Source organism: Coregonus clupeaformis, chromosome 7 (genome assembly GCF_020615455.1).
Source record: "Coregonus clupeaformis isolate EN_2021a chromosome 7, ASM2061545v1, whole genome shotgun sequence".
In the NCBI taxonomy this organism is placed as follows: domain Eukaryota; kingdom Metazoa; phylum Chordata; class Actinopteri; order Salmoniformes; family Salmonidae; genus Coregonus; species Coregonus clupeaformis.
The window spans coordinates 53,375,933-53,447,828 of record NC_059198.1 but is presented as its reverse complement, the minus strand read 5'-3'; the positions used below and the strand labels follow the sequence as shown (position 1 = coordinate 53,447,828).

The 71,896-nt window shown below is 45.5% G+C and overlaps 3 protein-coding genes and 1 long non-coding RNA gene across 5 annotated transcripts in view; all 4 read left to right on the top strand.

The window, feature by feature from the left end:
* Positions 1–8,189, top strand: part of cpb1 (carboxypeptidase B1 (tissue)) — a 17,389-nt gene extending 9,200 nt beyond the window's left edge. Inside the window, exons 7-11 of the mRNA XM_041870238.2 lie at positions 52–162; positions 458–548; positions 1,086–1,288; positions 6,655–6,739; positions 7,888–8,189. Coding sequence (XP_041726172.1) covers positions 52–162; positions 458–548; positions 1,086–1,288; positions 6,655–6,739; positions 7,888–8,075 — 678 coding nt within the window. The 3' untranslated portion in view covers positions 8,076–8,189. The remainder of the gene's footprint in view (positions 1–51; positions 163–457; positions 549–1,085; positions 1,289–6,654; positions 6,740–7,887) is intronic.
* Positions 8,190–26,516: 18,327 nt separating this feature from the next.
* LOC121556332 (glycogenin-1-like) lies at positions 26,517–50,036 on the top strand. 2 transcript variants are annotated; one of them, XM_041870240.2, is made up of 7 exons: positions 26,517–26,676; positions 30,285–30,420; positions 31,889–32,063; positions 32,285–32,447; positions 46,815–46,941; positions 48,658–48,874; positions 49,523–50,036. In XM_041870240.2, exons 1-7 carry the CDS (start codon positions 26,667–26,669, stop codon positions 49,679–49,681), a joined length of 987 nt encoding a protein of 328 aa, XP_041726174.2. In that variant the 5' UTR covers positions 26,517–26,666; the 3' UTR covers positions 49,682–50,036. The 2 variants fall into 2 exon arrangements, with proteins under 2 accessions (XP_041726174.2, XP_045077367.1); XM_045221432.1 differs by having other exon boundaries at positions 48,658–48,886.
* Positions 50,037–51,197: 1,161 nt separating this feature from the next.
* Positions 51,198–52,616, top strand: LOC121556333. The gene is made up of 2 exons (XR_006661186.1): positions 51,198–51,753; positions 52,006–52,616. It is a non-coding gene; the product is annotated as an uncharacterized LOC121556333 (long non-coding RNA).
* Positions 52,617–60,494: 7,878 nt separating this feature from the next.
* LOC123491276 (early nodulin-75-like) lies at positions 60,495–61,418 on the top strand. Its single transcript, XM_045221554.1, has one exon. The coding sequence runs from the start codon at positions 60,495–60,497 to the stop codon at positions 61,416–61,418; it is 924 nt and encodes a 307-aa protein (XP_045077489.1).
* Positions 61,419–71,896: the final 10,478 nt, after the last annotated feature.

The following is a 71,896-nucleotide window of genomic DNA, read 5'->3' as shown; positions in this document are numbered from 1 at the left end:
TTTTCCTCCTCCTCTCTCTTTCTCTTTCTCCTCTCTCTTTCTCCTTCCCAGGCTCTGTCCACCTACGGTAGTGACTCTGAGATGACCGGCCTGCTAGACCAGATGGATGTCTATGTTCTGCCCGTCTTCAACATCGACGGATACGACTTCACCCACAAGAGCGTAAGTTTGCCTTTAACCGTTAGCCGTTAGCCAATTAGCCGTTAGCCAATTAGCTGTTAGCCAGTTAGCCATTAGCTGTTAGCCAAAAGTAGCCTAATTGCTGTGATACTGCATTACCTGATTTCTGATGGCAACGATTTGGTTTTTAGCTACTCATTATACAGTATGTGATGATCACTATACAGGGAGACCTGTAGGCCTAGCTTAGGCTACATGTTTCAAAGCTACAAGAGGGACACAGATAGATAGATTGATGTGTGTGTGTGTTGTGGCTCTGTGTGTTGCGGACCTGCAGAACAGGATGTGGAGGAAGACTCGCTCCAGGAAGTCCGGTTCCAGCTGCATCGGTGCTGATCCCAACAGGAACTGGAATGCTGGATGGTGCAGTGAGTAGAGTACAGTCGTCCTTACGCCACAGTCAGTGGTTCAGACAACATGGCTGGTGCAGTGAGTAGAGTACAGTCGTCCTTACGCCACAGTCAGTGGTTCAGACAACATGGATGGTGCAGTGAGTAGAGTACAGTCGTCCTTACGCCACAGTCAGTGGTTCAGACAACATGGATGGTGCAGTGAGTAGAGTACAGTCGTCCTTACACCACAGTCAGTGGTTCAGACAATATGGATGGTGCAGTGAGTAGAGTACAGTCGTCCTTACACCAGTCAGTGGTTTAGACAATATGGATGGTGCAGTGAGTGGAGTCACACATACTGTAACATGGAGGTGTATTTCTATGGAGATACAGTATAGATTCCCGAAGCCCTAATATACGTTATATTAGTGTTGTATTTAATTCTATGTTCAACTATGTAGGAGAGAGATGCATCTGTAGAGGTATACCATATCATCCAATATGACCTTTCACCCTAGCCCTAACCTCTCTCCTTTCACCCTAACCCCTGTCCTCTCTCCTCTCTTCTCTCAGCCGCTGGTGCCTCCTCTAACCCTTGCAGTGACACATTCTGCGGCTACTCGCCCGAATCTGAGGTGGAGGTGAAGAACGTTGCTGACTTCATCCGTAGGAACAAGTCCTCCATCAAGGCCTACCTCACCATCCACTCCTACTCTCAGCTGCTGCTCTTCCCCTACTCCTACACCTTCGATCTGGCCGAGCACCACAGCGAACTGGTCAGTACCTAACCTGACCCCTAACCCTGACCCAAACCCCTAACCCTGACCCTAACCCTGACCCAAACCCCTAACCCTGACCCTAACCCTGACCCAAACCCCTAACCCTGACCCTAACCCCTAACCCTGACCCCTAACCCTGACCCAAACCCCTAACCTGACCCCTAACCCTGACCCAAACCCCTAACCCTTACACCTTACGATCTGGCCGAGCACCACAGAGAGCTGGTCAGTACCTACCCTGACCCCTAACCCTGACCCTAACCCCTAACCCTGACCCCTGACCCAAACCCCTAACCCTGACCACTAACCCTGACCCAAACCCCTAACCCTGACCCCTAACCCTGACCCAAACCCCTAACCCTGACCCTAACCCTGACCCAAACCCCTAACCCTTACACCTTACGATCTGGCCGAGCACCACAGAGAGCTGGTCAGTACCTACCCTGACCCAAACCCCTAACCCTGACCCTAACCCTGACCCAAACCCCTAACCCTGACCCTAACCCTGACCCAAACCCCTTACCCCTTACGATCTGGCCGAGCACCACAGAGAGCTGGTCAGTACCTAAGGCAAATGTTCTATCTCTGCAAGTTAATGGACAATAAAATACATCTTATGTCTTAACCCTACTGCCATTTACTGGACACCATTCCTCACTACACTGGGGTGTATCTGTAGACACTGGATTACACTGCTGTGCCATGAGGGGCTTTACAGACATACAGTTCACATAGTAACACTGAGTCATATAACAACCACATCCCGCCTGTCCAGACATCACTCTAATACCACTCTCCCTTCATCACTAATACCACTCTCCCTTCATCACTCTAATACCACTCTCCCTTCATCACTCTAATACCACTCTCCCTTCATCTCTAATACCACTCTCCCTTCATCACTAATACCACTCTCCCTTCATCACTCTAATACCACTCTCCCTTCATCTCTAATACCACTCTCCCTTCATCTCTAATACCACTCTCCCTTCATCTCTAATACCACTCTCCCTTCATCACTCTAATACCACTCTCCCTTCATCTCTAATACCACTCTCCCTTCATCTCTAATACCACTCTCCCTTCATCTCTAATACCACTCTCCCTTCATCTCTAATACCACTCTCCCTTCATCACTAATACCACTCTCCCTTCATCACTCTAATACCACTCTCCCTTCATCACTAATACCACTCTCCCTTCATCACTCTAATACCACTCTCCCTTCATCTCTAATACCACTCTCCCTTCATCTCTAATACCACTCTCCCTTCATCACTCTAATACCACTCTCCCTTCATCTCTAATACCACTCTCCCTTCATCACTAATACCACTCTCCCTTCATCTCTAATACCACTCTCCCTTCATCTCTAATACCACTCTCCCTTCATCACTAATACCACTCTCCCTTCATCTCTAATACCACTCTCCCTTCGTCTCTAATACCACTCTCCCTTCATCTCTAATACCACTCTCCCTTCATCTCTAATACCACTCTCCCTTCATCACTAATACCACTCTCCCTTCATCTCTAATACCACTCTCCCTTCATCACTAATACCACTCTCCCTTCATCACTCTAATACCACTCTCCCTTTATCACTCTAATACCACTCTCCCTTCGTCTCTAATACCACTCTCCCTTCATCTCTAATACCACTCTCCCTTCATCACTAATACCACTCTCCCTTCATCACTAATACCACTCTCCCTTCATCTCTAATACCACTCTCCCTTCATCACTAATACCACTCTCCCTTCGTCTCTAATACATTTACATTTTAGTCATTTAGCAGACGCTCTTATCCCGAGTGACTTACAGTTAGCACATACATTATTTTATCGAACCCACAACCCTGGCGTTGCAAACGCCATGCTCTACCAACTGAGCTACATCCCCTGCCGGCCATTCCCTCCCCTACCCTGGACGACGCTGGGCCAATTGTACCACTCTCCCTTCATCTCTAATACCACTCTCCCTTCATCTCTAATACCACTCTCCCTTCATCACTAATACCACTCTCCCTTCATCTCTAATACCACTCTCCCTTCGTCTCTAATACCACTCTCCCTTCATCTCTAATACCACTCTCCCTTCGTCTCTAATACCACTCTCCCTTCATCACTCTAATACCACTCTCCCTTCGTCTCTAATACCACTCTCCCTTCATCACTCTAATACCACTCTCCCTTCATCTCTAATACCACCCTCCCTTCATATCTAATACCACTCTCCCTTCATCTCTAATACCACTCTCCCTTCATCACTAATACCACTCTCCCTTCATCTCTAATACCACTCTCCCTTCATCACTAATACCACTCTCCCTTCATCTCTAATACCACTCTCCCTTCATCACTAATACCACTCTCCCTTCATCTCTAATACCACTCTCCCTTCATCACTAATACCACTCTCCCTTCATCACTCTAATACCACTCTCCCTTCGTCTCTAATACCACTCTCCCTTCATCACTCTAATACCACTCTCCCTTCATCTCTAATACCACTCTCCCTTCATCACTAATACCACTCTCCCTTCATCACTCTAATACCACTCTCCCTTCATCACTAATACCACTCTCCCTTCATCACTCTAATACCACTCTCCCTTCGTCTCTAATACCACTCTCCCTTCATCACTCTAATACCACTCTCCCTTCATCTCTAATACCACTCTCCCTTCATCTCTAATACCACTCTCCCTTCATCTCTAATACCACTCTCCCTTCATCACTAATACCACTCTCCCTTCATCTCTAATACCACTCTCCCTTCATCTCTAATACCACTCTCCCTTCATCACTAATACCACTCTCCCTTCATCTCTAATACCACTCTCCCTTCATCACTAATACCACTCTCCCTTCATCTCTAATACCACTCTCCCTTCATCTCTAATACCACTCTCCCTTCATCACTAATACCACTCTCCCTTCATCTCTAATACCACTCTCCCTTCATCACTAATACCACTCTCCCTTCATCTCTAATACCACTCTCCCTTCATCTCTAATACCACTCTCCCTTCATCTCTAATACCACTCTCCCTTCATCACTAATACCACTCTCCCTTTATCACTCTAATACCACTCTCCCTTCATCTCTAATACCACTCTCCCTTCATCACTAATACCACTCTCCCTTCATCTCTAATACCACTCTCCCTTCGTCTCTAATTCCACTCTCCCTTCATCTCTAATACCACTCTCCCTTCATCACTAATACCACTCTCCCTTCATCACTCTAATACCACTCTCCCTTCATCACTCTAATACCACCCTCCCTTCATCACTAATACCACTCTCCCTTCATCACTCTAATACCACCCTCCCTTCATCACTAATACCACTCTCCCTTCATCACTAATACCACTCTCCCTTCATCTCTAATACCACTCTCCCTTCATCTCTAATACCACTCTCCCTTCATCACTAATACCACTCTCCTTTCGTCTCTAATACCACTCTCCCTTCATCACTAATACCACTCTCCCTTCATCACTCTAATCTCAGACCATATTTAGCTGCTTCTCTCATTCCCTCCCTGAGTTCTATCATCATCTCAATAAAGGTTCCCTCCAGGCCCTCTTCTGCTCAGTGTCACTCACACAGTGGTGTCCCAGGGTGGCCCAGGGTTTTAGAGCTCATTGTCACACTCCTGCTATTAACACCTAGTGTACCTCTATCTCTCTGACTCAGTGTCACACCCTCCTGTCCTGTCCTGTCCTGTCCTGTCCTCTCCCTCTCCCCCTCCCTCTCCCTCTCCCTCTCCCTCTCCCTCTCCCTCTCCCTCTCCCTCTCCCTCTCCCTCTCCCTCTCCCTCTCCCTCTACCTCTACCTCTCCTCTCTAACCCAGCCACTCATAGTACTAAGGTTCTTCCAGTTTCTCCATTGTCTGAAGATGGAACACGTTTGACCCTGTACTGGACTGTTGTGGGTTACATCAAATACCTCTGTCCATCGGTCTCTTTGTTCCTACGTCCGTCTGTTCATCTATATATTGTTTTATCATTTATCCATGTCATCAGTCCATCCATCCTCTCATCCTACTGTCTCTAATCCCTCTCTGTCTCTGTCTCTCTGTCTCTCTGTCTCTGTCTCTGTCTCTGTCTCTGTCTCTGTCTCTGTCTCTGTCTCTCTCACACCCTGTCTCTCTCTCTCTCTCACACACCCTGTCTCTCTCTCTCTCACCCTGTCTCTCTCTCTCTCTCACCCTGTCTCTCTCTCTCTCTCACCCTGTCTCTCTCTCTCTCTCACCCTGTCTCTCTCTCTCTCACCCTGTCTCTCTCTCTCTCTCACCCTGTCTCTCTCTCTCTCTCACACACCCTGTCTCTCTCTCTCTCACCCTGTCTCTCTCTCTCTCTCACCCTGTCTCTCTCTCTCTCTCACCCTGTCTCTCTCTCTCTCACCCTGTCTCTCTCTCTCTCTCACCCTGTCTCTCTCTCTCTCTCACACACCCTGTCTCTCTCTCTCTCACACACCCTGTCTCTCTCTCTCTCACACACCCTGTCTCTCTCTCTCTCTCTCACACCCTGTCTCTCTCTCTCTCTCTCTCTCTCTCACACCCTCTCTCTCTCTCTCTCTCTCTCACACCCTCTCTCTCTCTCTCTCTCACACCCTGTCTCTCTCTCTCTCTCTCACACCCTGTCTCTCTCTCTCTCTCTCACACCCTGTCTCTCTCTCTCTCTCTCACACCCTGTCTCTCTCTCTCTCTCTCACCCTGTCTCTCTCTCTCTCTCTCTCTCACACCCTGTCTCTCTCTCTCTCTCACACCCTGTCTCTCTCTCTCTCTCACACCCTGTCTCTCTCTCTCTCTCACACCCTGTCTCTCTCTCTCTCTCTCACACCCTGTCTCTCTCTCTCTCTCTCTCACACCCTGTCTCTCTCTCTCTCTCTCTCTCACACCCTGTCTCTCTCTCTCTCTCTCACCCTGTCTCTCTCTCTCTCTCCCACTCTCTCTCTCTCTCTCTCTCTCTCTCACACCCTGTCTCTCTCTCTCTCTCTCACACCCTGTCTCTCTCTCTCTCTCTCTCTCACACCCTGCTCTCTCTCTCTCTCTCTCTCTCTCTCTCTCTCTCTCTCTCTCTCTCTCTCTCTCTCTCTCTCTCTCTCTCTCTCACACCCTGTCTCTCTCTCTCTCTCTCTCTCTCTCTCACACCCTGTCTCTCTCTCTCTCTCTCTCTCTCTCACACCCTGTCTCTCTCTCTCTCTCTCTCTCTCTCTCTCTCTCTCTCTCTCTCTCTCCTCTCTCACACCCTGTCTCTCTCTCTCTCTCTCTCTCACACACCCTGTCTCTCTCTCTCTCTCTCTCTCTCTCTCTCTCTCTCACCCTGTCTCTCTCTCTCTCTCCTGCTGTAGATGACTGTGGCTGAGGGAGCCTCCAAGGCTCTCAGTAGTCTGTATGGAACCCAGTACACCAGCGGCCCTGGAGCAGCTACCATCTGTGAGTACAAGACCAGGGCTGCATCCCAATACTGTACAGTAGCTTTTCTCCCTACATTACAGGGCATATTATGTCTATATACAGAGTTATAATGATGTGCAAATGGTTAAAGTACAAAAGGGAAAATAAATAAACATAAATATAGGTTGTATTTACAATGGTGTTTGTTCTTCACTGGTTGCCCTTTTCTTGTGGCAACAGGTCACACATCTTGCTCCTGTGATGGCACACTGTGGTTTTTCACCCAGTAGATATGGGAGTTTGTCAATTCTTTGTGGATCTCTGTAATCTGAGGGAAATGTGTGTCTCTAATATGGTCATACATTTGGCAGGAGGTTAGGAAGTGCAGCTCAGTTTCCACCTCATTTTGTGGGCAGTGTGCACATAGCCTGTCTTCTCTTGACAGCCAGGTCTGCCTACGGCGGCCTTTCTCAATAGCAAGGCTATGCTCACTGAGTCTGTACATAGTCAAAGCTTTCCTTAATTTTGGGTCACAGTGGTCAGGTTTTCTGCCACTGTGTACTCTCTGTTTAGGGCCAAATAGCATTCTAGTTTGCTCAGTTTTTTTGTAAATTCTTTCCAATGTGTCAAGTAATTATATATTTATTTTCTCATGATTTGGTTGGGTCTAATTGTGTTGCTGTCTACATTTGATCATCCAGGATATGAACCCATAGTGACTGAGTGACTGGCCGATGTCTCTCCTCTCCTGTCAGACTCTGATTTGATGTATATTTAGCTCTGTATTATGGAGCTGTGTGTAGCGTGCAGTGTGTTCGCAGCTATAGCTTATCAGGATATCACCCATGACGAGTGATATTTGTCTCCCGAGTGGCTCAGTGGTCTAAGGCACTGCATCGCAGTGCTAGCTGTGCCACTAGAGATCCTGGTTCGAATCCAGGCTCTGTCGTAGCCGACCGGGAGACCCATGGGGCGGCGCACAATTGGCTCAGGGTAGGGGAGGGAATGGCCGGCAGGGATGTAGCTCAGTTGGTAGAGCATGGCGTTTGCGACGCCAGGGTTGTGGGTTCGATTCCCACAGGGGGTATAAAAAAAAATATATAATGTATGCACTCACTAACTGTAAGTCGCTCTGGATAAGAGCGTCTGCTAAATGACTAACATGTAATGTGTCTCGTCCTGCCCAGACCCTGCTGCCGGTGGCTCTGACGACTGGGCCTACGACCTGGGGGTGAAGTACTCGTACACCTTTGAGCTGCGTGACACCGGGCGCTACGGCTTCCTGCTGCCCGAGTCTCAGATCAAGCCCACCTGTGAGGAGACCATGCTGGCCATCAAGTACATCACCAGCTATGTGCAGAAGAACCTGTACTAGAGGGAACCAACCAGAACCCCCTTCACTACCCAGCAGGGCCACCCGTCCTGTTTTCTCCTTGTATGTGATGGATAACGACAAACAATAAAACCAACAATATGTTTGATCTCACAACTCCTCTCTGATATAATGCTTTCTTTTTGTTTTATAATAACAATACATTAGTTGATGAGCTATGGTCCACACAGAGTGCACTACCGTACTGAGTATGGAAGCAGCTTGTATCTTCTATTCTACTTAATCTACATCTATTCTGACAATCCCACTCAAACCAACCATGATCATTTTGAAGGAATATCTGTTGGGATAAACACTCATCTCAAAAAGTATCATTTTCTGTCTATTTGCACTGTCTCTTGATTCAAATGAGAATGAGAGACAAGGCGAGAGAGAGTCATTGTGGGTTTGTTCCCAGTCCTAGGGGCCCCTTAAAGAGTCCTGGCTTTCAGCCAATGAGGAGGGGGCATCCCCTAAGGATTCTGGTCCGGCAGCAGCAGCAGTAAAACATCTATTGCAAGGGAACCAATCACAGATCTGCTGTGTGTCTCTCTATTGCAAGGGAACCAATCACAGATCTGCTGTGTGTCTCTCTATTGCAAGGGAACCAATCACAGATCTACCTTGTGTCTCTCTATTGCAAGGGAACCAATCACAGATCTACCTTGTGTCTCTCTATTGCAAGGGAACCAATCACAGATCTACTGTGTGTCTCTCTATTGCAAGGGAACCAATCACAGATCTGCTGTGTGTCTCTCTATTGCAAGGGAACCAATCACAGATCTACCTTGTGTCTCTCTATTGCAAGGGAACCAATCACAGATCTACTGTGTGTCTCTCTATTGCAAGGGAACCAATCACAGATCTGCTGTGTGTCTCTCTATTGCAAGGGAACCAATCACAGATCTGCTGTGTGTCTCTCTATTGCAAGGGAACCAATCACAGATCTGCTGTGTGTCTCTCTATTGCAAGGGAACCAATCACAGATCTGCTTTGTGTCTCTCTATTGCAAGGGAACCAATCACAGATCTGCTGTGTGTCTCTCTATTGCAAGGGAACCAATCACAGATCTGCTGTGTGTCTCTCTATTGCAAGGGAACCAATCACAGATCTGCTGTGTGTCTCTCTATTGCATGGGAACCTATCACAGATCTGCTGTGTGTCTCTCTATTGCAAGGGAACCAATCACAGATCTGCTGTGTGTCTCTCTATTGCAAGGGAACCAATCACAGATCTACCGTGTGTCTCTCTATTGCAAGGTAACCAATCACAGATCTACCGTGTGTCTCTCTATTGCATGGGAACCAATACCAAAAGCAGAAGTGACAGACAGGTTGTATTTGTGTATACAATTATAAAAGCATGCAACACACAGAGAGTAGTAGATATTACAGTATACAATTCACTGTGAGTCCATTCATTTGCTGTAGGTTACATGATGTATCTTTCTTTCAATAGTATATCATTCTGTATGTGACACCATAATGGACATCATCTACACTGAGTTTACCAAACATTAGGAACACCTTACTAATATTGAGTTGCACCCCATCTTGATTGATGTGGAGGGTTAAGACCTTTAGTTGTCTTGATAGATGTGGAGGGTTAAGACCTTTAGGTGTCTTGATAGATGTGGAGGGTTAAGACCTTTAGTTGTCTTGATAGATGTGGAGTGTTATTACCTTTAGATGTCTTGATAGATGTGGAGGGTCAACGCCTTTAGGTGTCTTGATAGATGTGGAGGGTTAAGACCTTTAGGTGTCTTGATAGATGTGGAGGGTTAAGACCTTTAGGTGTCTTGATAGATGTGGAGGGTTAAGACCTTTAGGTGTCCCTATTTTGATTTTTAGCAAACATTTCTTTATCTGATTTCCCTGATTTCGTTTTGCTCCACCTTTTTGGTTTGCATCCTGTCTTTAAAAATTTGGTTGGGTTTTTTCTTTTGTTTGCCTCTTCTTGGGCAAAATACACTTTTGTGGTAGAGTTTCTGTCACTGACATCCACCTTGAGGAATCATTTTTGAAAGTTGCAGGCTTTAAAAAATCAAATTAAAATAAAGCTAAGGTGGAAGCATTTGTGGAAAACCCTACATGGGAGATAGAATGTAGAAAGGAAAATCAAAGCATTATGACATCAAGGTAGCATCTGGCGATCCAAAAGCAGTTGTCAAAGAGTTGATCGGTACTGCTTTGGTGCAGGAGGAAATCCTTCCGGAGGGGGAGGTTGATGAAATAGGTCCTATGGGTGGTGCATGCAGGACCCTACCCTGTTCAGTGGTGATACCGTACATCCCGTAGATGTGCAACTCAAATTTGAAATTGAACAACATAAATTAAAAGCTCCAGCACAAGGAAAGAGAACGTGAGGAGAGGTTGGAACAGCAGAAATTAGAGGGAAAGACGAGCGTGCAGCCAAACAAGAAGAATGTGCGCATGCCATATGATTAAAAGAGATGGAGCTGGAAACACTCCGAATCCAGTCAGACCATCCTGCACCCTCAACAGAGTTTGATCTTGGTCAGAACAGCCTTTCAACGAAAAGGAGGCGGATGTACAGTTGAAGTCGGAAGTTTACATACACTTAGGTTGGAGTCATTAAAACTCGTTTTCAACCACTCCACAAATTTCTTGTTAACAAACTATCGTTTTGGCAAGTCGGTTAGGACATTTACTTTGAGCATGACACAAGTAATTTTTCCAACAATTGTTTACAGACAGATTATTTCACTTATAATTCACTGTATCACAATTCCAGTGGGTCAGAAGTTTATATACACTAAGTTGACTGTGACTTTAAACAGCTTGGAAAATTCCAGAAAATGATGTCATGGCTTTAGAAGCTTCTGATAGGCTAATTGACATCATTTGAGTCAATTGGAGGTGTACCTGTGGATGTATTTCAAGGCCTACCTTCAAACTCAGTGCCTCTTTGCTTGACATCATGGGAAAATCAAAAGAAATCAGCCAAGACCTCAGAAAAAACATTGTAGACCTCCACAAGTCTGGATCATCCTTGGGAGCAATTTCCAAACGCCTGAAGGTACCACGTTCATCTGTACAAACAATAGTACGCAAGTATAAACACCATGGGACCATGCAGCCCTCATACCGCTCAGGAAGGAGACGCATTCTGTCTCCTAGAGATGAACATACTTTGGTGCGAAAAGTGCAAATCAATCCCAGAACAACAGCAAAGGACCTTGTGAAGATGCTCGAGGAAACTGTTACAAAAGTATCTACAGTGGGGAGAACAAGTATTTGATACACTGCCAATTTTGCAGGTTTTCCTACTTACAAAGCATGTAGAGGTCTGTAATTTGTATCATAGGTACACTTCAACTGTGAGAGACGGAATCTAAAACAAAAATCCAGAAAATCACATTGTATGATTTTTAAGTAATTAATTTGCATTTTATTGCATGACATAAGTATTTGATACATCAGTAAAAGCAGAACTTAATATTTGGTACAGAAACCTTTGTTTGCAATTACAGAGATCATACGTTTCCTGTAGGTCTTGACCAGGTTTGCACACACTGCAGCAGGGATTTTGGCCCACTCCTCCATACAGACCTTCTCCAGATCCTTCAGGTTTCGGGGGCTGTCGCTGGGCAATACAGACTTTCAGCTCCCTCCAAATATTTTCTATTGGGTTCAGGTCTGGAGACTGGCTAGGCCACTCCAGGACCTTGAGATGCTTCTTACGGAGCCACTCCTTAGTTGCCCTGGCTGTGTGTTTCGGGTCGTTGTCATGCTGGAAGACCCAGCCACGACCCATCTTAAATGCTCTTACTGAGGGAAGGAGGTTGTTGGCCAAGATCTCGCGATACATGGCCCCATCCATCCTCCCCTCAATACGGTGCAGTCATCCTGTCCCCTTTGCAGAAAAGCATCCCCAAAGAATGATGTTTCCACCTCCATGCTTCACGGTTGGGATGGTGTTCTTGGGGTTGTACTCATCCTTCTTCTTCCTCCAAACACGGCGAGTGGAGTTTAGACCAAAAAGCTTTATTTTTGTCTCATCAGACCACATGACCTTCTCCCATTCCTCCTCTGGATCATCCAGATGGTCATTGGCAAACTTCAGACGGGCCTGGACATGCGCTGGCTTGAGCAGGGGGACCTTGCGTGCACTGCAGGATTTTAATCCATGACGGCGTAATGTGTTACTAATGGTTTTCTTTGAGACTGTGGTCCCAGCTCTCTTCAGGTCATTGACCAGGTCCTGCCGTGTAGTTCTGGGCTGATTTTTGCTCACCTTCCTCATGATCATTGATGCCCCACAAGGTGAGATCTTGCATGGAGCCCCAGACCGAGGGTGATTGACCGTCATCTTGAACTTCTTCCATTTTTTAATAATTGCGCCAACAGTTGTTGCCTTCTCACCAAGCTGCTTGCCTATTGTCCTGTAGCCCATCCCAGTCTTGTGCAGGTCTACAATTTTATCCCTGATGTCCTTACACAGCTCTCTGGTCTTGGCCATTGTGGAGAGGTTGGAGTCTGTTTGATTGAGTGTGTGGACAGGTGTGTTTTATACAGGTAATGAGTTCAAACAGGTGCAGTTAATACAGGTAATGAGTGGAGAACAGGAGGGCTTCTTAAAGAAAAACTAACAGGTCTGTGAGAGATGGAATTCTTACTGGTTGGTAGGTGATCAAATACTTATGTCATGCAATAAAATGCAAATTAATTACTTAAAAATCATACAATGTGATTTTCTGGATTTTTGTTTTAGATTCCGTCTCTCACGGTTGAAGTGTACCTATGATAAAAAAATTACAGACCTCTACATGCTTTGTAAGTAGGAAAACCTGCAAAATCGGCAGTGTATCAAATACTTGTTCTCCCCACTGTAACGAGTCCTATATCGACATAACCTGAAAGGTCGCTCAGCAAGGAACAAGCCACTGCTCCAAAACCGCCATAAAAAAGCCAGAGTACGGTTTGCAACTGCACATGGGGACAAAGATCGTACTTTTTGGAGAAATGTCCTCTGGTCTGATGAAACAAAAATATAACTGTTTGACCATAGATGGCATCATGAGGAAGGAAAATTATGTGGATATATTGAAGCAACATCTCAAGACATCAGTCAGGAAGTGGACAATGACCCCAAGCATACTTCCAAAGTTGTGGCAAAATGACTTAAGGACAACAAAGTCAAGGTATTGGAGTGGCCATCACAAAGCCCTGACCTCAATCCTATAGAACATTTGTGGGCAGAACTGAAAAAGCATGTGCGAGCAAGGAGGCCTACAAACCTGACTCAAGTTACACCAGCTCTGTCAGGAGGAATGGGCCAAAATTCACCCAACTTATTGTGGGAAGCTTGTGGAAGGCTACCCAAAACGTTTGACCCAAGTTAAACAATTTTAAAGACAATGCTACCAATATTAATTGAGTGTATGTAAACTTCTGACCCACTGGCAATGTGATGAAATAAATAAAAGCTTAAATAAATAATTATCTCTACTATTATTCTGACATTTCACATTCTTAAAATAAAGTGGTTATCCTAACTGACCTAAGACAGGGAATTTTTACTAGGATTAAATGTCAGGAATTGTGAAAAACTGAGTTTAAATGTATTTGGCTAAGGTGTATGTAAACTTCCCGACTTTAACTGTATATTTTACTCTGTTTGAGCGAATCGCCACATCCCTAAAATGGCCACGAGATATTTGATCACTGCTCATCCAAAGTGTTCTGGTGGAAAGTGTACGCCGCTTTATCTCTTGACCAGAGTTCAGATTACGACATAACTATCCTTCGGGCTTAAGAGTTGGTCCCAGAGGCATACAGACAAACAGTTCCGTAAATTACTAAACACAGAATCACAAAGCCATGTTGAGTTCGCAAGGGAACAAGCATGTCTTTTTGATTGGTGGTGTGGTTCTCAAGAGGTCAAGGACCTTGAGGATTTAAAGACACACATACTTCTCGAGCAGTTCAATAATTGCCTTCATGAAAGGGTTGCTACCTACATTAATGAGCACAAGGATCTCACTCTTGAGAAAGCTGCAGTTCTTGCCGATGAGTTTGTGTTGACACATAAAACTACCTTCACAAACAAGACACCCACCCCCAAAGCACCTGGTTGTTATCCCTACACAAAAAGCAATCCAGAGCAGTTACCTCCTACTGTGAGGTTTTAGTCCTTTTCTACAGTGCCCAAAGATAAGGATCCGAAGAAAACTTGTTTTTCGTATCTGCCAGTTTGTCATCACTGCTGTGAGAAAGGACACATTGTCTCTCAGTGTCTTAAGTTGAAACAGAACAACTGGTTGGGACTGGGGTATCTCATTAAGTCTCTGGTTGGGACTGGGGTATCTCATTAAGTCTCTGGTTGGGACTGGGGTATCTCATTAAGTCTCTGGTTGGGACTGGGGTATCTCATTAAGTCTCTGGTTGGGACTCTCATTAAGTCTCTGGTTGGGACTGGGGTATCTCATTAAGTCTCTGGATGGGACTGGGGTATCTCATTAAGTATCTGGTTGGGACTGGGGTATCTCATTAAGTCTCTTGTTGGGACTGGGGTATCTCATTAAGTCTCTGGTTGGGACTCTCATTAAGTCTCTGGTTGGGACTGGGGTATCTCCTAAACAAGATTTTGGATCAGATGTGTATGATCCCTTTGTTTCAGATGGGTTTGTGTCTCTGCAGCGATGCTGTTAAGCAGCCGGTGGAGATACTGCGAGACACTGGGGCAGCCCTTCATTTTGCAGGGTGTTTTGCCTTTGTCTGACACTTCAGCAGCTGGTTGCAGTGTGTTAGTACAAGGAGTGGAGATTTTAAATTCATTTCACTTAATTAGGATCTCTTTTAGTGCTGATTTGGAGTAATCTTCCAAGAGTCCTTAAACATTAAAATACACTTTATAATACGACCACATGTTCACATATAACACACTGTTACAAACAGACATAATACACTGACATATTGAACAAATAAATACTCTAACAGTCTGAAAAGATAGATTAATTCCTTAATCTACCATAGTCCTGCACAACCTTCCAATGTATTATATTTAAATGGTTCTTGCTGTACCTGTTGAACCGATTGTCTTGCTGTATAAATTGTAGTATCATCTGCAAATATAGTAGCTTGAGTTTCAGAGAAGGCCTAAGGAAGGTGGATGGTATATATGAAGTAAAGAAGTGGCCTGCGGTATTCCACAGTGGCCCAAGGCAGCTGCCCTGCGGTATTCCACAGTCTAAAACATGAGGGGAATAAAACAACCCATTGATATACAGTAGGTGGACTGTTTCCTGTCAGTTAGATATGACTGATTCAATGCTGCCTCCTTAAACCCATAATGCAATCATTTTGTCTAAATTATTTAATGATCCACTAAATCAAATGCTGCACTAAAATCAAAAAATAGTACACTCACAAACCTGCCATTATCCTTAGCATTGAGCCACTGGTCAGTCATCTCAACCAATGCAGTGGTAGTGGAATGGTTTTTGCGATAAGCATGCTGATTGGCTGTGATCAGATCATTCTTTTCCATGTACTCCTATATTTGTCTAGTCACAATACCCTCCAAAATCTTACTGAGTGAAGGGAGTAGACAGATTGGTCGACTATTGGCAGGAGCAATGGGTTCTTTGCTGTCTTTCGGGATTGGACACAGTTTAGCATGCTTCCATACATTTGGAAATGTCCCCTTTTCCAGTGACCAATTAAATATGTATTGCAATCTGCAATCTGCAATCTGGGGAGCAGCGTAGCGAAGTAAAGCATTGTCCATAAGATCATAACCTGTAGATGGTCCTCTGTAGCTCAATTGGTAGAGCATGGTGCTTGTAACGCAAGGGTAGTGGGTTCGATCCCCAGGACCACCCATACGTAAAAATGTATGCACACATGACTGTAAGTCGCTTTGGATAAAAGCGTCTGCTAAATGACATATTATTATATTATTAGATGTACCATTGTGTAATGACTTCAATAGCTTTAACACTTCCTCTACTGACACCAATGGTAGACTAAAATAGCAGTTTTTTTTGCTCATAATATGATCATCAATCCATTGGACAATAGCTTGTTTGGAAGAATGGGTGTTTACATTATCGCTCAGTAAATTAATTTTCTTTGTAAAAAAAATCAGCAAAATGATTGATGATCAGCTGGTTTTGTTATTGTCCTCCATCAACCTCTACACTAGATGTACCAAGAAAGTCCTTAACTGTATTCCATACCTTTTTTGAATCATTTTTTACAATCAATAAAAGCATTTTTTATTTTTTATATAATCTTACGATTTAATGAAATGCATAATTACATAGTGTTCTATAATTCTGTTAATCAATTTCCAGTTAAGATTTGGCTGCTAAGACTTTTGCCATATTTCTTTGAGAAAATGCCTCACTCGGTTCATCATCAATCCATGGAGATGAACGAGTCCCAAACTGTACTCTTTCTTACTGGGGCATGATGGTCCATTACCTCAGCGAGCAAATCAATAAAACATTCTGTAGTGTGATTTAAATCGTCCTCTAGAACATTCTGTAGCATGATTTAAAGAATCCTCTAGAACATTCTGTAGCGTGATATAAATCATAATGGGTTTGGAAATTCCTTTGTATAATGTGGAGTCTGGTCTTATTTCTGGTTCCGTTGTCGTTGGAGTGAGACCTAGCCTACCAGTGAAGGGGGTATCATAGCCTAACATTCATTTTGGGAAACGATTTGGCTGGAGGGAAGGTTGTCCCAAATCCTGTCGTTTGTAAGGAACCCAGAGTAGAGGAACCTGATGGGCTATCAGTAAAGTACCCTAGAATGTTCCCAGTGTGTGCCGTTACACCTGCCATGTCTAAGAAAGTCACCGGGAGCAAGTCTAGTGTTGAGGAGGATGTAAGCGATCCCACCATGGTCGATCTGTCTGAGACGTTTATGGGTGATCCTGATTTCTCTAAACCTCCTGAGTTGACCTCTCCTTTGAAAACCCCAAAGGTGAGTGAGTTTGTAGGACCGCTGAAGGAAGAGAGGGTCCCTACAGTTGACACTTCGATGTCTAGGAAGAAGCCGATTGCGGAACAGAGTAAAGATGTTTCCCTCTCCCCTCTTTTTGCTAAGATATGTCCAGAGGAGGAGTTTGATGAAGTTTGTGTGGGTTACTTTGACATAGATGGTGTTCTAATGAGGAAATGGCGCTCTCGCGCCACTTCTGGGCAAGACAATTGGCCCGGTGTATCTCAAATTGTCGTTCCAGTTAAGCTTCGACAAGAGATGCTGAGGTTGGCTCACGATGGTAGTATGGCAGGACATCTTGGGGTCAACAAGTCCGCATCTTGCGTAACTTCTTCTGGCCTGGTCTGAAACAGGATGTTGTGTATTACTGTAAATCCTGTTGTGTTTGCCAGCGGACGGGTAAACCGAATCAAGCTGTACCTCTTGCACCTTTGCAACCTATTCCTGCTTTTGACTAACCTTTCAGCAGGGTTCTGCTGGACTGTGTTGGTCCTTTGCCCAAAGCCAAGAGTGGTAACCAGTTTCTCTTAACCATACTGTGCGCTGCCATTCATTTCCCTGAGGCCATTCCACTGAGGAAAATCACAGCTCCCAGTATTGTTAAGGCCCTGGTGAAATTATTTTCAACATTTGGACTTCCGCAGGTAGTACAGTCAGACCAAGGTTGCAATTTCATGTCAAAGGTCTTCCAGCAAGTGCTACAACAGTAGGGTGTAACCCACTGCCCCTCTAGTGCCTACCACCCAGAGTCTCAAGGTACTCTGGAGAGATTTAATCAGACTCTGATGTTGAGAGTTTACTGCTTTGAGTTTGAGAGACTGGGATGAAGGGGTCTTGTGCTGTTTGCAGCTCGGGAGGTTATTCAGGATTCTCTCGGTTTTAGTTTGAATGAACTCGTGTTTGGACATCATGTCAGAGGTCCCTTGAGTTTGCTGAGAGAGGTTGTTGCAGAGCGACACCTTAAAAACAAATCTGTTGGAGCATGTTGGCGCTTTTTTGATACAGATTACAGAACGCCTGTGAGTTTGCCAGTGAGAATCTGGAGAAGGCGCAAATGAAAATGAAAGTTTGATACGATCGGAAGGCCCGAAACCGCACTTTCGATGTGGGTGACCAAGTCCTGGTTTTGTTGCCCGTTGCAGGCTCGCTTTTCAGGCCCTTACCCCGTAGTGGAAAAAATGGGTAATCTGGATTACGTCATCGCCACTCCGGGGCGCAGGAGAAAAACCTGGCTGTGTCATGTCAACATGTTGAAACCATACTTCACCTACTATCGGGCGGAGAAGTCAGTGGAAACCGCTAGTGATGTTCAGCCTGTGCCACTGCTGTCACCGTTGACTACAGTCTTCCTCTAGAGTATGAGGAAAGTCCAATACACCCTGTGACAGTTGGACGGTTGAGTAACTCAGAGATTCTAGAAAACCTTGATGTCTTTTCGACACACTTGTCTCTGGAGGAAAAAGGCAACATTGTTGCACTGCTTTGGGAGTATCAAGGTTAGTTCTCTTTGCCAGACAAACGTACTAGAGCATGACATTGACGTTGGGGACTCTGCCCCAATCAAATAAATTCCACTGAGGAAAATCCAGAGAGGAAAGTTACTAGGGATATTGCAGGAGTTTCCTCTTGAAATCAGACATGTCCGTGGTAAGGACAACTTGGTTGCTGATTGTCTTTCGGCACGTTTTACTGTTTTGAAGATGAGTTTTGTTTAGGTTCATTCCAAGGGGACGAGAGTTATAGAAACTTACTTTATTTTACCTGTTTTACCCGGGTTTTCAGCAGCTCTAAAATAAATTGAGAAAAATATATAATAAAAAGATTGTGTATATATATATATATATATATATATATACAGTGGGGAGAACAAGTATTTGATACACTGCCGATTTTGCAGGTTTTCCTACTTACAAAGCATGTAGAGGTCTGTAATTTTTATCATAGGTACACTTCAACTGTGAGAGACGGAATCTAAAACAAAAATCCAGAAAATCACATTGTATGATGGTGTTCTTCGGCTTGCAAGGACCCCCTTTTTCCTCCAAACATAACAATGGTCATTTTGGCCAAACAGTTCTATTTTTGTTTCATCAGACCAGAGGACATTTCTCCAAAAGGTACGATCTTTGTCCCCATGTGCAGTTGCAAACCGTAGTCTGGCTTTTTTATGCCGGTTTTGGAGCATTGGTTTCTTCCTTGCTGAGCGGCCTTTCAGGTTATGTCGATATAGGACTCGCTTTACTGTGGATATAGATACTTTTGTACCTGTTTCCTCCAGCATCTTCACAAGGTCCTTTGCTGTTGTTCTGGGATTGATTTGCACTTTTCGCACCTAAGTACGTTCATCTCTAGGAGACAGAACGCGTCTCCTTCATGAGCGGTATGACGGCTGCATGGTCCCATGGTGTTTATACTTGCGTACTATTGTTTGTACAGATGAATGTGGTACCTTCAGGCATTTGGAAATTGCTCCCAAGGATGATCCAGACTTGTGGAGGTCTACAATTTTTTTTCTGAGGTCTTGGCTGATTTCTTTTGATTTTCCCATGATGTCAAGCAAAAAGGCACTGAGTTTGAAGGTAGGACTTGAAATACATCCACAGGTACACCTCCAAATTGACTCAAATGTGTCAATTAGCCTATCAGAAGCTTCTAAAGCCATGACAACATTTTCTGGAATTTTCCAAGCTGTATAAAGGCACATTCAACTTAGTGTATGTAAACTTCTGACCCACTGGAATTGTGATACAGGGAATTATAAGTGAAATAATTTGTCTGTAAACAATTGTTGGAAATATTACTTGTGTCATACACAAAGCAGATGTCCTAAGGACTTGCCAAAACTATAGTTTGTTAACAAGAAATGTGTGGAGTGGTTGAAAAACAAGTTTTATTGACTTCAACCTAAGTAAACTTCCGACTTCAACTGTATATTTTTGTTCAGTGTATTAGGAAGGTGGATGCCTGAGATATCTGAACTAGAGAGCAATTTGATCTACTGGCCCAGCCCAGGTAGACTCTAGTTTGATCTACTGACCCAGCCCAGGTAGACTCTGGTTTGATCTACTGACCCAGCCCAGGTAGACTCTGGTTAGATATACTGACCCAGATCAGGTAGACTCTGGTTTGATGTACTGACCCAGCCCAGGTAGACTCTGGTTAGATGTACTGGCCCAGCCAAGGCAGACTCTGGTTTGATCTACTGACCCAGATCAGGTAGACTCTGGTTTGATCTACTGACCCAGATCAGGTAGACTCTGGTTAGATGCATGTACTGTACCACACACTGGCATGTGAAAGTCATCCTGGCCGAAAACATTTAACATTTAAAAAATTCAACATTTATGATCATGATCATGACTGTTAAAAGCCAGCTACCACCAGGTACTCTGTTATACACCTTAGACTGTTAAAAGCCAGCTACCACCAGGTACTCTGTTATGACTGTTAAAAGCCAGCTACCACCAGGTACTCTGTTATGCACCTTAGAGACTGCTGACCTATGTACATAGACATTGAACACTGGTCACTTTAATAATGTTTACATACTGTTTTACCCACTTCATTGTATTTATTTTTATTTATTTCACCTTTATTTAACCAGGTAAACCAGTTGAGAACAAGTTCTCATTTACAACTGCGACCTGGCCAAGATAAAGCAAAGCAGTGCGATAAAAACAACAACACAGAGTTACATATGGGGTAAAACAAAACAAAGTCAAAAATACAACAGAAATACATATATATACAGTGTGTGCAAATGTAGCAAGTTATGGATGTAAGGCAATAAATAGGCTATAGTGCAAAATAATTATAATTAGTATTAACACTGGAATGATAGATGTGCAAGAGATGATGTGCAAATAGAGATACTGGGGTACAAATGAGCAAAATAAATAACAATATAGGGATGAGGTAGTTGGGCGGGCTAATTTCAGATGGGCTGTGTACAGGTGCAGTGATCGGTAAGGTGCTCTGACAACTGATGCTTAAAGTTAGTGAGGGAGATAAGTGTCTCCAGCTTCAGAGATTTTTGCAATTTGTTCCAGTCATTGGCAGCAGAGAACTGGAAGGAATGGCGGCCAAAGGAGGTGTTGGCTTTGGGGATGACCAGTGAGATATACCTGCTGGAGCGCAGACTACGGGTGGGTGTTGCTATGGTGACCAATGAGCTAAGATAAGGCGGGGATTTGCCTAGCAGTGATTTATAGATGGCCTGGAGCCAGTGGGTTTGGCGACGAATATGTAGTGAGGACCAGCCAACAAGAGCGTACAGGTCACAGTGGTGGGTAGTATATGGGGCTTTGGAGACAAAACGGATGGCACTGTGATAGACTACATCCAATTTGCTGAGTAGAGTGTTGGAGGCTATTTTGTAAATGACATCGCCAAAGTCAAGGATCGGTAGGATAGTCCGTTTTACGAGGGCATGTTTGGCAGCATGAGTGAAGGAGGCTTTGTTGCGAAATAGGAAACCGATTCTAGATTTAACTTTGGATTGGAGATTCTTAATGTGAGTCTGGAAGGAGAGTTTACAGTCTAACCAGACACCTAGATATTTGTAGTTGTCCACATACTCTAGGTCAGACCCGTCGAGAGTAGTGATACTAGTCGGATGGGCGGGTGCAAGCAGCGTTCGGTTGAAGAGCATGCATTTAGTTTTACTAGTGTTTAAGAGCAGTTGGAGGCTACTGAAGGAGTGTTGTATGGCATTGAAGCTCATTTGGAGGTTTGTTAACACAGTGTCCAATGAAGGGCCAGATGTATACAAAATGGTGTCGTCTGCGTAGAGGTGGATCTGAGAGTCACCAGCAGCAAGAGCGACGTCATTGATATACACAGAGAAAAGAGTCGGCCCAAGAATTGAACCCTGTGGCACCCCCATAGAGACTGCCATAGGTCCAGACAACAGGCCCTCCGATTTGACACATTGAACTCTATCTGAGAAGTAGTTAGTGAACCAGGCGAGGCAGTCATTTGAGAAACCAAGGCTATTTAGTCTGCCAATAAGAATGCGGTGGTTGACAGAGTCGAAAGCCTTGGCCAGGTCAATGAAAACGGCTGCACAGTACTGTCTATTATCGATCGCGGTTATAATATCGTTTAGGACCTTGAGCGTGGCTGAAGTGCACCCATGACCAGCTCGGAAACCGGATTGCATAGCGGAGAAGGTACGGTGGGATTCGAAATGGTCGGTGATCTGTTTGTTGACTTGGCTTTCAAAAACTTTTGAAAGGCAGGGCAGGATGGATATGGGTCTGTAACAGTTTGGATCTAGAGTGTCACCCCCTTTGAAGAGGGGGATGACCGCAGCAGCTTTCCAATCTCTGGGGATCTCAGACGTTACGAAAGAGAGATTGAACAGGCTAGTAATAGGGGTTGCGACAATTTTGGCGGCTAGTTTTAGAAAGAAAGGGTCCAGATTGTCTAGCCCAGATGATTTGTAGGGGTCCAGATTTTGCAGCTCTTTCAGAACATCAGCTGTCTGGATTTGTGTGAAGGAGAAGCGGGGGGGGGCATGGGCAAGTTGCAGCGGAGGGTGCAGAGCTGGTGGCCGGGGTAGTGGTAGCCAGGTGGAAAGCATTGCCAGCCGTAGCAAAATGCTTGTTGAAATTCTCGATTATTGTAGATTTATCGGTGGTGATAGTGTTTCCTAGCCTCAGTGCAGTGGACAGCTGGGAGGAAGTGCTCTTATTTTCCATGGACTTTACAGTGTCCCAAAACTTTTTGGAGTTAGTGCTACAGGATGCACATTTCTGTTTGAAAAAGTTAGCCTTTGCTGTCCTAACTGCTTGTGTATATTGGTTCCTAACTTCCCTGAAAAGTTGCATATCGCGGGGGCTATTTGATGCTAATGCAGTACGCCACAGGATGTTTTTGTGCTGGTCAAGGGCAGTCAAGTCTGAGGAGAACGAGGGGCTATATCTGTTCTTAGTTCTGTATTTTTTGAATGGGGCATGTTTATTTAAGATTGAGAGGAAATTAATTTTAAAGAACAACCAGGCATCCTCTACTGACGGAATGAGATCTATATCCATCCAGGATACCTGGGCCAGGTCAATTAGGAAGGCCTGCTCGCTGAAGTGTTTTTGGGAACGTTTGACAGTGATGAGGGGTGGTCGTTTGACCGCGGACCCGTTACGGACGCAGGCAATAAGGCAGTGATCGCTGAGATCCTGGTTGAAGACAGCGGAGGTGTATTTAGAGGGTAAGTTAGTCAGGATAATATATATGAGGGTACCCATGTTTACGGATTTAGGGTTGTACCTGGTAGGTTCGTTGATAATTTGTGTGAGATTGAGGCATCTAGTTTAGATTGTAGGATGTGCGGGGTGTTAAGCATATCCCATTTTAGGTCACCAAGCAGTACGAACTCTGAGGATAGATGGGGGGCAATCAATTCACATATGGAGTCCAGGGCACAGCTGGGGGCTGAGGGGGGTCTGTAGCAAGCGGCAACAGTGAGAGATTTATTTCTGGAAAGGTGGATTTTTAGAAGTAGAAGCTCAAACTGTTTGGGCACAGACCTGGATAGTATGATAGAGCTCTGCAGGCTATCTCTACAGTAGATTGCAACTCCACCCCCTTTGGCAGTTCTATCTAGACGGAAAATATTATAGTTGGGGATGGAAATGTCAGAATTTTTGGTGGCCTTCCTAAGCCAGGATTCAGACACTGCTAGAACATCAGGGTTGGCGGAGTGTGCTAACGCAGTGAATAACTCAAACTTAGGAAGGAGGCTTCTGATATTTACGTGCAGAAAACCAAGACTTTTACGGTTACAGAAGTCAACAAATGATAGCTCCTGGGGAGTAGGAGTGATACTGGGGGCTGCAGGGCCTGGGTTAGCCTCTACATCACCAGAGGAACAGAGGAGGACTAGAATAAGGATACGACTAAAGGCTTTAAGAACTGGTCTTCTAGTGCGTTGGGTACATAGAATAAAGGGGGCAGTTCTCCGGGCGTTGTAGAAAAGATTCAGGGCATTATGTACAGAAAAGGATATGGAAGGATATGAGTACAGTTCAGGTAACCCTAAGCGTTGGGTAACAATGAAAGAGATAGCGTCACTGGAGGCACCGATTGAGCCGGTCTCGGCGTGTATGGGGGGTGGAACAAAGGAACTATTTGAGGCAGTTTGAGAGGGACTAGGGGTTCTACAGTGAAATTGTATAATAAGAACTAACCCAAACAGCAATAGGCTAGGCATATTGACATGGGAGAGAGGCATAAAGCAGTCACAGGTGTTATTAGAGAGAGCTAAGACAACAACTGGAAATAGCAATAACGTTTGGGCTAAGGCTAAACAGAATAAACAGGACAGGGTACCGTGTAAAGGAACAGTCCAGCAGGCATCACCTGTGCAGCTGAGTGATCATAAGGTCCAGTGAACAGCAATATGTGAGTCCGAGAGCAGTTCAAATTGGTGCTTCAGCACAGCTAGCAGGGAGCACAGTTGTAGTTTGCGTGTGCTAGCGGGCCGGGGCTGGCAGATGGATCTTCGTGGTCGTCGCAACGGGAAGCCTGTTGAAACCACATCAGATTATTTCGTCGGCAAACCAGTCGTGTTGGATCGGCGGGGCTCAGTGTCAACACTAGGAGGTCCCGTCCGGTTGACAGAGAGGTAGATAGCCGGGAGATGGGCCTGAGGCTAGCTCAAGGCTAACTGGTGCTTGCTATAGGGCAATGGTAATTAGCCAACAACAGGTTGCAGCTAGCTAGCTGGTTGTGATGATCCGGCGCTAGGGTCCAGTGATTCCGGCAGAAAGTCCAATAAGCTCTGGGTCGATAGCACGCTGTGCAGAATGGCCGACGAATTCTCGAGGCTAGAGCTAGAGCTGGCTGGTGGATAGTGTAGGCCACGGACAGTGGTGAAGACGCTAACGGTGACTAATAGTAAGTAGCCATTCAGTTGCAGCTACGCTAGCTACACTAGTTTCAAGCTTAAGGTTCTTGATGAAAGTTATAAAGAAATAATAGAATCCTTTCCACGTTGGGTGAGGCGGGTTGCAGAGAAGTATATTTAGTTAAAGAATGAAAAGTAAAAATTGAGAAATATATACAAAAATAGACAAAAAAACAAGAAACGGGATATTTACACAAGGACAATGAATAAAAGCGACCGCACTGCTACGCCATCTTGGAATATGTATATACTGTATTCTAGTCATGGTTCATCCTATATAACTACTGCTGTACACACCTTTTCTATTCAGATACTACACACCATCCTGTACAGATATATATTTGCATTGACCCCCCCCCCTTTTTATGCTGCTGCTACCTGCTATTTATTATCTATGCACAGTCCCTTTATCCCTACCTACATGTACATATTACCTCAATTACCTCTACTAACCTGTACCCTCGCATATTGACCCGGTACCGGTACCCCCTGTATATAGCCTCATTATTACCTGGACTAACCTGTACCCCCGCACATTGACTCGGTACCGGTACCCCCTGTATATAGCCTCGTTATTGTTATTTTATTGTTGCGCTTTTATGTTTTTACTTTAGTTTATTTAGTAAATATTTTTCTTAACTCTTATTTTTCTTAAAACTGCATTGTTGGTTAAGAGCCTGTAAGTGAGCATTTCACGGTAAGGTCTACACCGGTTGTATTCAGCGCATGGGACAAATACAAATCTGGCATTCTGAACATAAAGGCCTATGATCGAAACATGGAGGAAGTAGGCAGGGTACATGACATAGTTTAGAACCAATATAACCAGCAGACCTTTAGGGGTGTGAGAGAGAGAGAGAGAGAGAGAGAGAGAGAGAGAGAGAGAGAGAGAGAGAGAGAGAGAGAGAGAGAGAGAGAGAGAGAGAGAGAGAGAGTGTCTTATCTACTGGGTGAAAAACCACAGTGTGCCATCACAGCTGCAAGATTTGTGACCTGTTGCCACAAGAAAAGGGCAACCAGTGAAGAACAAACACCATTGTAAATACAACCCATATTTATGTTTATTTATTTTCCCATTTGTACTTTAACTATTTGCACATTGTTACAACACTGTATATAGCCATAATATGACATTTGAAATGTCTTTATTCTTTTGGAACTTCTGAGTGTAATGTTTACTGTTAATATTTATTGTTTATTTCACTTTTGTTTACTATCTACTTCACTTGCTTTGGCAATGAAACATATGTTTCCCATGCCAATAAAGCCCGTAAATTGAATTGAATTGAAATTAAATTGAAATTGAATTGAATTGAGAGAGAGAGAGAGAGAGAGAGCGAGAGAGAGAGAGAGAGAGAGAGAGAGAGAGAGTGAGAGAGAGAGCGAGAGAGAGAGAGAGAGAGAGAGAGAGAGAGAGAGAGAGAGAGAGAGAGAGAGAAAGTGGGAGAGAGAGAGAGAGAGAGAGAGAGAGAGAGAGAGAGAGAGAGTGGGAGAGAGAGAGAGAGAGAGAGAGAGAGTGTGGTTGTGCTCTATGACGCATGTGGTAAAGAAGTGGGTGTGTGCCTAGACCGGGTCATGTGAGCAGCTGTCTAACGACTGTTGTCCTTCATGCGTCTATAAATTCTCCTCCTTATATTAAGTTTGTCCTTTCTCCAAGTAAGCCGTCGTGTCCGAGAGTCCATTAACAGAGTAGCTGCGATTTCTAATAGAATCATGGCAAAAGGTACGTGACATTTTGTTACAATCTTATCCTTGGACGATATGGTTGAAGTTTCGCCGTGGCAGCCACGGGGGGAAACTAAGTAACTATTAAAAAATGATTGTTCCGACTGTCAATCAGTGTGGTACAAAGTATCCCAACTGTAACAATTGGTATGTTGGCCTACATGATGGGGATGACAAACCTACAGCTCGGTTTGGTCACCATTTTTTGGGGGTTTGTTTAATATCAAGGAAGTGCAGTCGTTGACTGAAGAACACGAAAGTGGCAATGCTGACATTTTAAAATTGAGTCTCTTTTCCACTTTCCATTAGCGCATATTTTTGTAACATTGTTGGTTTTCTAATACGATCTTATCAATACACGTTTTGCGGATGTAATTGTGTGGATCACGGAGTAATTCTCGGGTCATTGTGCTTTGCTGTTGATCATGCCGCGTTCAAAACAACTGGAAACTCGGAAATCTCTGACTTCAGTGCTTTCAAGACCACTGGGAACTCGAAAAACTAGCTCCGACTGGGAAAAATCGTTTTGAACGGTCATCCCACTCGGAATTCCAAGTCGGGAACTCAGACCTCTTTCTAGAGTTCCCACTTTCCGACCTAAAGATCTCTTAGGTCATGATTTGACCTCTTATTTGTCCGAGTTCCCAGTTGTCTTGACAGCACCATCAGTCTCGTCCTAGTAGAAACATATTTGCACGTAGGCTGCGCTCTGTTCCTAGTGGCCGCATCGCTGTAGACCGCTAGAAGTATCATTTATTCATTGAATTAGTGTTCCATGTTAAACTCAATGTCCTAATTTCCTGACTCTCTAAACTTCAAAACTTAAAGTACCTTTTACTCTGTTGATGTGATATTATATTTCTGAAGGTATTGCACAGTGCACTCTAATATGACAGTTATAAATGTTTCTGGCAAAATTTCAATAGTGAAAGGTGACGTCCTGTCTGTCCCCAGGATTTCTGAAAGTTGCAAGTCATCCCTTGGTCATCTGCCTTTCTAAGAGTGGCGATGATATTAAATCTTCCTCTATAACGAACAAAAATAGGAGCGCAACAATTTCAAAGATTTTACTGAGTTACAGTTCATTTAAGGAAATCAGTAAATTGAAATGATTTCATTAGGCCCTAATCTATGGATTTCACATGACTGGGAATAGAGATATGCATCTGTTTGTCACAGATACCTGAACAAGAAAAAAGGTAGGGGCGTGGATCAGAAAACCAGTCAGTATCTGGTATGACCACCATTTGCCTCATGCAGCGCGACACATCTCCTTCTCATAGAGTTAATCAGCTGTTGATTGTGGCCTGTGGAATGTTGTCCCACTCTTCAATGGCTGTGTGAAGTTGCTGGATATTGGCGGGAACTGGAACACGCTGTCGTACACATCAATCCAGAGCATCCCAAACATGCTCAATGGTGACATGTCTGGTGAGTATGCAGGCCATGGAAGAACTTACATTTTCAGCTTCCAGAAATTGTGTACAGATCCTTGCGACATGGGGCTGTGCATTATCATGCTGAAACATGAGTTGATGGCAGCAGATGAATGGCACAACAATGGGCCTCAGGATCTCGTCACAGTATCTCTGTGCATTCAAATTGCCATGAATAAAATGCAGTTGTGTTGTATGTAGCTTATGCCTGCCCATACCATAACCCCACCGCCACCATGGGGCACTCTGTTCACAACGTTGACATCAGCAAACCACTCGCCCACACAACGCCATACGCGTGGTCTGCGGTTGTGAGGCCATTTGGACATACTGCCAAATTCTTTAAAACAATGTTGGAGGCGGCTTATGGTAGAGAAATGAACAATAAATTATCTGGCAACAGCTCTAGTGGACATTTCTGCAGTCGGCATGCCAATTGCATGCTCCCTCAACTTGAGACATCTGTGGCATTGTGTTGTGACAAAACCGCACATTTTAATTGGCCTTTTATTGTCCTCAGCACAAGGTGTTATGATCATGCCGTTTTAATCAGCTTCTTGATATGTCACACCTGTCATGTGGATGGATTATCTTGTCAAAGGGGAAATGCTCAATAACAGGGATGTTAACAAATTTGTGGCCAACATTTTAGAGAAAAGCTTTTTTATGTTTATGGATTATAATTTTTTTTCAGCTCATGAAACATGGGACCAACACTTTGTTGCGTTTTATATATGTTTTTCAGTAGGTTGAGGCCTAAAGGCTATCGTCTTTCTGTAGCCCGTTCATAGAAGCTAACTTGATGGATTGTTCTAGACCAACTGGTGTTACTATACCCAGGGGATTGTTCTAGACCAACTGGCGTTACTATACCCAGGGGATTGGTCTAGACCAACTGGTGTTACTATACCCAGGGGATTGGTCTAGACCAACTGGTGTTACTATACCCAGGGGATTGGTCTAGACCAACTGGTGTTACTATACCCAGGGGATTGTTCTAGACCAACTGGCGTTACTATACCCAGGGGATTGGTCTAGACCAACTGGTGTTACTATACCCAGGGGATTGGTCTAGACCAACTGGTGTTACTATACCCAGGGGATTGGTCTAGACCAACTGGTGTTACTATACCCAGGGGATTGTTCTAGACCAACTGGTGTTACTATACCCAGGGGATTGGTCTAGACCAACTGGTGTTACTATACCCAGGGGATTGGTCTAGACCAACTGGTGTTACTATACCCAGGGGATTGGTCTAGACCAACTGGTGTTACTATACCCAGGGGATTGGTCTAGACCAACTGGTGTTACTATACCCAGGGGATTGTTCTAGACCAACTGGTGTTACTATACCCAGGGGATTGTTCTAGACCAACTGGTGTTACTATACCCAGGGGATTGTTCTAGACCAACTGGTGTTACTATACCCAGGGGATTGTTCTAGACCAACTGGTGTTACTATACCCAGGGGATTGTTCTAGACCAACTGGCTAGTCAAGACTGCTGATATTAACTGCCAGGGTTTAGATTTGGCATTATAATAACATGATTCTATTTTGTCCTTTTGCATTACAATCAATCCATTGTTGATACTTGAGTTCATGGGCAATTTTATAGATTTTCCTGTATGGCAAAGTTGACGTCAAGCCCTTGGCCATTCTGTGTGGCGTGCTGACATTGGTGACATTGTTAAAACAACTGTTGCCATAATTCCCTCACTGAAGTCATCTGTTACGGTCTTTTCTCCAGCGACCATATAAATGAACACTAAGGCTTTTGTTTTGACACCCCAGTTATGAGCTGGACCGTTCCGTCATGCCTGACGTAGCTGTTGTTTTGGGAAGGTTTGAATAGTGTAGGGCAGGTTTATGCAACCCTGGTCCTGGAGTGCCTCGGGCACATCATGTTTTGATTTATCCAACCTGGAAGACAAGGTGTGTTGAATTTAGGCAATCACTGAACTGATCAATCAGCTCAGTTGGTCAGGTGTGGTGCCTAGTTGGAACAAAATCCTGCAGTACCTGCGGCACTCCAGGAACAGGGGGTTGCCTTCCCCTGGAGTAGGTTATAGCAATTAAGTCAATTTACCGCTGATGGATTCACACCATTTGAACCTAAACAAACTGCTTATTTCCAAGTTGTTATTAATAAGTTCTGTCCCCCATCCAGACCAGGCTTTTGTGACGCTAGCCACCAATGACAGCTATGCCAGGGGAGCCATGGTGCTGGGCAAGTCCCTGAGGAACCACAAGACAACCAGGAAGCTGGTGGTGATGATCGGACCCCACGTCTCTGACCCCTGCAAGTAAGAACCTTTATCACTTCCCAGTGACAACTGTTATTACCAACGTCCTAGAGTGAAACCGTGGTCCTCTGTAGCTCAACTGGTAGAGCACGGCGCTTGTAACACCAAGGTAGTGGGTTCGATCCCCGGGACCACCCATACACAAAAATGTATGCACGCATGACTGTAAGTCGCTTTGGATAAAAGCGTCTGCTAAATGGCATATTATTATTATAAACTGGTGCCTTTATGATGCCCTCGACTGGGTAGTGTAACCTATGACCTTTAACAGTGGAGTTGGAAGAACTGATCCTAGACTTGTTGGCGGTAATGTTCCGGGGCTTAATCAAACATGCCCTTGATCTCCAACACCCAGAATTCTGGCCCTGGCCCCACCGTACCCTAGAGGTGTTTAATGGTATTCCCTGGCCCCACCGTTACCTAGAGTTGTTTAATGGTATTCCCTGGCCCCACCGTACCCTAGAGGTGTTTAATGGTATTCCCTGGCCCCACCGTAACCTAGAGGTGTTTAATGGTATTCCCTGGCCCCACCGTAACCTAGAGGTGTTTAATGGTATTCCCTGGCCCCACCGTAACCTAGAGGTGTTTAATGGTATTCTCTGGCCCCACCGTAACCTAGAGGTGTTTAATGGTATTCCCTGGCCCCACCGTAACCTAGAGGTGTTTAATGGTATTCCCTGGCCCCACCGTAACCTAGAGGTGTTTAATGGTATTCCCTGGCCCCACCGTAACCTAGAGGTGTTTAATGGTATTCCCTGGCCCCACCGTACCCTAGAGGTGTTTAATGGTATTCCCTGGCCCCACCGTACCCTAGAGGTGTTTAATGGTATTCCCTGGCCCCACCGTAACCTAGAGTTGTTTAATGGTATTCCCTGGCCCCACCGTACCCTAGAGGTGTTTAATGGTATTCCCTGGCCCCACCGTAACCTAGAGGTGTTTAATGGTATTCCCTGGCCCCACCGTACCCTAGAGGTGTTTAATGGTATTCCCTGGCCCCACCGTACCCTAGAGGTGTTTAATGGTATTCCCTGGCCCCACCGTACCCTAGAGGTGTTTAATGGTATTCCCTGGCCCCATCGTAACCTAGAGGTGTTTAATGGTATTCCCTGGCCCCACCGTTACCTAGAGTTGTTTAATGGTATTCCCTGGCCCCACCGTACCCTAGAGGTGTTTAATGGTATTCCCTGGCCCCACCGTAACCTAGAGGTGTTTAATGGTATTCCCTGGCCCCACCGTACCCTAGAGGTGTTTAATGGTATTCCCTGGCCCCACCGTAACCTAGAGGTGTTTAATGGTATTCCCTGGCCCCACCGTAACCTAGAGGTGTTTAATGGTATTCCCTGGCCCCACCAGCAGCTTTTGAACCTGACTCCTCCCTACTAGTCAGAATGCTGTCCAATCAGAAAGGTTTCCACTGTACACCATATTCAGGGTCCATTATGTCTGCTCCTCTCTCTCCTCCTACCAGAGGAGTGCTTCACAAGATCTTTGACGAGGTGCTGCTGGTGGATGTGTTGGACAGTGGAGATGCAGCTCACCTGGCCCTGATGAAGAGACCGGACCTGGGAGTCACCTTCACCAAGCTACACTGCTGGACTCTTACCCACTACTCCAAATGTGTCTTCATGGACGCAGACACAATGGTGAGAGAGATATATATATGTGTGTGTAGAACTTTTTTGGGTGTGGAATCGTCAGGTTGGGCTAAATGTCCCTCAGTCTACACAATTTGCACACGTTGAATTTCCATCTCATAGATAACAACCATCTTCTGACCCACATTATCTTCAATGGGAAATGTTTTCCTGTCCTCCTGGTTATCCAGGTGGCTACAGTATAGTTGACCTGTATGTTTTTGTTGCAGGTGGTACAGAACGTGGATGAGTTGTTTGACAGAGAGGAGCTGTCTGCGGCCCCGGACCCCGGCTGGCCAGACTGTTTCAACTCTGGCGTGTTCGTGTTCCGGCCCTCCAACGAGACGTACGGCAAGCTGCTCAAGTACTGCACAGAACACGGCAGCTTCGACGGTACGTACGTGGTCTATTTACTGAAGTGCCCATGTGGCATGTGGCCAACAGCTGGCAGATGGCGTATAGCCTACATGATGATATTATTATGGAGATTTTAGTTTTTATTTGTCAAACAGCAGTCGAGCATCGATCATCATGTCACCAAAATAAAACCCTTGATATTTATTGGAAAGGAGCATCAAGCCAATCACCTTTCACTTTCACCACCTTTTTGAAGTTCATTATAACTTTTCATCTGTGACCTAGTAAACTGCTTTCCCGAGTCGTAGTGGGAGGACCACGTCATCGTGTGACTCCCAAGTTTAGTTCCATGTGATGGTTATTATATCAATGTTTGTGCATGGTGTTTCCACCGCCATTTCTTGCGTAATTAATAAATTTTATCGACACAAAGATCCCACCTTAACTAGCGTATTTTGTTTTGTCGACATGTGGAAAGTTTACTGACAAATTAGCCGTTTCCATCAGGTTCGTCGTGACCGTTAAAAAAGACCTGGTGACAGAGGCATGTTATATCCATTACTGTGAGCAATGGGTGCAGTGTTCTGTTTTATTATTTTGAAGTTCAAGGTGGAAAACAGTAGAAAATGAATGTAAGTAATGATTGTGGAAAAAGAAGCCATACTACAATGTGACATCATGAATACATATGGGTCTGATTCTCCAGATGCTGACTAAAGCTGCCGCCCCACAACACATCACTTTGTTTTGACTAAAAAAAGAAGACAAACGTTTTAAGAATATTTCAGGTCCTTCCTTATTCCTCACCTGACCTCTCTAAATGGGTGGTATGTGGATGCAGCATATTGTACCCATTAGATAGAGGGAACCACTGGCATTGGAGCATATCGGAGTATCGTTTCTGCTGCTATAAAATGTGGTGCTTTTCCAACAATGTAGAGGCAATATGTGCAGCATTCCAAATATCTGTGGTATTTTCTGTTGGGTAGGGTGGCTGGCCTCTGGCAGTCTGCTGTTGGGTAGGGTGGCTGGCCTCTGGCAGTCTGCTGTTGGGTAGGGTGGCTGGCCTCTGGCTGTTGGGTAGGGTGGCTGGCCTCTGGCAGTCTGCTGTTGGGTAGGGTGGCTGGCCTCTAGCAGTATGCTGTTGGGTAGGGTGGCTAGCCTCTGGCTCTGTTGGGTAGGGGGCTGGCTAGCCTCTGGCTGTTGGGTAGGGTGGCTGGCCTCTAGCAGTCTGCTGTTGGGTAGGGTGGCTGGCCTCTGGCAGTATGCTGTTGGGTAGGGTGGCTAGCCTCTGGCTGTTGGGTAGGGTGGCTGGCCTCTAGCAGTCTGCTGTTGGGTAGGGTGGCTGGCCTCTGGCAGTCTGCTGTTGGGTAGGGTGGCTGGCCTCTGGCAGTCTGCTGTTGGGTAGGGTGGCTGGCCTCTGGCAGTCTGCTGTTGGGTAGGGTGGCTGGCCTCTGGCAGTCTGCTGTTGGGTAGGGTGGCTAGCCTCTGGCAGTCTGCTGTTGGGTAGGGTGGCTAGCCTCTGGCAGTCTGCTGTTGGGTAGGGTGGCTGGCCTCTGGCAGTCTGCTGTTGGGTAGGGTGGCTGGCCTCTGGCTGTTGGGTAGGGTGGCTGGCCTCTGGCAGTCTGCTGTTGGGTAGGGTGGCTGGCCTCTGGCTGTTGGGTAGGGTGGCTGGCCTCTGGCAGTCTGCTGTTGGGTAGGGTGGCTGGCCTCTGGCAGTCTGCTGTTGGGTAGGGTGGCTGGCCTCTGGCTGTTGGGTAGGGTGGCTGGCCTCTAGCAGTCTGCTGTTGGGTAGGGTGGCTGGCCTCTGGCAGTCTGCTGTTGGGTAGGGTGGCTGGCCTCTGGCAGTCTGCTGTTGGGTAGGGTGGCTAGCCTCTGGCAGTCTGCTGTTGGGTAGGGTGGCTGGCCTCTGGCAGTCTGCTGTTGGGTAGGGGTGGCTGGCCTCTGGCTGTTGGGTAGGGTGGCTGGCCTCTGGCAGTCTGCTGTTGGGTAGGGTGGCTGGCCTCTGGCAGTCTGCTGTTGGGTAGGGTGGCTAGCCTCTGGCAGTCTGCTGTTGGGTAGGGTGGCTAGCCTCTGGCAGTCTGCTGTTGGGTAGGATGGCTGGCCTCTGGCAGTCTGCTGTTGGGTAGGGTGGCTGGCCTCTGGCTGTTGGGTAGGGTGGCTGGCCTCTGGCAGTATGCTGTTGGGTAGGGTGGCTGGTCTCTGGCAGTCTGCTGTTGGGTAGGGTGGCTGGCCTCTGGCAGTCTGCTGTTGGGTAGGGTGGCTGGCCTCTGGCTGTTGGGTAGGGTGGCTGGCCTCTGGCTGTTGGGTAGGGTGGCTGGCCTCTGGCAGTATGCTGTTGGGTAGGGTGGCTGGCCTCTGGCAGTCTGCTGTTGGGTAGGGTGGCTGGCCTCTGGCAGTCTGCTGTTGGGTAGGGTGGCTGGCCTCTGGCAGTCTGCTGTTGGGTAGGGTGGCTGGCCTCTGGCAGTCTGCTGTTGGGTAGGGTGGCTAGCCTCTGGCAGTCTGCTGTTGGGTAGGGTGGCTGGCCTCTAGCTGTTGGGTAGGGTGGCTAGCCTCTGGCAGTCTGCTGTTCTTTAGGTTGGACGCTAGCAGTCTGCTGTTGGGTAGGGTGGCTGGCCTCTGGCTGTTGGGTAGGGTGGCTGGCCTCTGGCTGTTGGGTAGGGTGGCTGGCCTCTGGCTGTTGGGTAGGGTGGCTGGCCTCTGGCTGTTGGGTAGGGTGGCTGGCCTCTGGCTGTTGGGTAGGGTGGCTGGCCTCTAGCTGTTGGGTAGGGTGGCTGGCCTCTGGCTGTTGGGTAGGGTGGCTAGCCTCTGGCAGTCTGCTGTTGGGTAGGGGTGGCTAGCCTCTGGCTGTTGGGTAGGGTGGCTGGCCTCTAGCAGTCTGCTGTTGGGTAGGGTGGCTGGCCTCTGGCAGTATGCTGTTGGGTAGGGTGGCTGGCCTCTGGCAGTCTGCTGTTGGGTAGGGTGGCTGGCCTCTGGCAGTCTGCTGTTGGGTAGGGTGGCTAGCCTCTGGCAGTCTGCTGTTGGGTAGGGTGGCTAGCCTCTGGCAGTCTGCTGTTGGGTAGGGTGGCTGGCCTCTGGCAGTCTGCTGTTGGGTAGGGTGGCTGGCCTCTAGCAGTCTGCTGTTGGGTAGGGTGGCTGGCCTCTGGCTGTTGGGTAGGGTGGCTGGCCTCTGGCAGTATGCTGTTGGGTAGGGTGGCTGGCCTCTGGCAGTCTGCTGTTGGGTAGGGTGGCTGGCCTCTGGCTGTTGGGTAGGGTGGCTGGCCTCTGGCAGTATGCTGTTGGGTAGGGTGGCTGGTCTCTGGCAGTCTGCTGTTGGGTAGGGTGGCTGGCCTCTGGCAGTCTGCTGTTGGGTAGGGTGGCTGGCCTCTGGCAGTCTGCTGTTGGGTAGGGTGGCTGGCCTCTGGCAGTCTGCTGTTGGGTAGGGTGGCTGGCCTCTGGCTGTTGGGTAGGGTGGCTAGCCTCTGGCAGTCTGCTGTTCTTTAGGTTGGACGCTAGCAGTCTGCTGTTGGGTAGGGTGGCTGGCCTCTGGCTGTTGGGTAGGGTGGCTGGCCTCTGGCTGTAGGGTGGCTGGCCTCTGGCTGTTGGGTAGGGTGGCTGGCCTCTGGCTGTTGGGTAGGGTGGCTGGCCTCTAGCTGTTGGGTAGGGTGGCTGGCCTCTGGCTGTTGGGTAGGGTGGCTAGCCTCTGGCAGTCTGCTGTTGGGTAGGGTGGCTGGCCTCTGGCTGTTGGGTAGGGTGGCTGGCCTCTAGCAGTCTGCTGTTGGGTAGGGTGGCTGGCCTCTGGCAGTATGCTGTTGGGTAGGGTGGCTGGCCTCTGGCAGTCTGCTGTTGGGTAGGGTGGCTGGCCTCTGGCAGTCTGCTGTTGGGTAGGGTGGCTGGCCTCTGGCAGTCTGCTGTTGGGTAGGGTGGCTAGCCTCTGGCAGTCTGCTGTTGGGTAGGGTGGCTGGCCTCTGGCAGTCTGCTGTTCTTTAGGTTGGACGCTAGCAGTCTGCTGTTGGGTAGGGTGGCTGGCCTCTGGCTGTTGGGTAGGGTGGCTGGCCTCTGGCTGTTGGGTAGGGTGGCTGGCCTCTAGCTGTTGGGTAGGGTGGCTGGCCTCTGGCTGTTGGGTAGGGTGGCTGGCCTCTAGCTGTTGGGTAGGGTGGCTGGCCTCTAGCTGTTGGGTAGGGTGGCTGGCCTCTAGCTGTTGGGTAGGGTGGCTGGCCTCTGGCTGTTGGGTAGGGTGGCTGGCCTCTGGCTGTTGGGTAGGGTGGCTAGCCTCTGGCAGTCTGCTGTTGGGTAGGGTGGCTGGCCTCTGGCAGTCTGCTGTTGGGTAGGGTGGCTGGCCTCTGGCTGTTGGGTAGGGTGGCTGGCCTCTGGCTGTTGGGTAGGGTGGCTGGCCTCTGGCTGTTGGGTAGGGTGGCTAGCCTCTGGCAGTCTGCTGTCCATTTCTAGTGTTTGCGGTTGAACCGTTTTTAACTAGCTCGATCTACATATGTCAAACATGTCTTTATTAAGCCTAAAGGCTGAACACAGGGTCCTCCTGTCACAACACAGCCTCTCTCTAACCCTGTGAGTTATTCTGAGGTGTTTTTATTGGTTACGGGAGGGGGGGTGACTTTTCCTCTAAGTAAGGTCTTTATCAAGCCTAAAGGCTGAACACAGGGTCCTCCTGTCACAGAACAGCCTCTCTCTAACCCTGTGAGTTATTCTGAGGGGCTCTACAGGGTGGGGTGAATTTGAGAAGCTCCATTTTGCGACTGGCACTGGCTGACATTAACCCTGCTCATCCCATGAGTCCCCTGGTGAATAGCAGCCCCAGTCTGAAATGGCACCATGTTCCTTATAGGGCACTACTTTCGACCAGGCCCTGGTCAAAAGTAGTGCCCTAGTGAATAGGGTGCCATTTACAAGGCAGAATGTTGAGAACACTAGTGAATAGGGTGCCATTTACAAGGCAGAATGTTGAGAACACTAGTGAATAGGGTGCCATTTACAAGGCAGAATGTTGAGAACACTAGTGAATAGGGTGCCATTTACAAGGCAGAATGTTGAGAACAATCATATTGACACTTTACTGGTTGCTGTTCTGCTGGAGATGGGATCCAGAGTAAAGTGTTGACCTGACTTTCTGTGGCGTCGGAAGGTTGCTTGGCTTTTCAATATGTTGACTCGTTGCAAGTGACGCACAATATGTAAACAATAGCCGAATGTAGTCGACCGATGCAGGTTTCCCTGCAATCAGCTGGAAGTGTTTGCCGCTCGGCCATATTGTGGAAGTGTTTGTCACGTGCGAATTGAATCGGTATAGAAAATAAAAACTAGAAATCCAAACGCTATACAGACCAGCATACTGAAGGTGGGGTTGATAACACTAGTCGGTGGATATTTTCTCACATTCCTACCTGCAGAAGGACCAACCACACGGACAGCCAGTAATGTATCATTTTATTCAGCATTCTGGTTTGTAGAGGTCGTGAGAGGAAACTTTCCTTATCCAAATGCTAATTTCTGCCCGACGTAAAATTCTATGCAATTGGATGTGGGGTCTTCAGGCAAGCTGTTGGCAGGCCACTATATAAAGGAGCCGGCATCCTGGCAGTGCCTCTCTCTCTAATGGCACTTCAGAGCATTCACAAAGAACATCATGGTGAATTTAGCACAGCAGGTTTAGACTGAGAACAATGAGCTCTTTCATGGCAGACATTGGGTTTTTATAGCGTTTTTAAAAGCATAGAGACCCAGTTTGTAAAGTCACTTTGTTGGAAAGGAGCTAAATGTAACTATTTATGAGGAAGGGCAGAATTGAAAGCAGTTCTGGTTTGTACTGCCCAATCATCAGGGGACACGTTCTAATTGAATTGTGTATTTTACCTAGCCTGCTGGTATTAACGTGTCCTTGTCCACAATAGGAAGACTTAAACTGAATATTTTAACGCATGTTTAAATTTTCTACAGTTTTAAGTTTGGGGAAAAATATACTTTTGGTCCCATTGCAAACAAAACACACTGCCTCCTGTATGTAATAATATCAATAATGTATCAACAATACATTGATAACCCCTTTTTTTTAAACACAATAACATATTGCAGTTAGTCTGGCTAGCTCAGTAAAGCTAGCAACTGTGCCCCCTCTCATCAGACCGATGAATCAGTGAAGCAGCTCTCGTTCTAATATGGCTCAACTATTCCATCCAGAGTTCGAGACACCAATTAGTTTGCTTAATGGTGCCACATGCTTTCAAGAGCAGACTCCAATCTGGCGGACTGAAGTGACTGTTGGCAGGAATCTAGTGTGTCTGTCTGGTATCACACAGGAGAATCCTGGACCCCATTTCCTTTTTGTCTCTCCATAGCTCACACTAGCTTGTGTGGGAGAAGCCTGTTGCGTCATCAGTTAATGACAGGCTATCTTGTTACATATCAAATTTTTGTTATTTGAAGCAGGATTTGCTCCTCGGACCGTTTTCTAAACCCCCTTTGATTCCCTGTGCTGTTGAATGACACGTTCACGGCCCAGCGTTACGCAAGCAGGTTGTGGGGTATGCTAATGAGCTAAAGCTGCAGTATTTTTAGCCAGCGACGGTCTTTTCATGTTGCACTGTGTGACTTGCAGTTCCTCTCTGACCTTTTAGTGTTTGTGCTCCGGTTCTCCACTACGACTGGAATATAACATAGTCCGGTCCAACGTTATTGTGCCTAATTTTGAACCCGATGTATAGCGCTGGCTAACCAACAGAACCAACTATTGGGCAATGGCAGTTCTGAGTGATTTTTAACGGTTCAGGAGAGATTAGACTCGTCATGTCATGGGCCGGGGCACCTCTATTCAATTTCCTCTTTCTTACTGCATGCAGTCCAGGTCAAATCTGTGGTTGGGTTTAGGTATACTGGGGGAGTGCCTCATTACTGCTGAGGCTGCTCATCCCCTCTAAATGAAGAGGCCTGGGTCCATATTAACTTTATGGAGCTGCTCTGCTAGAGGAAAGCCACAAAGAGAGTATCTATGGCTGGCTGGGGTATAGGGCCTGTGGCTGTGGGATAGGGCCTGTGGGATAGGGACTGGGGCAGCTCTGTGCTGTAGAACACGTAGCCTACATATAGAATAGAGGTCCTCGTGTTCCCATTCTGTACTGTGTACAGGACATGGACTAGCCACGTTACAGGAGTGGTCCAGCTCCTCCACCTAGTGCACAAATTCACTCCTTGTGTTTATGGTTTGACTGGTGTCTTGTGAAATCTCAAGTGTGTGTGAGAGAAGTGGAGCCTCTTCTGAGAAAAGGTTGCTCAGCTGTTGGTGTGCCATTTTTTTTAAAGGACTTTCTTATGTTGTATTGCGGTGGACTGTAGGGCTTGGAGTCTATAGTGTGGTGGGTGGACTGTAGGGCTTGGAGTCTATAGTGTGGTGGGTGGACTGTAGGGCTTGGAGTCTATAGTGTGGTGGGTGGACTGTAGGGCTTGGAGTCTATAGTGTGGTGGGTGGACTGTAGGGCTTGGATTCATTTGCTAAACTTTCCATCTTTTGCAAAAGGTTTTGCAACAAACATTTTACTCCAAATGGATAACGTTTTGCGATGGAAAAACAATAAAAAAAAATATTGTCCAAATGTAGGTATGTTCCACTCCGTTTCATTCTGTTTGGTTTCTAGAGTTGAGGGTAAATGGTTTGCAACAAACAACCTTTTCAACGGTCTGCGACTAATGAATACACCCCAGATGTCAAGCACATATCTGTTACAGTGGCACGCCCACTTCTATATAGACCGCCATGGCATTTCCCCCTGCGGCAATCTCTACTGATATCAGGACAAACCATGCAAGAGACCGCCAAAGCAGAACAGATGCATTACACTGCCGTTCCCACATCTACACGCAACAAAAATATAAGCAACACGTAAAGTGTTGAGCTGAAATAAGATCCCAGACATGTTCCATATGCACGTTTGTTTTACATCCCTGTTAGTGAGCATTTCTCCTTTGCCAAGATAATCCATCCACCTGACAGCTGTGGCATATCAAGAAGCTGATTAAACAGCATGATCATTACACAGGTGCACCTTGTGCTGGGGAACAATAAAAGGCCACTCTAAAATGTGCACAACACAATGCCACAGATGTCTCAAGTTTTGAGGGAGCTTGCAATTGATATGCTGACTGCAGGATTGTCCACCAGAGCTGTTGCCAGATCATTTAATGTTTATTTCTCTACCATAAGCCGCCTCCAATGTCATTTTAGAGAATTTGGCAGTACGTACAACCGCAGACCACGTGTAACCACGCCAGCCCAGGACCTCCACATCCGGCTTTTTCACCTGCGGGATCATCTGAGACCAGACAGCTGATGAAACTGGAGTATTTCTGCCTGTCATAAAGTCATTTTGTGGGTAAAAACTCATTCTGATTGGCTGGGCCTGGCTCACCCATGGCTGCACCCATAGATTAGGGCCTAATTCATTTATTTCAATTGACTGATATCCTTATATAAACTAACTCTGTAAAATTGTTTATTGTTGCATGTTTTATATTTTTGTTCAGTGTGTCTATATATGGGTAATACTACTATAGTAACCTACAGCCTAAACAGAACCGCAGCTCTACACCCTGCTTCAACGCCTTACCCTGCTTCAACACCTTACCCTGCTTCAACGCCTTACCCTGCTTCAATGCCTTACCCTGCTTCAACAATACCAACTGACCACCATGACATTTAGCTACAATACATGACGTCTAGCTGCCAGACCACCATGACGTCTAGCTGCCAGACCACCATGACGTCTAGCTGCCAGACCACCATGACGTCTAGCTGCCAGACCACCATGACGTCTAGCTGCCAGACCACCATGACGTCTAGCTGCCAGAGGAGTGCAGGGGTCTCTTTGGAGTGTGACTGTACTCCTATATGTTCTGTACATTGTGTCTTTTCCACACTGCATTCTGGAACTGACAGCCACTCTGCCAGGCCACTCTGCCAGGCCACCCAGCCACTCTGCCAGGCCACCCAGCCACTCTGCCAGGCCACCCAGACCTCTTCCTATAAATACATCTCTGGATGGTCACTGCATGTACAGCTAATGTATAGTGACTTAGTCATATAGCGATGGCCACTCTCTGCCAGGCCAGACCATTTACTATTTATATCTCTGGATGGTGCAACGCATCCGCATGCTTCAGTTCAGCTGGCGCCTAGCTGGACCCAACCAGTGTACTCTCATGTATAGTGGCTGGATGTGTAGTGGCTGGATGTATAGGTTATGTATCATGGCTGGATGTATAGGTTATGTATCATGGCTGGATGTGTAGGTTATGTATAATGGCTGGATGTATAGGTTATGTATAGTGGCTGGATGTGTAGTGGCTGGATGTGTAAGTTATGTATAGTGGCTGGATGTGTAGGTTATGTGTAGTGGCTGGATGTGTAGGTTATGTGTAGTGGCTGGATGTGTAGTGGCTGGATGTGTAGGTTATGTATAGTGGCTGGATGTGTAGTGGCTGGATGTGTAGGTTATGTATAGTGGCTGGATGTGTAGTGGCTGGATGTTTAGATCAGTGTTGAGTTAAAAGAGCAGTGATTTATACAGTAGTTCTATTTGAGGGTTTCAGTCTGTGACTGGGGTTTAAATCCACCTGACTCCAGTCATCTTTACATTCATGACCTGGGCTATGTTACTCTATGCAACCCGCCACCACCTTGCCTTTCACACGTCAGCGCATGGCCATCTCTTAACGGTACAATCTCTGATACATACGGCTATTCGACAGCCATTAATACCACCGGCCAGGTCTTGGAGGGAGACCTACACAAAATGGCTGAAATGAATTCCAGATAGTAGTTTTAAATGAAACAGACAGACCTACTAGAACATCACTTTGTCAGCCTCTGTTTTGTGACTGCTGATGCTCTGTTTCCTAAAGTAAACGAATGCAAGGCTGGCTGTTCGGAGAAAGCAGAGTGCTTTGTTTACTGACAACCCCCATCAATATCCTAGACAGCAGTCTGTAAAAAGTGTCCCGTGGGTACACTTAGTCAGACTACCTACAGTGCATTCGGAAAGTATTCAGACCCCTTTACTTTTTCCACATTTTGTTACGTTACGGCCATATTCTTTTTATACAAAAAGATTCAATCTACACACAATACCCTGTAATGACAAAGCGAAAACAGAAATACCTAATTTACATAAGTATTCAGACCCTTTGCAATGAGACTAGAAATTGAGCTCAGGAGCATCCTGTTTTCCATTGATCATCCTTGATGTTTCTACAACTTGATTTGAGTCCACCTGTGGTAAATTCTATTGATTGGACGTGATTTGGAAAGGCACACACCTTTCTATATAAGGTCCCGCAGTTGAAAGTGCATGTCAGAGCAAAAACCAAGCCATGAGGTCGAAGGAATTGTCCGTAGAGCTCCGAGACAGGATTGTGTCAAGGCACAGATCTGGGGAAGGGAACCAAAAAATGTCTGCAGCGTTGAAGGTCCGCAAGAACACAGTGGCCTCCATCATTCTTAAATGGAAGAAGTTTGGAACCAACAAGACTCTTCGTAGAGGTGTCTGCCTGGCCAAACCGCAATCGAGGGAGAAGGGACTTGGTCAGGGAGGTGACCAAGAACCCAATGGTCACGCTGACAGAGCTTCAGAGTTTCTCTGGAGATTGGAGAACCTTCCAGAAGGACAACCATCTCTGTAGCACTCCACCAATCAGGCCTTTATGGTAGAGTGGCCAGACGGAAGTCACTCCTCAGTAAAAGGCACATGACAGCCCGCTTGGAGTTTGCCAAAAGGCGCCTAAAGGACTCTCAGACCATGAGAAACAAGATTCTCTGGTCTGATGAAACCAATATTGAACTCTTTGGCCTGAATGACAAGCGTCACGTCTGGAGGAAACCTGGCACCATCCCTACGGTGAAGCATGGTGGTGGCAGCATCATGCTGTGGGGATGTTTTTCAGTGGCAGGGACTGGGAGACTAGTCAGGATCGCGGGAAAGATGAACGGAGCAAAGTACAGAGAGATTCCTGATGAAAACCTGCTCCAGAGCGCTCAGGACCTCAGACTGGGGCGAAGGTTCACCTTCCAACAGGACAACAACCCTAAGCACACAGCTAAGACAACGCAGGAGTAGCTTCGGGACAAGTCTCTGAATGTCCTTGAGTGGCCCAGCCAGAGCCCGGACTTGAACCCGTTCTAACATCTCTGGAGAGACCTGAAAATAGCTGTGCAGCGATGCTCCTCATCCAACCTGACAGAGCTTGAGAGGATCTGCAGAGAAGAATGGGAGAAACTCTCCAAATACAGCAGTGTGCCAAGCTTGTAGTGTCAATCCAATTTCGAATCTGTTCTTTTATCCTGCAGTCTGAACAGCCAAAAAGCACATGGAATCTGATATTTCAAGCCACATTTTAAACCACCTTCATAGGTGGTTTGAAGTCAGATTCCATCGCACACGTATTGTTACTATGACAACTAGCTTAGCCTTGTCAGCAAGTGACACACATAAACACTGACTGAACACACACTCATCACTTTTTTAACTTTCTGTTTGGACAGTCAGTATTCCAAAACGGAATTTGAAAAACTAAACTAATTTGAGAAACAAGGCCTGCAGTGTGAACAAGGTTTAAGAGGCCGTGGTGGCGTTGGCAGAAAGCCTAATAGCTTTACAGGCGTATAGTTGGATAAATGAACCATACATCATGCACCTGTTACCGGTTAAATCTACAGCAGGCTTAGTGCTCCCTTCGCTCCCTCTGAAGTAGATCTATTCAGACAACCATAAATCATTACCATGTTAGATTACATTGTCATTTAGCAGACACTCTTATACAGAGCGACTTACTTAGTGCATCCATCTTAAGGTAGCTAGGTGAGACAACCACATCATTCATACAGTTGAAGTCTGAAGTTTACATACACCTTAGCCAAATGCATTTCAACTCATTTTTTTCACAATTCCTGACATTTAATCCTAGTAAAAATTCCCTGTCTTAGGTCAGTTAGGATCACCACTTTATTTTAAGAATGTGAAATGTCAGAATAATAGTCAAATTATTTATTTCAGCTTTTATTTCTTTCATCACATTCCCAGTGGGTCAGAAGTTTACATACACTCAATTAGTATTTGGTAGCATTGCCTTTAAAATGTTTAACTTGGGTCAAACATTTCGGTTAGCCTTCCACAAGCTTACCACAGTAAGTTGGGTGAATTTCGGCCCATTCCTTCTGACAGAGCTGATGTAACTGAATCAGGTTTGTAGGCCTCCTTGCTCGCACATGCTTTTTCAGTTATGCCCACACATTTTCTATAGGATTGAGGTCAGGGCTTTGTGATGGCCACTCCAATACATCGACTTTGTTGTCCTTAAGCCATTTTGCCACATCTTTGGAAGTATGCTTGAGGTCATTGTCCATTTGGAAGACCCATTTGCCACCAAGCTTTAACTTCCTGACTGATGTATTGAGATGTTGCTTCAATATATCCACATCATTTTCCTTCCTCATGATGCCATCTATTTTGTGAAGTGCACCAGTCCCTCCTGCAGCAAAGCACCCCCACAGCATGATGCTGCCATCCCCATGCTTCACGGTTGGGATGGTGTTCTTCAGCTTGCAAGCAACCCCCTTTTTCCTCCAAGCATAACAATGGTCATTATGGCCAAACAGTTCTATTTTTGTTTCATCAGACCAGAGGACATGTCTCAAAGTACCATCTGCAAACCGTAGTCTGGCTTTTTTATGGCGGTTTTGGAGCAGTGGCTTGTTCCTTGCTGAGCGGCCTTTCAGGTTATGTCGATATAGAACTTGTTTTACTGTGGATATAGATACTTTTGTACCTGTTTTCCTACAGCATCTTCACAAGGTCCTTTGCTGTTGTTCTGGGGTTAATTTGCACTTTTCACACCAAAGTACGTTCATCACTAGGAGACAGAACGCGTCTCCTTCCTGAGCGGTATGATGGCTGCGTGGTCCCATGGTGTTTATACTTGCATACTATTGTTTGTACAGATGAACGTGGTACCTCCAGGCGTTTGGTTCATCCTTGGGAGCAATTTCCAGACTTGTGGAAAATTCTGAGGTCTTGGCTGATTTCTTTTGATTTTCCCATGATGTCAAGCAAAGAGGCACTGAGTTTGAAGGTAGGCCTTGAAATACATCCTCAGGTACACCTTCAATTGACTCAAATGATGTCAATTAGCCGATCAGAAGCTTCTAAAGCCATGACATCATTTTCTGGAATTTTCCAAGCTGTTTAAAGGCACAGTCAACTTAGTGTATGTAAACTTCTGACCCACTGGAATTGTGATTAAGTGAAATAATCTGTCTGTAAACAATTGTTGGAAAAAGTAGTTGTCATGCACAAAGTAGATGTCCTAACCGACTTGCCAAAACTATAGTTTGTTAACAAGAAATTTGTGGAGTGGTTGAAAAACAAGTTTTAATGACTCCAACCTAAGTGTATGTAAACTTCCGACTTCAACTGTAGGTACTTTCAGGAAAAATGTACTTACTCTCAGCGATGTCCTGATATGAGATGCTAGATCTGTCTGTATGCCAGCCTGTTGTATAGTGATTGTATTGCCTGTCTCTGAAGAGTAGCAAAGCTACTGGTCATTTACCCCAGTTACTGGAATATTCAGTACATTTTTATAATTAACAGAAAATATATCTAATATGTAATTTATACTTTAACTTTGTAAATCAATATTTATTCATAGTATTATTTTGTCTCCATGAGTTTCTCGTAGATAGACCATGTGGTTCAAGAGAAAATTGTCTAATGAAAAAAGCGTTTAATCAACAATGGCATTATTTTTAATTACCTCTGCAGCTCGTCCAAATTTAGACTTTTACAACTGCCTGGGTTTGACAACGAAACATAGAAAACCAATACATATTGACAGTAAAATAAGTGATGCTGAAAACCATATTAAACAATGGTGAGGATAAATCTGTAAAACATCTTATCTTATTTCATATTTTCCATGTGGTAAGTCCACATACAAGGCCAGAGGTTTAGAGACCTGTGATAGTCTGAAGTACCCAGAAGGGCCACTAGATGTTTTGTGATTTACATAATCCTTGAAAGATGCCGAAATTCTGTTTCCAGTAATATACCCCCCCCCCCACCCTTTCAATCATACTGAAGAGGATATTATCAAGATTGATTTCTGTTTCACAACATCTGTTTTAAAATAACTTTTGGTCCTACTGTGGAGGGCTTAGTGTTGGCCTCACTGTCTGGTCGATTCATATTACTAAATGTACCAAGCTCATGATAAATGACTTACTTGTAGGTGGATGAAGTCTTGAACTAGACTCTGCTTCCTTTTTTGTTTTGAACCACCCCTAAGCATTGGTATGGGTTGGGGCTAAATATATTGTGCTCCCTGTTTTTCACGCTTGTTGCTAACTGTTGTTTTTCCTCTCTCTAGGTGGGGACCAGGGGATCTTGAATGGCTACTTCAGTAACTGGGCAACCGCAGATATATCAAAACACCTCCCTTTCATCTACAACCTCAGCAGCATCGCAATCTACACCTACCTTCCAGCATTCAAACAGTATGTACTCAATCTACACCACCTTCCAGCATTCAAACAGTACGTACTCAATCTACACCTACCTTCCGGCATTCAAACAGTAAGTACTCAATCTACACCTACCTTCCGGCATTCAAACAGTACGTACTCAATCTACACCTACCTTCCGGCATTCAAACAGTAAGTACTCAATCTACACCTACCTTCCAGCATTCAAACAGTACGTACTCATGTGATGGAGAACCATGTGTAGATCTAGGTGTTGGTTTAGGCTGTAACTACTATCTGGAGATATCTGTATTTCTTATATTGAGAAACATTCAGCTAAATCACAAACTTAAATCTCTGAGGTGTTTTCTATAATTCCCTGATCTGCCAAACATTAACGACCCATAAGAGTTTAAGCCGGTTCTACTAAGCTATATGGAATTGTTTTAAGAAGATCATACCAAGGATCATTTAGCTATTTGATTTTGAATTTATGACCCCTTGAAGTATCAAAATATATTATGTTTTTTGATGAAAAATTGTATTTTGGCTTTACTGCTATTAGACCATACAAACGCATTGAATAACAGATTCACTACATGGAACAACAGATAGTCCTTACTGCTATTAGCCCATACAAACACATTGAATAACAGATTCACTACATGGAACAACAGATAGTCCTTACTGCTATTAGCCCATACAAACACATTGAATAACAGATTCACTACATGGAACAACAGATAGTCCTTACTGCTATTAGCCCATACAAACACATTGAATAACAGATTCACTACATGGAACAACAGATAGTCCTTACTGCTATTAGCCCATAGAAACACATTGAATAACAGATTCACTACATGGAACAACAGATAGTCCTTACTGCTATTAGCCCATACAAACACATTGAATAACAGATTCACTACATGGAACAACAGATAGTCCTTACTGCTATTAGCCCATAGAAACACATTGAATAACAGATTCACTACATGGAACAACAGATAGTCCTTACTGCTATTAGCCCATACAAACACATTGAATAACAGATTCACTACATGGAACAACAGATAGTCCTTACTGCTATTAGCCCATACAAACACATTGAATAACAGATTCACTACATGGAACAACAGTCCTTACTGCTATTAGCCCATAGAAACACATGGAACAACAGATGGATCTAGGGAAAGTATTCTTGGGCTGTGAGAACGGGAGGTGTAAGGCGATACAGTCACATGACTGTGCTTATGCCATGACATCAGGTTACCAGTGAGTTTAGGGGGCAACAGTAGTTGGTCTAAAAGCCTCCCTCAGCCATCCCCTAGGCCTCGTAGGGTTAGATATCCAGCTGGAGCTCCACAGAGCGGAGACGAATTTGGAGCCCTTTGTTTAAAGACGTTTATACCTGTGGACAGGACCTCTGCTGGTCACAGTGGCATCTCTCGCTCCCTCTCTCGCTCCCTCTCTCGCTCCCTCTCTCGCTCCCTCTCTCGCTCCCTCTCTCGCTCCCTCCCGCTCTCGCTCCCTCCCTCCCTCTCTCTCTCTCGCTCCCTCTCTTTTTACCGGTCGGGCTCGCTCTCTTCACCTCTCGCTCGCTCTCTTCACCTCTCGCTCGTGCTTTTCACCCCTTTGCTCTTCACTTTCCTTGTGCGCTCTCTTCGCGTTCAAACTTGTCAAACCACAGCATTTGCAACAATCTTTTAACTACAAGATCTAAGTAAATGAACATGTATTCTGTTCCAGATACGGTGGCAACGCCAAGGTGGTCCACTTCCTGGGTCAGACCAAGCCGTGGAGCTACACGTACGACCCGGAGACCAAGCGGATCAGCGGGGACATGCAGGAGGCCTCCACACACCCCACCTTCCTCCTGGACTGGTGGATGCTCTACTCTTCCTCTGTGGTGCCCATGATGACGGAGGGATACGGAGACCAGCCCTTCCAGTCCGGCTGTGTGGAAGTCAGTCTAGAAGTATTAGCCTTTGTCCTTCCTCTACAGAACTATTATCAAAACAGTTTGAATTATTAAGCGATTTACTTGGATGCTTATTGTTAGTAAAAGTCATGCTAGACCGCCGCCTCCTGACTTAAACGATATAAATTATGATTAGTCCATTTGTAAAATGTAGTGATACTTCAGTCCTGAAGGCTGATGTCTAACCCTCCTCTCGTCTGATAAAGTTCCAGTCCTCTGTCAAAGAAAGTCATGACCGCAATGGTCACTGGCATGGGCTATGGTCACAGATCTATAGTCACAAGGAAGGTGAATGGAAGGTACGCTGAAGACTAGTCTGTTGTGATGCTGGCTTAACAGACAACACCTTGTCACTGGTCACTAAACTATTGCTGCTGCTTGTGGACAATCTGTTGAACAACAAACCTGGCTTAGCTAATACTATAGCGGTGTGTTCTCTGGTGATATACAGTAGATGGGTGGTTTGGAGTAGTGCCAATGTCTTAATCTGAATGCCAGGTTGGACTACTGTTCTGTAGCTGCACTGACTGCAAAGGAACAAGTGTTTCTCCAGAGCTCTTAGTCTTGTGGCTTTTCCCAGAATTCATCAAATCTCTCCCGTCTAATATTCTTGTTTTTATTGTCCTCCTCCAGGGAAGCAGCGCGTCACAGGACCCCCATCACACTGAGCCATACGTGTCACCAGAGGCATCCGAGGAACGCAAGCAGAAATGGGAACAGGGCCAGGCGGACTACATGGGAATGGACTCTTTTGACAATATCCAGAAAAAGCTTGATGCTTTTCTCAAATGAAGAGGGAAACTTAGTTTGACTGATTCAATTTAGTTAGTTTCACTCCCCCCACTCCTCTCAACTCTCCATCTTACCAATAGTTGGTTCTCTGTATTAGTGAGCCTCTACCCACCCAAAGACTACAACACAATTCTGTTACGGTGGGAAACATTCTCACATTGTTGGCAGAGCGCATCAACTATGCAATTCTTGTATAGTATGTTTATCCTGTAAAGATTACTACACTGAAGCACCAATTTATTGACAAGCATGGTTTACAAATACATATTTTTTTCTATTTGCAATCGCTGTATTTGTGAAGATAAAATGTTTAGAGAATTAAAACCGCAATAAAAATGGCCTTGCCAGGTATATGGAGATGAGCCTTTTTTCACGTGTGGACACTTTGACAAATTAAAGATGAATACAATTATTTCATAGATGCAGGATTTCATAGATGCAGGGGTGGCCATATTTCTGAGCCCTCACTGTATGACTAAGAAATAATTAAATGTATTGTTCTGCCATCTCTCCACACAGCCAACCTGGGACTTAAAGTATTCACACCCTTTGACTTATCCACATTTAGTTGTTACAGCCTGAATTTAAAATTGATTTGAATTGAGATTTTGTCACTGGCCTACACACAATACCCCATTTTTGTCAAAGTGGATTATTATTTTTTAAAACAAATTCTTTAAATGAAAAGCTGAAATGTCTTGAGTCAAGTATTCAACCCCTTTCTTATGGCAAGCCTAGGAGTTCAGCAGTAAAAATGTGATTAAGTTGCATGGACTCGGTGTGCAATAATGATTCTTGAATGACTACCTCATCTCTCTACCCCACACATACCATTATCTTTAAGGTCGCGCAGTGAATAACACTGATTCAACCACAAAGACCAGGGAGGTTTTCCAAAGAAGGGCACCTATTGGTAGATGGTTCTAAAAGCAGACCTTGAATATCCCTTTGAGCATTGTGAAGTTATTAAACTTTGGATGGTGTATCAATACACCCAGTCACTACAAAGATACAGGCGTCCTTCCTAACGCAGTTGCTGGAGAGGAAGGAAACCACTCAAGGGATTTCACCATGAGGACAATGACTTAAAAACAGTTACAGAGTTTAATGGCTGTGATAGGTGAAACTGAGGATGGATCAACAACATTGTAGTTACTCCACAATACTAACCTAAATGACAGTTAAAAGGAAGCCTGTATAGAATAAAAATATTCCAGAACATGCATCCTGTTTGCAATAAGAAACTAAAGTAAAACTACGGTAAAGAAATGTACTTTGTCCTGAATACAAAGTGTTATGTTTGGGGCAAATCCAACACATCACTGAGTACCACTTTCCATATTGTCAAGCATGGTGGTGGCTGCATCATGTTATGGGTATGCTTGTCATAGGCAAGGACTAGGGAGTATTTTTATAATAAAAAGAAACGAATAGAGCTAAGCTCAGGCAAAATCCTAAAGGAAAACCTGCTTCAGTCTGCTTTCCAACAGACACTGGGAGACAAATCCACCTTTCAGCAGGACAATAACCTAAAACACACGAGTTGCTTACCAAGATGACATTGAATGTTCCTGAGTGGCCTAGTTACAGTAAAATACTTATCGAATCAAGATACTGTATGTTAGTGTTTCATTTTTCATAAATGTTTTACAAATGTATTTTGTGTAGATCGTTGACCAAAAAATTACAATTACATCCATTTTAATCCCACTTTGTAACACAATGAAATGTGGAATAAGTGAAGGGGTGTGAATACTTTCTGAAGGACCTGGACCTGGATATCTTCTTGTTTATGTAGTCAGTTGGATATAAAGTTCACCTTCATTGAATCTCTAAACTAACATTTTCTAAATGTCATATTTGTTAGTCTTCCTCTTCTATTCGTGTTCTGCTGCCTTAGTTTTTATACCAGTTGGCCTTAACCCAGGGTAGGTTTTCAGTTGGCCTTAACCCAGGGTAGGTTTCCAGTTGGCCTTAACCCAGGGTAGGTTTTCAGTTGGCCTTAACCCAGGGTAGGTTTTCAGTTGGCCTTAACCCAGGGTAGGTTTCCAGTTGACGTTAACCCAGGGTAGGTTTTCAGTTGGCCTTAACCCAGGGTAGGTTTTCAGTTGGCCGTAACCCAGGGTAGGTTTCCAGTTGGCCTTAACCCAGGGTAGGTTTTCATTTGGCCTTAACCCAGGGTAGGTTTTCAGTTGGCCTTAACCCAGGGTAGGTTTTCAGTTGACGTTAACCCAGGGTAGGTTTCCAGTTGACCTTAACCCAGGGTAGGTTTTCAGTTGGCCTTAACCCAGGGTAGGTTTCCAGTTGACGTTAACCCAGGGTAGGTTTCCAGTTGGCCTTAACCCAGGGTAGGTTTCCAGTTGACGTTAACCCAGGGTAGGTTTTCAGTTGGCCTTAACCCAGGGTAGGTTTTCAGTTGGCCTTAACCCAGGGTAGGTTTCCAGTTGGCCTTAACCCAGGGTAGGTTTTCATTTGGCCTTAACCCAGGGTAGGTTTTCAGTTGGCCTTAACCCAGGGTAGGTTTTCAGTTGACGTTAACCCAGGGTAGGTTTCCAGTTGACCTTAACCCAGGGTAGGTTTTCAGTTGGCCTTAACCCAGGGTAGGTTTCCAGTTGACGTTAACCCAAGGTAGGTTTTCAGTTGGCCTTAACCCAGGGTAGGTTTTCAGTTGGCCTTAACCCTCACAGCTGGACCTTTTGAGTACCTGTTAGACTCCTGCCTCCTTGAGTTGGAGGCTCCATCCTCCTGCTAGTGTTTGATCATGTCTCTGTACTCTTGTCTGGGTACTGGCTCCTAATGCCGGTACAGTTCATCTAGATGTTGATCACTCTTTGTTCAACATTGTTTTTAGCTGACTGCTGTTTTACTTGACCCAAATGGTGCCTGTACCACAGCCCCTGTCACATGCTAAATAAAGTACTGGTAGAATAAATAATGAGTTGTGCTGGTTCTTTATTTGGCACATCACCCAAATACACAGACAGACAGGGTTCATTCATGAAGGTTCAATGGTACAGGACATAAATACATTACATTTCTACATGTCATTACATCCCTCTCATCTGTTACGTCATATCCTGATTTCTTTGTTCTTTCCCTCTGTAAATAACCTCGAGGGTTGGATTGGGTTCAGAGGAAATAAGGTGAGCACATACGTGTGTAGTATTGCGTAGCGCAGGCCAGAGTATCATAGTTCTGTAGTATTGCGTAGCGCAGGCCAGAGTATCATAGTTCTGTAGTATTGTGTAGCGCAGGCCAGAGTATGATAGTTCTGTAGTATTGCGTAGCGCAGGCCAGAGTATGATAGTTATGTAGTATTGCGTAGCGCAGGGCAGAGTATGATAGTTATGTAGTATTGCGTAGCGCAGGCCAGAGTATGATAGTTATGTAGTATTGCGTAGCGCAGGGCAGAGTATGATAGTTATGTAGTATTCCGTAGCGCAGGGCAGAGTATCATAGTTCTGTAGTATTGCGTAGCGCAGGCCAGAGTATCATAGTTCTGTAGTATTGCGTAGCGCAGGCCAGAGTATCATAGTTCTGTAGTATTGTGTAGCGCAGGCCAGAGTATCATAGTTCTGTAGTATTGCGTAGCGCAGGCCAGAGTATCATAGTTCTGTAGTATTGCGTAGCGCAGGCCAGAGTATGATAGCTATGTAGTATTGCGTAGCGCAGGGCAGAATATCATAGTTCTGTAGTATTGCGTAGCGCAGGGCAGAATATCATAGTTCTGTAGTATTGCGTAGCGCAGGGCAGAATATCATAGTTCTGTAGTATTGCGTAGCGCAGGCCAGAGTATGATAGTTCTGTAGTATTGCGTAGCGCAGGCCAGAGTATGATAGTTCTGTAGTATTGCGTAGCGCAGGGCAGAGTATGATAGTTATGTAGTATTGCGTAGCGCAGGGCAGAGTATGATAGTTATGTAGTATTGCGTAGCGCAGGGCAGAGTATCATAGTTCTGTAGTATTGCGTAGCGCAGGGCAGAGTATGATAGTTATGTAGTATTGCGTAGCGCAGGGCAGAGTATGATAGTTATGTAGTATTGCGTAGCGCAGGGCAGAGTATCATAGTTCTGTAGTATTGCGTAGCGCAGGCCAGAGTATGATAGTTATGTAGTATTGCGTAGCGCAGGGCAGAGTATCATAGTTCTGTAGTATTGCGTAGCGCAGGCCAGAGTATCATAGTTCTGTAGTATTGTGTAGCGCAGGCCAGAGTATCATAGTTCTGTAGTATTGCGTAGCGCAGGGCAGAGTATGATAGTTATGTAGTATTGCGTAGCGCAGGCCATAGTATCATAGTTATGTAGTATTGCGTAGCGCAGGCCAGAGTATGATAGTTATGTAGTATTGCGTAGCGCAGGCCAGAGTATGATAGTTATGTAGTATTGCGTAGCGCAGGGCAGAGTATCATAGTTCTGTAGTATTGCGTAGCGCAGGCCAGAGTATCATAGTTCTGTAGTATTGCGTAGCGCAGGCCAGAGTATCATAGTTCTGTAGTATTGCGTAGCGCAGGCCAGAGTATCATAGTTCTGTATTATTGCGTAGCGCAGTCCAGAGTATCATAGTTCTGTAGTATTGCGTAGCGCAGGCCAGAGTATGATAGTTATGTAGTATTGCGTAGCGCAGGGCAGAATATCATGCGATGTGACAAGGTGACTAAAGATTCCTTCATTACTATCGGCCATTAGATTCCATGTCTGGTATCTCTGGAGGTCCTGAAGCGGAGAAGAGGCTGAGTATAGTTGCAGGTCAATTCCTATTTTCATAACAGTAATGAGAATACATTATGTTACGTTCTATTCTATTAAATCAAATCAAATTTTATTGGCCACATGCGCCGATTACAACAGGTGCAGACATTACAGTGAAATGCTTACTTACAGCCCTTAACCAACAGTGCATTTATTTTTAATAAAAATGTAGAATAAAAAAAACAAAAGTGTTGAGAAATAAAGAGCAGAAGTAAAATAAAATAACAGTAGGGATACAGTGGGGGAAAAAAGTATTTAGTCAGCCACCAACTGTGCAAGTTCTCCCACTTAAAAAGATGAGAGAGGCCTGCAATTTTCATCATAGGTACATGTCAACTATGACAGACAAATTGAGAAAAAAAAATCCAGAAAATCACATTGTAGGATTTTTAATGAATTTATTTGCAAATTATGGTGGAAAATAAGTATTTGGTCACCTACAAACAAGCAAGATTTCTGGCTCTCACAGACCTGTAACTTCTTCTTTAAGAGGCTCCTCTGTCCTCCACTCGTTACCTGTATTAATGGCACCTGTTTGAACTTGTTATCAGTATAAAAGACACCTGTCCACAACCTCAAACAGTCACACTCCAAACTCCACTATGGCCAAGACCAAAGAGCTGTCAAAGGACACCAGAAACAAGATTGTAGACCTGCACCAGGCTGGGAAGACTGAATCTGCAATAGGTAAGCATCTTGGTTTGAAGAAATCAACTGTGGGAGCAATTATTAGGAAATGGAAGACATACAAGACCACTGATAATCTCCCTCGATCTAGGGCTCCACGCAAGATCTCACCCCGTGGGGTCAAAATGATCACAAGAACGGTGAGCAAAAATCCCAGAACCACACGGGGGGACCTAGTGAATGACCTGCAGAGAGCTGGGACCAAAGTAACAAAGCCTACCAACAGTAACACACTACGCCGCCAGGGACTCAAATCCTGCAGTGCCAGACGTGTCCCCCTGCTTAAGCCAGTACATGTCCAGGCCCGTCTGAAGTTTTTTTAGAGTGCATTTGGATGATCCAGAAGAGGATTGGGAGAATGTCATATGGTCAGATGAAACCAAAATATAACTTTTTGGTAAAAACTCAACTCGTCGTGTTTGGAGGACAAAGAATGCTGAGTTGCATCCAAAGAACACCATACCTACTGTGAAGCATGGGGGTGGAAACATCATGCTTTGGGGCTGTTTTTCTGCAAAGGGACCAGGACGACTGATCCGTGTAAAGGAAAGAATGAATGGGGCCATGTAACGTGAGATTTTGAATGAAAACCTCCTTCCATCAGCAAGGGCATTGAAGATGAAACGTGGCTGGGTCTTTCAGCATGACAATGATCCCAAACACACCGCCCGGGCAACGAAGGAGTGGCTTCGTAAGAAGCATTTCAAGGTCCTGGAGTGGCCTAGCCAGTCTCCAGATCTCAACCCCATAGAACATCTTTGGAGGGAGTTGAAAGTCCGTGTTGCCCAGCGACAGCCCCAAAACATCACTGCTCTAGAGGAGATCTGCATGGAGGAATGGGCCAAAATACCAGCAACAGTGTGTGAAAACCTTGTGAAGACTTACAGAAAACGTTTGACCTGTGTCATTGCCAACAAAGGGTATATAACAAAGTATTGAGAAACTTTTGTTATTGACCAAATACTTATTTTCCACCATAATTTGCAAATAAATTCATAAAAAATCCTACAATGTGATTTTCTGGATTTTTTTTTCTCATTTTGTCTGTCATAGTTGACGTGTACCTATGATGAAAATTACAGTCCTCTCTCATCTTTTTAAGTGGGAGAACTTTCACAATTGGTGGCTGACTAAATACTTTTTTCCCCCACTGTATATATACAGGGGGGTACCGGTGCAGAGTCAATGTGCGGGGGCACCGGTTAGTTGAGGTAGTTGAAGTAATATGTACATGTGGGTAGAGTTAAAGTGACTATGCATAAGTATTTAACAGAGTAGCAGCAGCGTAAAAAGATAGGGGGTGGGGGGGCAGTGCAAATAGTCCGGAGAGCCATGATTAGCTGTTTAGGAGTCTTATGGCTTGGGGGTAGAAGCTGTTGAGAAGTCTTTTGGACCTAGACTTGGCACTCCGGTACCGCTTGCCATGCGGTAGCAGAGAGAACAGTCTATGACTAGGGTGGCTGGAGTCTTTGACAATTTTGAGGGCCTTCCTCTGACACCGCCTGGTATAGAGTTCCTGGATGGCAGGAAGCTTGGCCCCAGTGATGTACTGGGCCGTACACACTACCCTCTGTAGTGCCTTACGGTCGGAGGCCAAGCAGTTGCCATACCAGGCGGTGATGCAACCAGTCAGGATGCTCTCGATGTTGCAGCTGTAGAATTTTTTGAGAATCTGAGGACCCATGCCAAATCTTTTCATTTCTCTCTGCCTCCTTCTTTCCACTCCTCTCCTCTTTTGACCTCACCCTCTCACCGTCCCCCCCTACTCACAAGGCAGGCAATACGCTTGACCTCATCTTTACTAGATGCTGTTCTTCTACTAATTTCACTGCAACTCCCCTCCATGTCTCCGACCACTACTTTGTATCCTTTTCTCTCTCACTCTCCTCCAACACTACTCACTCTGCCCCTACTCAGATGGTAATGCGCCGTCGCAACCTTCGCTCTCTCTCTCCCACTACTCTCTCCTCTTCCATCCTATCATCTCTTCCCTCTGCTCAATCCTTCTCCCTCCGATCTCCTGATTCTGCCTCCTCAAACCTCCTCTCCTCCCTTTCTGCATCCTTTGACTCTCTATGTCCCCTATCCTCCCGGCCGGCTCGGTCCTCCCCTCCTGCTCCATGGCTTGACGACTCATTGCGAGCTCACAGAACAGGGCTCCGGGCAGCCGAGCGGAAATGGAGGAAAACTAGACTCCCTGTCATCTTTTCACTCCCTCCTCTCTACATTTTCTTCATCTGTTTCCGCTGCTAAAGTCACTTTCTACCACTCTAAATTCCAAGCATCTGCCTCTAACCCTAGGAAGCTCTTTGCCACCTCTCCTCCCTGCTGAATCCTCCTCCCCCTCTCTCTCCAGATAAAATCTTGCGACTTGTGACGGCCGGCCGCCCAACAACCTGCCCACTTGACCCTATCCCCTCCTCTCTTCTCCAGACCATCTCCGGTGACCTTCTCCCTTACCTCACCTCGCTGATCAACTCATCCTTGACCGCTGGCTATGTCCCTTCCGTCTTCAAGAGAGCGAGAGTTGCACCCCTCCTCAAAAAACCTACACTCGATCCCTCCGATGTCAACAACTACAGACCAGTATGCCTTCTTTCTTTTCTCTCCAAAACTATTGAGCGTGCCGTCTCTAGCCAACTCTCCTGCTATCTCTCTCAGAATTACCTTCTTGATCCAAACCAGTCAGGTTTCAAGACTGGTCACTCAACTGAGACTGCTCTTCTCTGTGTCACGGAGGCTCTCCGCACTGCTAAAGCTAACTCTCTCTCCTCTGCTCTTATCCTTCTAGACCTATCCGCTGCCTTTGATACTGTGAACCATCAGATCCTCCTCTCCATCCTCTCCGAGTTGGGCATCTCCGGCGCTGCTCACTCTTGGATTGCGTCCTACCTGACCGGTCGCTCCTACCAGGTGGCGTGGCGAGAATCTGTCTCCGCACCACATGCTCTCACCACTGGTGTCCCCCAGGGCTCAGTTCTAGGCCCTCTCCTATACTCGCTATACACCAAGTCACTTGGCTCCGTCATATCCTCACATGGCCTCTCCTATCATTGCTACGCTGACAACACACAACTAATCTTCTCCTTTCCCCCTTCTAATAACCAGGTGGCGAATCGCATCTCTGCATGTCTGGCAGACATATCAGTATGGATGACGGCTCACCACCTCAAGCTGAACCTTGGCAAGACGGAGCTGCTCTTCCTCCCGGGGAAGGACTGCCTGTTCCATGATCTCGCCATCACGGTTGACAACTCCGTTGTGTCCTCCTCCCAGAGTGCGAAGAGCCTTGGCGTGACCCTGGACAACACCCTGTCGTTCTCCGCTAACATCAAGGCGGTGACCCGATCCTGTAGGTTCATGCTCTACAACATTCGGAGAGTACGACCCTGCCTTACACAGGAAGTGGCACAGGTCCTAATCCAGGCACTTGTCATCTCCAGGCACTTGAGTTTTTTTAACTCGCTGTTGGCTGGGCTCCCTGCCTGTGCCATTAAACCCCTACAACTCATCCAGAATGCCGCAGCACGTCTGGTGTTCAACCTTCCCAAGTTCTCTCATGTCACCCCGCTCCTCCGCATACTCCACTGGCTTCCAGTTGAAGCTCGCATCTGCTACAAGACCATGGTGCTTGCCTACGGAGCTGTGAGGGGAACGGCACCTCCGTAACTACAGGCTCATATCAGTCCCTACACCCAAATGAGGGCATTGCGTTCATCCACCTCTGTCCTGCTGGTGAATGCACCATTTTGTAAGTCGCTCTGGATAAGAGCGTCTGCTAAATGACGTAAATGTAAATGTTAGTGAACCCCTCCCCTTCTCTCTAAATCCTCTAGGTTATATCAGCTGTGTTAGTGGAACCCTCCCCTTCTCCCTAAATCCTCTAGGTTATATCAGCTGTGTGGGTGGACCCCTCCCCTTCTCCCTAAATCCTCTAGGTTATATCAGCTGTGTTAGTGGACCCCTCCCCTTCTCCCTAAATCCTCTAGGTTATATCAGCTGTGTGGGTGAACCCCTCCTCTTCTCCCCCTTCTGAACTGCCTGACACATAGAGGGCACAACATGATCAGAGGTGAGAGGTCACTTGGTCGGGCATTCTTCTTCTTTGTGTGTCTTTCTGGCAGACTAGACAGTTTGTTGCATTTTGCTACATTGCATATTTGTTCATGAAAAATGGAAATTGCTCCACCATCTAACCCTATATACACAGAGTACAAAACATTAAGAACACCTGCTCTTTCCATGACATAGATTGACCAGGTCAATCCAGGTGAAAGCTATGATCCCTTATTGATGTCACTTGTTAAATCCACTTCAATCAGTGTAGATGAAGGGGAGGAGACAGGAATATCAGCAAGGCAAGCGTACATAATTTTACACTAAATTTGCAGTAAATGTTTTAGCTAGCTAGGTTCTTCACAAGACGACAGCCTGGTTTGCTGGTTTTCTCAGGAGTCCCTATGTCACGGTTTCGGCCGAGGCTGCTCCTCCTCCTTGCTCGGGCAGGCTTCGGCGGTCGTCGTCCCCGGAGTACTAGCTGCCACCGTTGGATGTTAGGCTGCTCCTCCTCCTTGCTCGGGCAGGCTTCGGCGGTCGTCGTCCCCGGAGTACTAGCTGCCACCATTGGATGTTATCGATGTTCGTTTGGTTTTGTCTTTATTGTACACCTGTTTTCCATTTGGGTTGATTATGTCCCCTATAAGTTTCTCGTTTTGTTTGTCGTGTATTGTATTGTGTGTTATTGTTCGCCTGTCATCAGGTGCGGCTCGTCGTTTGTATTTTGTATTTCCTGTCGTCGCACTGTACTGTTTTCGTGTGCTTTGGATTACTTGTGTTTTGCGCATTGTTGCGCATAGTCCGCCTCCTATTTTGTTGAGGCCAGTGTCTCTATATTTTTGTGTTCAGTAAAGTCGGTTGGATTTAGCTTCTGTGTCCTGCGTGTGACTCCTCCACCACATCCACATCAGCCACTGTGACACCCTAAAACATTAAACAACATGAATTACATGTCAAAATGCCCGCTGGCTAATGTTAGCTAGCTTGCTAAATAGCTATTTTCGTAAATTAATTTTAAAAAACGCATAATCGTTTTTCTCTACATTTTCTAACATTAGTCTCAAATGTATTTTTTTTCATTAATTCATTATAACATAATTACTTACATTTGCTTCCTTCCTTGTATTTTTGTCAGCCGTCTTTGCTGAAGCCTGCATTGGGTCGCAGAGCGTCAAATTCGTCATGGGAGTTTTGTCAATCACTCGATATGATTGGTCATCGCCCAGCGTTCGCTGCTGGTGATTTGCATAAAGTTGGGGATTTCTTAACTTTTTCTCCACCCCACGCCATATTCGCTCCGCCCACTCCGCTTCTCACCGCCCAATGGTCTCCGCCCACTCCGCTGCTCACCGCCCCAATGGTCTCCGCCCCACTCCGCTTCTCACCGCCCAATGGTCTCCGCCCACTCCGCTTCTCACCGCCCCAATGGTCTCCGCCCCACTCCGCTTCTCACCGCCCCAATGGTCTCCGCCCCACTCCGCTTCTCACCGCCCAATGGTCTCCGCCCACTCCGCTTCTCACCGCCCAATGGTCTCCGCCCACTCCGCTTCTCACCGCCCAATGGTCTCCGCCCACTCCGCTTCTCACCGCCCCAATGGTCTCCGCCCACTCCGCTTCTCACCGCCCAATGGTCTCCGCCCACTCCGCTTCTCACCGCCCAATGGTCTCCGCCCACTCCGCTTCTCACCGCCCAATGGTCTCCGCCCACTCCGCTTCTCACTGCCCAATGGTCTCCGCCCACTCCGCTTCTCACCGCCCAATGGTCTCCGCCCACTCCGCTTCTCACCGCCCAATGGTCTCCGCCCACTCCGCTTCTCACCGCCCCAATGGTCTCCGCCCACTCCGCTTCTCACCGCCCCAATGGTCTCCGCCCCACTCCGCTGCTCACCGCCCCAATGGTCTCCGCCCACTCCGCTTCTCACCGCCCAATGGTCTCCGCCCACTCCGCTTCTCACCGCCCCAATGGTCTCCGCCCACTCCGCTTCTCACCGCCCAATGGTCTCCGCCCACTCCGCTGCTCACCGCCCCAATGGTCTCCGCCCACTCCGCTTCTCACCGCCCCAATGGTCTCCGCCCCACTCCGCTGCTCACCGCCCCAATGGTCTCCGCCCACTCCGCTTCTCACCGCCCCAATGGTCTCCGCCCCACTCCGCTGCTCACCGCCCCAATGGTCTCCGCCCCACTCCGCTGCTCACCGCTTTCCTTCCATTTAAAATCAATAGGATGCTGTGTTTCACAGCGTGGTGAAGCCCCTTCTGCTCTCCAAGCCAAACCTTTAGTATAGTTTTATCTAAAAAGGATAACTTTTTCAATGTTTCACACTTAACATTTTAAAGAAAATTCACTGAGTAGGATGGTCCTCCCCGTCCTCCTCTGAGTAGGATGGTCCTCCCCGTCCTCCTCTGAGTAGGATGGTCCTCCCTGTCCTCCTCTGAGTAGGATGGTCCTCCCTGTCCTCCTCTGAGTAGGATGGTCCTCCCCGTCCTCCTCTGAGTAGGATGGTCCTCCCCGTCCTCCTCTGAGTAGGATGGTCCTCCCCGTCCTCCTCTGAGTAGGATGGTCCTCCCTGTCCTCCTCTGAGTAGGATGGTCCTCCCTGTCCTCCTCTGAGTAGGATGGTCCTCCCCGTCCTCCTCTGAGTAGGATGGTCCTCCCCGTCCTCCTCTGAGTAGGATGGTCCTCCCTGTCCTCCTCTGAGTAGGATGGTCCTCCCCGTCCTCCTCTGAGTAGGATGGTCCTCCCCGTCCTCCTCTGAGTAGGATGGTCCTCCCTGTCCTCCTCTGAGTAGGATGGTCCTCCCCGTCCTCCTCTGAGTAGCCTCACCTGACACAGATCCATTGTCAACACACAATATGCAATATGTCTCTAATGTCTCTTCTCCCTGAAAATAATTATTGTCTTTGCTCAGAATCTATGAGGTAAGTTGTCTTATTCTGATTAATAATATTTCATTGGGCCAGCCTGTCAGGGGTTATCAGTAGGCCTTGTGTCTGTCCCAAATTGCACCCTATTCCCTATATAGTGCACTACTTTTGACCAGGGCCCATGGGGTGCACTATGTGGGGAAAAGGGTGCCATTTGCGACATAGCCCAGTATGCCTACTAGTATTTCCACATTGCCACCTAGTGGACAATAAAACTGCCTACAGTACATATTTATCAGCAGAAGTATTATTATTCTCTCCTCTCATATTATCACAATTTCAGGTTTTCAGAGGATTATTCAGAATGATAAATACAAATAATTAAAATGTTCACATTATCAGTCAATTGATATCAGTACACTGGATTGGGTTGTGAGTAACCTAATGCAGCAGGCATATAGAAAAATGGCTGAAACTAGATCCACTACAAGAAAAACAACTGTCGTTCTCTTCTGGACTGGAGGAGTTAAGACGTTAACGTCCAAAACCGGAAGTCTCGTAGCTCTGTTTCCATTTCCCCTGAAAACTGGAACATCCAGTTGTTGGGGACTCGGCCAAGTATGGGTAGCTGCAGTCCAATATGGCGACCGACGAGTGGGCGTGTCGAAAGGAGTGCGTGTATGGAAAGCGAATCAGCTAATTGGGCAGATTTGTTGCCAATTGAGACCGTTTTGCGTGGCTGATTGGGCTGCGTGACGAGATAAGCCGGGGACCAACGGTGCTGTTTCCGCCTGCCTGCCGACTTGAAGTGCTTCCTACTGGGTATCACGGTCGTGTCGCCGGTGGAAGCTAACGTGGCCATTTTTTCTCTCACGTTATTTTATTTCAAGTAGGATAGCAGCCTACACAATACATAACTAATATTGATAACCATCTAGATGTCACAACCCAATCGAACACCTTTGGGTTGAATTGGAATGCCGACTGCGAGCCAGGCCTAATCGCCCAACATCAGTGCCCAACCTCAATAATGCACTTGTGGCTGAATGGAAGCAAGTCCCCGCAGCAATGTTCCAACATCTAGTGGAAAGCCTTCCCAGAAGAGTGGAGGCTGTTATAGCAGAAAAGAGGGGGACCAACTCCATATTAATGCCCATGATTTTGGAATGAGATGTTGGACGAGCAGGTGTCCACATCCTTTTGGTCACGTAGTGCAGCTGCTCCATACAGTAACAATAGACACATGAAAGTACATTCAATCACAAACATCGTACGTGTCCCTACCATTCATAGCCCACCAAATCACAGACTATTTAATCAGACTCCATTGCTTCCCGCAGTTGTGTCAAGTTGGCTAGATGTCCTTTGGGTGGTGGACCATTCTTACACATGGGAAACTGTTGAATGTGAAAAACCCAGCAGCGTTGCAGTTCTTGACACAAACCGTTGCGCCTGGCACCTACTACGACACCCCGTTCAAAGGCACTTAAATATTTTGTCTTGGCCATTCAATCTCTGAATGGCACACATACACAATCCATGTCTCAATTGTCTCAAGGCTTAAAAATCCTTCTTTAGCCTGTCTCCTCCCCTTCATATATACTGATTGAAGAGGATTTAACAGGTTACATCAGTAAGGGATCATAGCTTTCACCTGGATTCACCTGGTCAGTCTATCTCATGGAAAGAGCAGGTGTTCTTAATGTTTTGTATACTCAGTATATATATATATATATATACACAGTGCCTTCGGAAAGTATTCAGACCCCTTGACTTTTCCACATTTTGTTACATTACAGGCATATTCTAAAATTGATTTAAAAAAAAAATCCTCAGCAATCTACACACAACACCTCATAATGACAAAGCAAAGGCACTGTATATACTACAGCATGATGACATATATCCCTCTGTTTTCTAGAGGGGGACAGGGACTACAGTATGATGACATATATCCCTCTGTTTCTAGAGGGGGACAGGGACAGTGTGTAATGTGTAATTAACTAAATTGACTTTGTATTTGACGCTGGATGCAGAGTTCCAGTCCCTTACAATTCCTCACGTCCTACAGATGTTCAGTAGAGAAAAACATCCATAGACACAGCATTATATAGACCACTTCCTACAGGTAACATCCATAGATATGAAGCTGCTACCAGTCAAAAGTTTGGACACACCTACTCATTCAAGGGTTTTTCTTTATTTTTTACTATTTTCTACATTGTAAAATGACAGTGAAGACATCAAAATGATGAAATAACACATATGGAATCATGTAGTAACCAAAAAAGTGTTAAACAAATAAACATCTATTTGTGATTCTTCAAATAGCCACCCTTTGCCTTTAATTAAGTTATCCTCTGCAGCAGAGGTAACTCTGAATCTTCCATTCCTGTGGTTGTCCTCGTGAGAGCCAGTTTCATCATAGCGCTTGATGGTTTTTGCGACTGCGCTTAAAGAAACTTTCAAAGTTCTTGAAATGTTCCATATTGACTGACCTTCATGTCTTAAAGTAATGATGGACTGTTGTTTCTCTCTGCTTATTTGAGCTGTTCTTGCCATAATATTGACTTGGTCTTTTACCAAATAGGGCTATCTTCTGTATACCCCTCTGATATGACGTCTTTTCACAATGTTGTAGGAATTAGGTTAAATTCATTAGATAGGTAACTCTCTTTATAACATTTTTGCCATGCATATTTCTGGATTTTGTTGTTGTTATTCTGTCTCTCACTGTTCAAATAAACCTACCATTAAAATTATAGACTGATCGTGTCTTTGTCAGTGGGCAAACGTACAAAATCAGCAGGGGATCAAATACTTTTTTTTCCCTCAATGTACATTACTCTTACTGAAAGACTCATGTGAAGGTGAAATTACAGAGGAACTTCTGGATGCAATTAAAGACTAAGTCCGGGAAAACTCTAGGGTTGGATGGCATACCAGTCGAGGTATACCAAACCTTTTTTGATATACTCAGAGGACCGTTATTAGCATGTTTTAACCACTCCTATGTAAATGGTAGATTATCAGACACTCAAGAAGAAGGTCTGATTTCATTATTACTGAAACAGGATACAAGTGGAAAATATAAAGATCCAGTCCAACACTTCAGTGTTGTGATGCAAAAATTCTAGCAAAATGTATAGCGCATAGAATTAAAAAGGTATTGTCGGACATTATTCATTCTAATCAGACAGGTTTTTTACATGGAAGATACATTGGAGATAATATAAGGCAAGTACTGGAAACAATAGAACACTATGGAAAATATGGGAAACCAGGCCTGCTATTCATAGCAGACTTCGAAAAGGCATTTGATAAACTACGACTGGGGTTTATATATAAATGCCTGGAGCATTTCAGTTTTGGACAATCTCTTATGAATTGGGTTAAAATCATGTAAAGTAACCCTAGGTGTAAAATAGTAAATAATGGCTATTTCTCAGAAAGTTGTAAACTGTCAAGAGGAGTGAAACAAGGTTGTCCACTATCGGCATATCTATTTATAATGGCCATCGAGATGTTAGCTATTAAAATCAGATCCAACAATAATATCAAGGGATTAGAAATCCAGGGCTTAAAAACAAAGGTCTCATTGTACGCTGATGATTCATGTTTTCTTTTAAATCCACAACTTGAATCCCTCCACAGCCTCATAGAGGATCTACAGTGAGGGAAAAAAGTATTTGATCCCCTGCTGATTTTGTATGTTTGCCCACTGACAAAGACATGATCAGTCTATAATTTTAATGGTAGGTTTATTTGAACAGTGTGAGACAGAATAACAACAACAAAAAATCCAGAAAAACGCATGTCAAAAATGTTATAAATTGATTTGCATTTTAATGAGGGAAATAAGTATTTGACCCCTCTGCAAAATCCTTGTTGGCAATCACAGAGGTCAGACGTTTCTTGTAGTTGGCCACCAGGTTTGCACACATCTCAGGAGGGATTTCGTCCCACTCCTCTTTGCAGATCTTCTCCAATTCATTAAGGTTTCGAGGCTGACGTTTGGCAACTCGAACCTTCAACTCCCTCCACAGATTTTCTATGGGATTAAGGTCTGGAGACTGGCTAGGCCACTCCAGGACCTTAACGTGCTTCTTCTTGAGCCAGTCCTTTGTTGCCTTGGCCGTGTGTTTTGGGTCATTGTCATGCTGGAATACCCATCCACGACCCATTTTCAATGCTCTGGCTGAGGGAAGGAGGTTCTCACCCAAGATTTGACGGTACATGACGCCGTCCATCGTCCCTTTGATGTGGTGGAGTTGTCCTGTCCCCTTAGCAGAAAAACACCCCCAAAGCATAATGTTTCCACCTCCATGTTTCACGGTGGGGTTGGTGTTCTTGGGGTCACAGGCAGCATTCCTCCTCCTCCAAACACGGCGAGTTGAGTTGATGCCAAATAGCTCGTTTTTGGTCTCATCTGACCACAACAATTTCACCCAGTTCTCTTCTGAATCATTCAGATGTTCATTGGCAAACTTCAGACGGGCCTGTATATGTGCTTTCTTGAGCAGGGGGAACTTGCGGGCGCTGCAGGATTTCAGTCATTCACGGCGTAGTGTGTTACCAATTGTTTTCTTGGTGACTATGGTCCCAGCTGCCTTGAGATCATTGACAAGATCCTTCCGTGTAGTTCTGGGCTGATTCCTCACTGTTCTCATGATCATTGCAACTCCGAGGTGAGATCTTGCATGGAGCCCCAGGCCGAAGGAGATTGACAGTTCTTTTGTATTTCTTCCATGTGCGAATAATCGCACCAACTGTTGTCACCTTCTCACCAAGCTGCTTGGCGATGGTCTTGTAGCCCATTCCAGCCTTGTGTAGGTCTACAATCTTGTCCCTGACATCCTTGGAGAGCTCTTTGGTCTTGGCCATGGTGGAGAGTTTGGAATCTGATTGATTGATATCTTCTGTGGACAGATTTATTTTATACAGGTAACAAGCTGAGATTAGGAACACTCCCTTTAAGAGTGTGCTCCTAATCTCAGCTCGTTACCTGTATAAAAGACACCTGGGAGCCAGAAATCTTTCTGATTGAGAGGGGGTCAAATACTTATTTCCCTCATTAAAATGCTAATCAATTTATAACATTTTTGACATGCGTTTTTCTGGATTTTTTTGTTGTTATTCTGTATCTCACTGTTCAAAAAAACCTACCATTAAAATTATAGACTGCCATTTCTTTGTCAGTGGGCAAACGTACAAAATCAGCAGGGGATCAAATACTTTTTTCCCTCACTGTATATGTATGTATGTATGTATGTATATGTATGTGTGTATATGTGTATGTATGTATGTGTGTATATGTATGTATGTATGTATATGTATGTATGTATGTGTGTATATGTATGTAGGTATATGTATGTGTGTATATGCATGTATATGTATGTGTGTATATGTGTATGTATGTATGTATGTATGTATGTATGTATGTATGTATGTATGTATGTATGTATGTATGTATGTATGTATGTATGTATGTATGTATCAACATTTCATCAGTCCTCATAGAAGGTAAAAAAGATACATGAAAATGGAATGGGTCACTGTGAGCAAACAGACTGACACAGTGAACTAACATTCCAAAGCTGCAGTAGTCACTGTGAGCAAACAAAACGGCACCCTATTCCCTAATGGCACCCAACTAGACTAGGGCTGTGTGTCCCAAATGGTGTACAGTGGGGAGAACAAGTATTTGATACACTACTGATTTTGCAGGTTTTCCTACTTACAAAGCATGTAGAGATCTGTAATTTTTATCATAGGTACACTTCAACTGTGAGAGACGGAATCTAAAATAAAAATCCAGAAAATCACATTGTATGATTTTTAAGTAATTCATTTGCATTTTATTGCATGACATAAGTATTTGATACATCAGAAAAGCAGAACTTAATATTTGGTACAGAAACCTTTGTTTGCAATTACAGAGATCATACGTTTCCTGTAGGTCTTGACCAGGTTTGCACACACTGCAGCAGGGATTTTGGCCCACTCCTCCATACAGACCTTCTCCAGATCCTTCAGGTTTCGGGGCTGTCGCTGGGCAATACAGACTTTCAGCTCCCTCCAAAGATTTTCTATTGGGTTCAGGTCTGGAGACTGGCTAGGCCACTCCAGGACCTTGAGATGCTTCTTACGGAGCCACTCCTTAGTTGCCCTGGCTGTGTGTTTCGGGTCGTTGTCATGCTTGAAGACCCAGCCACGACCCATCTTCAATGCTCTTACTGAGGGAAGGAGGTTGTTGGCCAAGATCTCGCTATACATGGCCCCATCCATCCTCCCCTCAATACGGTGCAGTCGTCCTGTCCCCTTTGCAGAAAAGCATCCCCAAAGAATGATGTTTCCACCTCCATGCTTCACGGTTGGAATGGTGTTCTTGGGGTTGTACTCATCCTTCTTCTTCCTCCAAACACGGTGAGTGGAGTTTAGACCAAAAAGCTCTATTTTTGTCTCATCAGAACACATGACCTTCTCCCATTCCTCCTCTGGATCATCCAGATGGTCATTGGCAAATTTCAGACGGGCCTGGACATGCGCTGGCTTGAGCAGGGGGACCTTGCATGCGCTGCAGGATTTTAATCCATGACGGCGTTTTGTGTTACTAATGGTTTTCTTTGAGACTGTGGTCCCAGCTCTCTTCAGGTCATTGACCAGGTCCTGCCGTGTAGTTCTGGGCTGATCCCTCACCTTCCTCATGATCATTGATGCCCCACGAGGTGAGATCTTGCATGGAGTCCCAGACCGAGGGTGATTGACCGTCATCTTGAACTTCTTCCATTTTCTAATAATTACGCGGTGTCTTTTATACAGGTAACAAGTTCAAACAGGTGCAGTTAATACAGGTAATGAGTGGAGAACAGGAGGGCTTCTTAAAGAAAAACTAACAGGTCTGTGAGAGCCGGAATTATTACTGGTTGGTAGGTGATCAAATACTTATGTCATGCAATAAAATGCAAATGAATTACTTAAAAATCATACAATGTAATTTTCTGGATTTTTGTTTTAGATTCCGTCTCTCACAGTTGAAGTGTACCTATGATAAAAATTACAGACCTCTACATGCTTTGTAAGTAGGAAAACCTGCAAAATCGGCAGTGTATCAAATACTTGTTCTCCCCACTGTATATGTATGTATGTATATGTATGTGTGTATATATGAAGGGGTTGGAAATAGAAAAAGAAGAAAAGTAAGGAGAAGAGAAGTATTGGGACATAGAAAGGTGGAAAGTCTTAGAAAGGTGGATTTGTGAGGAGGAATGGAGGAGAAAGAGGAAGAAGAGGTCGTAGAGAATGAGGAAAGCAGAGGTTAGATTGGAATTGGAGGAAGATGCCATCCAGGACCTCTATACCAGGCAGTGTCAGAGGAAGGCCCTAAAAATTGTCAAAGACTCCAGCCACCCTAGTCATAGACTGTTCTCTCTGCTACTGCACGGCAAGCGGTACCGGAGTGCCAAGTCAAGGTCCAAAAGGCTCCTTAACAGCTTCTACCCCCAAGCCATAAGACTACTGAACAATTAATCAAATGGCTACCTGGACTATTTGCATTGACCCCCCCACCCCCGTTTTCTTACACTTCTGCTACTCTCTGTTTATTATCTATGCATAGTCACTTTACCCCTATATTTTATATATTCTTATTTACCCCTACCTACATGTAAATATTACCTCAATTACCTCGACTAACCTGTATCCCCGCACATTGACCCGGAACCGGTACCCCCTGTATATAGCCTCTCTACTGTTATTTCACATTGACTCGGTACCGGTACACTCTGTATATAGCCTCATTATTACCTTGACTAACCTGTACCCCCACATTGACTCGGCACCGGTACCCCCTGTATATAGCCTCGTTATTACCTGGACTAACCTGTACCCCCCGCATATTGACTCGGTACCGGTACCCCCTGTATATAGCCTCTCTACTGTTATTTCATATTGACCCGGTACCGGTACCCCCCTGTATATAGCCTCTCTACTGTTATTTCATATTGACTCGGTACCGTACCCCCTGTATATAGCCTCTCTACTGTTATTTCATATTGACTCGGTACCGGTACCCCCCTGTATATAGCCTCTCTACTGTTATTTCATATTGACTCGTACCGTACCCCCCTGTATATAGCCTCTCTACTGTTATTTCATATTGACTCGGTACCGGTACCCCCCTGTATATAGCCTCTCTACTGTTATTTCATATTGACTCGGTACCGGTACCCCCCTGTATATAGCCTCTCTACTGTTATTTCATATTGACTCGGTACCGGTACCCCCCTGTATATAGCCTCTCTACTGTTATTTCATATTGACTCGGTACCGGTACCCCCTGTATATAGCCTCTCTACTGTTATTTCATATTGACTCGGCACCGGTACACTCTGTATATAGCCTCATTATTACCTGGACTAACCTGTACCCCCAGCCCATTGACTCGGGTACCGGTACACTCTGTATATAGCCTCATTATTACCTGGACTAACCTGTACCCCCCACATTGACTCGGGACCGGTACCCCCTGTATATAGCCTCGTTATTACCTGGACTAACCTGTACCCCCCCGCATATTGACTCGGTACCGGTACCCCCCTGTATATAGCCTCTCTACTGTTATTTCATATTGACTCGGTACCGGTACCCCCCTGTATATAGCCTCTCTACTGTTATTTCATATTGACTCGGTGCACGGTACCCCCCCTGTATATAGCCTCTCTACTGTTATTTCATATTGACTCGGTACCGTACCCCCCTGTATATAGCCTCTCTACTGTTATTTCATATTGACTCGGTACCGGTACCCCCCTGTATATAGCCTCTCTACTGTTATTTCATATTGACTCGGTACCGGTACCCCCCTGTATATAGCCTCTCTACTGTTATTTCATATTGACTCGGTACCGGTACCCCCTGTATATAGCCTCTCTACTGTTATTTCATATTGACTCGGTACCGGTACCCCCCTGTATATAGCCTCTCTACTGTTATTTCATATTGACTCGGTGCCGTACCCCCCTGTATATAGCCTCTCTACTGTTATTTCATATTGACTCGGTACCGGTACCCCCTGTATATAGCCTCTCTACTGTTATTTCATATTGACTCGGTATCGGTACCCCCCTGTATATAGCCTCTCTACTGTTATTTCATATTGACTCGGCACCGGTACACTCTGTATATAGCCTCATTATTACCTGGACTAACCTGTACCCCCAGCCCATTGACTCGGTACCGGTACACTCTGTATATAGCCTCATTATTACCTGGACTAACCTGTACCCCCCCGCATATTGACTCGGTACCGGTACCCCCTGTATATAGCCTTGCTATTGTTATTTTATTGTTGCTCTTTTATCTTTTTACTTTAGTTTATTTAGTAAATATATTTTTCTTAAGTCTTATTTTTCTTAAATCTGCGTTGTTGGTTAAAGGCTTGTAAGTAAGCAGTTCACGGTAAGGTCTACACCTGTTGTATTCGGTGCATGTGACAAATACAATTTGATTTGATTTGAAAATTGTGTTTTGAAGAAAATTGGTGTAGAGTGCAAACAGAGGGAGGCGTGCACCAGACCGAGTTCTGGAGGTGAAACGGAAGTGAATGAGGGTGCGTTAAGTGAGGTGGAAGGTGTGGTGAAGAGGTCGGAACCCGAGCCTTGCATCAATGGACATGATAAAGAAGAATCTGGTCCAGTAGGATTTACATTTTGGGAGAAAGCGGATCCTTGCCTTTTGGTGGATCCATTTATGGTTTCAGGGTGGGTGGGAAAGGAGTTGGGTGCAGTTGAATCAGTGAAGGTAACCTGTAGTGTGATATTTGTTTGTGTTTCTTCTGACCAGAGGGTTGCCGTGTCACGCA

Coding starts and splice junctions, on each gene's coding strand:
- LOC121556332 (XM_045221432.1), top strand. Junction 32,064..32,284: donor TCATGGACGCAGACACAATG/GTGAGAGAGATA, acceptor TTTTTGTTGCAG/GTGGTACAGAACGTGGATGA. Junction 48,887..49,522: donor GTGTGGAAGTCAGTCTAGAA/GTATTAGCCTTT, acceptor GTCCTCCTCCAG/GGAAGCAGCGCGTCACAGGA.
- LOC123491276 (XM_045221554.1), top strand. CDS start 60,495: ATGGTCTCCGCCCACTCCGCTGCTCACCGCCCCAATGGTCTCCGCCCC.